Here is a 72,089-nt window from a genome sequence, read left to right on the forward strand (position 1 = left end):
CAGAAGATTGGTGCTTTACATAGCGCTTGTGGTTTGAGAACATATCAGTATTCTGCGCCATTGTGGGCAGCGATGGATGTTAACAGTCTCATGATGAGGTGGCACACAAATTCATGGGAAAGTTCATGAAGTCAAGCGTAAGATCAGGAAGAAAGGGTTTCAATCTGCGCTAGTGGCATGTCATCGCGTCTTGTTAATTTCCTCTATTAGTTTGGTGCAATCCAATGCAAAGAACAGCGATTGTTAATAATTCTTTTAAAATTAAAGAATTCAATTCATTTGGACTTTGTTCGGTTTCAATCTACTGTTGGCTTCTTCACTTGTCATGGTATTTATTTATTTATTTATTTATTTATTTATTTATTTATTTATTTATTTATTTATTTATTTATTCGTTTTTGCATACAAAATTATGAAGCTCAGTACTTTCATCACTCAATTTTAAACTGAACGTACTGTGGCTCAATCGCCATAAGGGTAGTTATATGCTGCCAGCTTTCACGAATGATTTGCATCGATTTCATTTGCCACACTTTCCGATTGTCACACTGTCATCGCCTGCCCCTGTTCCCTGTGAGTCTGCAGAAACTGCACGTTGTACTCCGAATAAATGTCGCAGAAGCCCTTCTCACTTGACGAATATACTGGTAGGAAATTATAAACCAAAGAGTACACCTACAATAACAAAAAAATAGAGGAAGCACTAGCATTCTCCCATATCTTCACCAAATTATTATGGCCCTCAAACACGCGTCATGAAATATTTTCCCTGCTTTACTTACTGCGAGTATAGGCTGCGAGAAAAGCACTCCTACAGAGATACATCGGAGCTTGCTTTGACGTCTAGTTTGTCGCTGTTTCTTGCGCAGGACAATTTCATATTTGTGTGAGAAACCTGTGCCGGCTTCCCTTACTAATTTTGCCTTGGGGAAAGCAACATGGAGTACTGTTGTTGTTCGCACTGTTGGCTTGAGAGTTTCATTGTAATGTGGTGTTGTTTTAACTGCTATATGATAATGTCGTTCAGTGTCCAATAACTGTTCTTCTGCCCTTTCTTCTGGAAAACAATGCACAAAAGTACACAAGACTATACATCTAACAGTACCAGCTGTTCAAGAGCCAAGGAGGTTCCGTAATTATGCGCCAACATCTCCTTCCATAAAATCAAAACAGCTAATACCAGAACAGCAACAAATTAAGGACTCGTCGGCCTACGTAATATTTCCGTCTGCATATATAAACAGGCTGTGAGTACAGTCTCTTCGGAGGTCAGGACAGCGCCTGACACAACGAAAGCTCAGTTTAGGCAATAGAGATCACGTGTGTTTTCAAACGTGGGCTTCAATGATGACAACGTAAAATTACTTTTTTGTCCTATTGTATATGCCTCACTGACACTCTTAAAGCCATGGCCGTCAAGGGTGCTCTTGTCACAAGAAACAAGAAAAGAAGCAATGTTACTCAAAAATATCACAAGTGCGTCCACCGGGAAAGTAAGTGTCAGTTCAAGAGCGCTAACGTGGGACACCCCAAAGCTGAAGGCGTGAAGAAAATTACAAAAGTCTATATAGGCTCTGTCATCACGCAGTTTCATAAGCGAGGCCCACGAACAGAGCGCTATAGCGAGGAACGTGTGACGCTCTCGGTGACGGACGGGGCTCCAAATAACAGGTTAGACGAAGTGGAGGCATCATCGCTTGGGAAGAGCGAGCCCATTTACGCAAAGTCGAGTGAGTTCGTACCTTCGCCTTGGATGACGCCGGCCCTGGGCTGAGCACAAGAACAATACATGCTGTCTTCTGTGCGGCATAGAGCGATTCGCTCGCAAACGGCTTTAATTAGCAGATGGCAAGCTCGGTCTCGGCTTCTCGCAGGAATTCCCGCGCTACGTGCTATAAGGAAAATGACTCTCACGTGAACAAAACACATTTCCGGTGTCAAATGCGCCGAGCTGCAAAGAGTGCGAGACATGCACGAGTTTCCGTTCTCACTAAAAATGACGCAGGTGCCGATGAAGAACAGTACCATCAACGACAGTCACAGAGTCTTCGCCAGTGTACTGACGACAGGACATAAAAGCGAGTGACGAGAATCTTTCCGTTGACTGGACACTGTTATTAAGCTCGAGAAAAGAATCATTAGGCACTGAGGCGCTGCGATCGCGGCGGACATCTTCCCGTGAGATCTCGTGCAACAGTGAAAGGCATATATGGCGGAGCGACGCCATCCCGGCCCTTTTACTGCGAAGCCTGACGGACACCACCCTCGTAGATCAGTGTTGCTTCCTTCACGGGTGTGAACAGTTCTGCCTTCGGGACACCGCGTTCAACTTCTGTGCGCGATAAACCCGAGTTAAACAGTTTACATCAGAAAAGGGAATAGTCAAACCTTTTTACCAAAAGTACGCCTGGTTTCGTCGGCTGCGTTTGGAGGTGCTCATCGCGAAGCTTCTGTTTGCTGTAGTGCTCACGCTCAACGACTCTGTTAGTGCCCACGATGGAGGGGAGCGTCGTTGCTGGTTATTCGATCACTCGGGCCAAGTTTCAACTCCTGGGTGACACAGTTGTGTGGCTAGTGTTCTCCTATTTAGCCTGGGCCCTCGTCCTTCGTCCCACAATTGCGTGGCTGCGCAAGTGGAGTGCACTGAGACCGCTGCCGGGACCGTGCGATGGGCTCCCGTTCTGGTATTCCGTTCGAACCTATTGGGAAAAGAGCCGATCGAATTCTGTCAAGGATGCAACGTATGGTAAGTGTCCGTGCTGCTCTTGTTAATGTGGGCCATCCTTGTGGGCGGCGCTGCGCATCGGGACGAACGCTGCTCGGTGGGAGAAAGTATTGACTCTCGTGAACACCTTTCGGCCCAGCTGCCCAAATTCATTACACGATCTCCTGATGGCTCACAGTGAACAGAGGTACAGCACTATTGCGCAAGAAATTTTTCGTGATCATGCCAGCATGTTTTATTGGTTTTAGGCCTGTTGCGAAATTTTTGGTTATGATGTAGCCGATGAGTCATATTGAAAAGATCCTGTCTGGTATAGCAACGTTCGAATGTCAAGCCTGCCTCCTTTTCTATGCTTTGTTTTTCCGCGGGACATTTTGTCACCACTATGGGCTTGCTAATATTAGGTTATCTTGCTAACTATTCCACACCTTTGACATTTAAGTCATTGCCAAGTGCTGACGCCTATAAACAATCGCTAAGGCGCAGGATCAACTGGGAGCGCGAGCGCTCTGAAGAGAAAGAGAGAAGGAATACAGAGGAAGGCAGGGAGGTTAACCAGACGTAGTACCGGTTGGCTACCCTGCACGGGGGGAAGGGTTAAGGGCGATAAAAAGAGAAAGAGAGTGGAAGGGGGAATAGAGAGAAAGCGAGACGAGCACTAACAAAGCGCGTACACTATAGAGCGGTAAGGGGCGGCGTTATTAAAGTCTATCGTTAAACCCCGTAGACCGCAGGAACCTTAATAACGCGAGTAAGGCCTTCGACGCGAATGTTCCTTCAGAGCACTGACCTAAAAATATCTCAATAGCAGTAAGAGTGGCCACATGCGTTGCGTGCGTATGCAGTTTGCCATGTGTCGCTAGACACTCTCCTGAAACACTGTGGTATATCGCAGGATTAGAAATCTCACTAGGTTGTTCACAGTAGTCGCGAGTATGTATAATTAAAGCAATAATTTTTGGGCGCCATTAAGCAGAAGGGAGAACATTGTGGTCTATCCCACGGTGGTAGAATAGGACCATGGTCTGTCCTGTTAATTCGTGTTTCTTATTTTAAGGATATTTACCTTCAATCAACATTCTCGAGGCAGTTAATGTGGCACTTCAAAACCATGCGTCTATCTACGCCCTAGACTAACACTTACTTTCACTGTCTTCGTCAAGCTACAGGTCATTTTTAAAATTAAATTATGGGGTTTCACGTGCCAAACCCAACATTAGATTACGAGAAACGCCGTAGCGGGCGACTCCATATTAATTTGGACCACCTGTGGTTCATTAACGTGCACCTAAATCTAAGTTCACGGGTGTTTTTCGGAAATTCGCCCCCATCGAAATGCGGCCGCCGTGGCCAGGATTTGATCCCGCGACCTCATGCCAAGCAGCACAACACCATAATACAGGTCGTTCTTGATGTGGAAAGTTAAGGCTTCCTCAAGCATAATCACTGGTAATGACTAAACTTCTCATTAGCAAACAAATCAAGCGAAGCAGCCATGAATCCAGGAAAAGCATAGGTGCAATTGAGCGTCCTTTATTAAAAATTAGAATTAATGATAGCGAAGGTCTTGACTCTGACAGCCTTCTTGCCTCAGGGCATCATGCAACTGTTTATTATCCGGTCATCTGCACCTAAAATAGCGCACTATATGCAAAGCCTGCGGTTGAAAGGTACATCCATATTGTCATCGACGGGAGTGGCACTGGCCGATACTCCTAGGGCTACGTTTAGTACATCTATACGCAAATACCCAAACAAAGGGACAGAAGGATAGCCACCGCCATAGGTGAATTGGTATATCGCAAGCGTCATGCGGAGGTTGTAGGTTCGGCTTCCACCGACGGTAACTTGTCTTCCACCTTCATTTTTTTAAAAGCGCAGCTTGTAGGCGCCCGTTCGTGCGGCGAGCCTCGGCCTCGGCGTAACCGAGCGAACGAGTACAGCGAAGGATGAAGCAGCGAACACGTAGCGCAGCGGGGGAAGAAAGACGCGAAGATTAAAGCGCAGGAGCAGGACATGGCGAGAGGGTGAAAGGAAAAGCGCAGTGCGGCGACGATGGCTACGACATGGCTGCCGGAGTAGTGCGCGTCGTCGAGGGTGTCTGTGTGCGGCAGCTGCTGTGAATCGCGCCCACCTACGCGCTGCATCTCAGGATCTCCAGATTAGCGAGGCAGTCGCGCCGCACTTCGTTCCGTTTGCAGTGGGCCGCACGAGACAGATTATCCGTTCCAGCCGATATATCGCGAAATGAAAACACGCATTGAGCTGCGCTCAAATTTCGCATTAGGGATTGTCGTGATCGTCGGTGAATTTTTTTTTCTCTTTATTAGTCGTATAATATTTATCGCAAACATAGCCTCTTTTACATAATTAGTTCTGCAACTGAAAAGACGTAACAGCAAACTTTTCATATAATTAATTCGGCTTCATTGTCTGTTGACTTCACGCTCTACTTTCTAAAAAATTGACTCCCTGGATTCACTAGACTCCATGATTCATTTCGGTAAGCCTTTTGTTGTCATCCTAGCCAAATATGATTTCCGGAAACAGAATACTCTTTCAAAGTCTTATGAAAAGCTGCATCGGTCTCCCGGTGCAAGCAATATTCTAAGCTTTCATATCTTCTTAAAAGTTATAGCAAGTGTGACAATTTCCTTGGAACATTTGTCGCGCTCCTCTTATAAGAGACTTTTTCTGACTAAGCCGCTCATTTTGCAGGATATAAAAGTGGTAACCATGCTCGGTTTTTTTGTTTTTCTTCGCCATGAGTCTAAAAATGAAATCGTTGTGTTTAGTAAAAATATTTAAACGAATGACCATCGAAATTTCGCTATAGGCACGACGACGCTGGCATTCTATTGTTTTCTTTTTTACCAATAATATGACTGTTGCGACACTCACAGTACTATCACTCGCCGCGCTCGCTTCTCTGGGCCTTGGACACCGTCCTCGGGCATTTTTTCTTGTATGTAGCATTGTTCCACCACTACATTGCTAGCGCTGCAAACAATCCAAGCGCCAGGAAACTGGCTTATGTTGACCCACATTTCGACTCGCAGATCAATGCCAGTGAGCGCATCTCTGTCCAGCGTAACAAAGCAATAGATCGCGGCATACACTCTTCAAAAAAAATTTGCACCCTTCAGGGCTTATCTTGTCACCCAACATCAATCATCTATCGTGCATGCGTTATCTTTCTGAAACGCTGCGCCCACGGTATACTTTCAAATCAAGAATGGCACGCGCGTACAAGAGCCCTGTGGCCTCTCCTATGCAGGAGTGGCCGTGGTGCCATATTGACCGTAAGACAACCGTTTCTGAGTGAGTTATAAAAATCGAGATGCGTATAGGCCACCTCGAAAGGCACGCGGAGCAGCAGTGTGTCTATAGGTCAAACAGACGCACATTCGGTTTTCAGTTCGCGTTTCACTTTGCGTCGAAAGTACATTCAGTAATCAGCAGACTCGAGCAACGTTGGCAAAGCAAGCGTAGCTAAGAGTAAAAATAAAAGAATAAGAAGATTCAATGCTGTAAAATAAAAAGTAGATTTCATTTGCTCATTGAACCATTTGGTCATGGGTAATTTGCATTTCTAATTGCGAAGCGCATCCTTGAGGCCTGGTGCCGAAAACGGGAATTAGTCAAGTAAACATAAACATGTGCAGAGTAAAGATGTACAATTCATTCTGGCAAGCTCCGTATTCGTCCGGTAAAGGTTGCAAAAGATACTGAGTATAAGACACTTATCCCTTACAGCCTCACAGCACAAGGTATCAACATAGGTTACACTGACAGCCTGCTGTATTGTAAGTTGCTACCAGGCAACTTACAGGGAAGTTGCTACCCTGGGGGGGGGGGGATCGCTTCTTCCCCGTCCACGCCACCACTCCTCACACACATTCCTAAAGCGCCGCCAAATCGATGTTGAGACTTCGCAGCTATTTGACGGTCAACATTTTGCTGGCTTTTTCACTCCCTTTGGATGGCGGCAGTTATCGGCATCTCCTGGGGTGTGAACGACTCTTTTTTCATAGATTCGGTGCCCGCGCGATTACCTCGAGATGCGTTCAGTTGTCACCACCTATTCAACGGTCACGCGCATCGCTGTTGCTTTGTTAGTTCAACCTTCTTTGTTTAGGCTGATCGATGGACCAGGAAAGGGATTCGGTTCGAGTCAGATGGCCATATGCTCGAGGAACGAGTTGCGGTAGGAGAAAACACCAGCTGCGTTTAACTTTTCCTTTTGCTTCATTATTTCCTCGAATGAAGGCTGGCCGCGACGCTGGCAGATACTCGGAACCATGTACCCGTGATATTGGTAAGATAAGGTGGAAAATAAAAGAATGCGAAACAGCGTCCATCATCAAACTCTGCAATAACACTCAAGAGGAAGCTTTAGCTCGGGCCCAACTCAGACGCGGTCTATTCAAATACATGTAAACGCAAAAACGCTTTTTTGAGATAACCCCTGGACCGATTTTAATGAAATGTGTTCCAGTTGAGAGAAAAACTTAAATTCTAGTGACTGTTGGAAGCGGAATTTTGATTTATGACCTGAATTTTGTGAAAAATATTTTCAAAAATTCGAAAGTTCGAAAAAAATAGACGCACGAAGTTTATAAATTAATAGCTTTGCATGAAAAACAGACACCGCGGTTCTGTAAACCGCATCCATTAGATTTATTTAAAGCGGGCAAATTCAATACGTCAATTTATATCTTAGGTGAATTTGTTGCGTTGTGTACAAGGCTTCAGCAAAATCTGTATTTCCATATTACTGAATTTATTTAGATTCATGTGTAACATATAGATGTTGTCCCCTTTAGATGTAACATCAGATGCAATTCACAGAATTGTGATATTATTTTTCCTTGCTGAGTTAGAGAGTTGTAAACTTGATAGATTCGTTTTCTGAAAAGTTGAGATCTTTTGGCAATTTTTAATAAAATGTTGACAATCTAAATAAGCAATTGGACACCAATAGTCACTACATTTTAAGTTTATTTTTTAAATGCAACAAACCTCGTGAAGTTTGGTGCCGGGGTTGCCGAGAAAACGAATTCTCCTTTTACATGTGTTTAGATACGAGCACCCGAGCTAAAGCTTCCTCTTAACCACATAAGCAATATGACTGTCACCCGTTACCTCGTCTGGTTTTTCCCTAATTGTACAGCACTTTTCGTGCAATATTGGCAACTGGAAACAAGAGTCTCAAGGAGTTGAGAAATTAAGCGATCTGCTAAGGGAGTGAGCCAAGGCAACAGCCAAACAGGAAGAAAAAGCGAATATTGACAAATTTAACCGTTGTTTATGAAAATCTTTATGGATCAACATCTTATTTAAAAAGGAAGTAGAGAAAACGCCGCCGGAAGTGCAGAACAATTCGATGAGTTTTGAATGACGTTTCTACAGTTATCAGTCGAGCCGCCTGACGTAGCCACTTCTCTGCTGTGCTTATGTATAGGTGTTTTTCTAACCTTCTGCGGTGGGCGCAGTACGTCTATAACCGCAGCGTCCTGCAATACACCTGCGCACTACGTGCAAGGTTTGTACCATTCCCCCTTGTCCGTGGACGTTATGTGAAAATCGCATACGGTCCTCCGGCTGCCGCGACCAAGTGCAGCGAAACTGCGGCGCATGTACAGCGTAGACAACGCCACAGAAAACGTTAAAGCAAAGTTTCTTAAAACTCGTATCTATGTACGTGTTCTTTTGCCATGTTACGGCCTGATCTGTCCCCATGACTATTTTCCATGTATTGGCTCCTAGAGCTCCGCATTCACTTTTCTAGTATGGACAGCCTACTTAGACTTTTCATGCGTCTCAAGTTTCCACGAGAATGGAGCTATATGGCCGTGTTTCTTACAGATCTTCCACTAAACATCCACCCGTAATTTAGGCCGACGTCTTCTTCACTTCACCTGTGTTACGTGCGCTCAGCAGGCACTACTTGTTGCTCTGGATATACGCTGGCAGCAACGAGGTCATAACTGAGCGAGAGGGCTGCAGATTTGGTTATGGCTGAGTGACGTATGTATCTCTCTCATAAATTCATATATCTGGCTCAGCGATGATTTTCCGAGAAAGAGAGAGAGAAAGAGCAAATGATAAAGGAAAGGTAGGGAAGTTAACCAGGACGGAGCCCGGTTGGCTACCCTACACAGGGGAAAGAGAAAAGGGGACGGAAAGATTAAAAGAAGAGAAAGTCTACTGGGTATATCGTTCGGTCACTCAGTCCGGATCACAGACGCTGACTCAATCCAGTAGCTTTCAAATATCGCAGCAGAGCTTTTGTGGCCTTTAGTAGCTGCGATATACGAGGCCATGATCCCAAGATCTTCAAGGTGAACGGTGTTCTATCTAGCTGATTGAGAGCTGTGCAGAGGTCATGTCTTTCGTTTTGAAAAGATGGGCAGTAGCACAGTAGATGTTCTATAGTTTCCTCGACACCGCAGACGTTACAGTCGGCGCTATCAGTCATTCCAATCAAAAACGTATATGCATTGGTGAATGCGACGCCCAAGCGTAAGCGGCACAGCATTGTTTCCTCATTTAGCAGAAGCCCTGGTAACATCCGCAGTTGCATAGAGGGGTCGAGGGAATGCAATCGTTCTTTGGTGAATTCAGGTGTGTGCCACTTCTCTAATGTCATGCGGTGTGCTACCTTGCTTAGGTGTAGGCCTGCGTCGGTCCGCGATAAAGGTACAGAAACAAGGGTTGCTCCTTCGTGTGCTTTCTTAGCAGCTTCGTCAGTGAGATCGTTGCCGGAGACACCGCAATGGCCAGGCAGCCACTGAAACACGACGTCGTGTCCTTTCGCTATCATACGATGGTGCATTTCTCGTATCTCCGACACTAGTTGTTCACACGACCCGCGACGAAGAGATGACAGAATACATTGTAAGGCCGCCTTTGAATCGCAGAATATTGCCCACCGATTAGCGGGTTGGTTGTTAATGTAATCAGCGGCACCTCGGAGGGCAACAAGCTCCGATCCGGTCGATGTTGTTAAGTGAGAAATCTTGTATCGGACGCTAATTGATCGTGATGGTATAACCACTACGCCGGTGGAGCTGGTCTGAGTGGAAGAGCCATCCGTATATATGTGGACTCGGTTAAAATAAAAAGTGTTCAAACAATCCAGAGCTGCTTGCTTCAGGGCCAAGGTAGGCAGGTCGGTCTTCTTTCTTATCCCTGGAACCGTAAGACGCACTTGAGGTTGTTTTAAACACCACAAAGCTGAGGTTGAACGTGTTGAGGGTGTGAAGCCCGATGGTAGACAGGCACGATGGATGCTGACCTCGTTGGAGAAGGACGCCTGTGGTCGTCGTTCTGGCAGGCAGGCAAGAGAGCTTGATTGCATGCGTGAAACATGACGAACATGGGCCCTAAGCGTGTCGGTGCTAATGTAAGTCGTGATCGGATGGTCTCGAGCCATTATAATGGTTCCTGCTGTTGAGGCGCTCCATGGAAGTCCTAGGGAAACACGTAGTGCCTGTGCTTGTACGCTCTGAAGTTCTCGAAGATTTGACTTGCATGTTTTAGCAAGTACGGGAGAACTATAACGTAGCAATCCTATAAAAAGTGCTCGATATAACTGTAGCATGGAGCCCACTGACGGTCCCCATGTTCTCCCGGCGATGAATTTGAAGACATGAACAAATGATGTAAGCTTCTTCTTCAAGTGGGCAACATGAGGGCTCCAAGAGAAGTCCCGGTCCACAATGACACCCAAAAACCGGTGATTTCTCTTGTAGGAGATAGGCTGGCCATTAATGCATACTGGATAACGAGACATTGGTTTTCGTGTAAAAGCGACTAATGCACATTCTTCTGTTGAGATGGTAAGGCCTTGTGTGTGAAGATAGTGAGATGCCTGTGTTGCTGCTTTCTGTAGCCTTGCGTGAACCTGCAGACGAGTGACCGCTGATGACCAGATGGAGATTTCGTCGGCGTAGATTGAGACACTCACTGTTTCCGGTAGGGATTCGACCAGCCCAAGAAGCGCGAGGTTGAAAAGAATAGGGCGTAGAAGACTACCTTGGGGAACTCATCGGCATATGTAATGGTCGGTAGTCGGACCATCTTCCGTACGTACGAACAAGGACCTTTGTGTCAAGTAGTTTCTGGTCCATCGATATACTCGCCCTCCTAGTTCAATTGTCAAAAGTGCGTCTAGAATGGGTTGATGGGAAACGTTGTCGTAAGCGCCTTTCACGTCCAGAAAGAGCGCTACTGATAATCGTTCCCAAGATTTTTGCTGTTCTACAGATGACACTGTCAATCGATGAGCGGCCTAGTCGAAATCCCGCCATAGAATCAGGGTAAATCTTGTGGTGTTCTAGGTAACATTCGAGACGCATGAGGATCATGTGTTCCATGAGTTTCCCGACGCAGCCGGCAAGTGCTATAGGCCGATACGATGCCGGTTCGAGCGGCGACTTTCCTGCTTTTAGTAGCGGCACCAGGCGGCTGCGTTTCCACTCCTGTGGGACGACACCATCTTGCCATGAACTATTAAAAAGGAACTATTAAAAGGTGCTTCTCGCGCCGAGGTGGCGCAAAGCAGTATATGTTATGCCATCGGGCCCTGGTGAAGACGAACACCTACAGAGCGCCATAGCAGCTTCTAACTCTTCCATAGAGAATGGAGCCTCCATACTGGTATCTTGTGGACCGGGGATGTCGCTTAAAGCCATGCCAGGGACCACGACTGTGCCGCCGGCTACTTTCGCACAAAATTCCTCTGCGACGTCTATCTCACGGCGGTTTTGATAGAGAGCAAGGGCTTTGAAAGGGTGTCATTTGCTGGGGACTTAAGCAAAGACCCCGTAGGGTACGCCACACACGGGACAATGGCTTGCGGGGGTCCAGTGAGTCTCAAAAGCATTTCCGTCTTTGATTCGCTAGCTTATCCATTCGGCGTCTTATCTTCTTTTGCATGCGCCGAGCTTCTCTGAGGTCAAGAATTGACTTTGTGCGCCTGTACCTCCTTTCAGCACGGCGACGTATTGTACGAAGCCTTTCCAATTCAATGTCATTCTCTGTACGCTTTTTCGAATGTGTGAAGCAACGTGTGCAATCTTGCATTGAGTCTGCAATTATGTCTTCTAATCTGCGTGCGATATGTTTCTTGCAGGTGTCTTCTACTCGATCTTGAAAAACTGACCAGTCGATTTGGCGAGATACATCCGGTAATGCGGCGTCTAGTCCATCGATTCTCACATAGGTCGGAATATGATCACTTCAATGGGTTTCAATATCAGTGAACCACTGCACACTCGAAGTCAGGCAACGTGACACCAAAGTCAAGTCAAGGCAGCTGCTGTACGTTGTTCCTCGCAGAAATGTCGGACTTCTGTCATTTAAAAGACACAGGTTGTGGCCTGATGCCAAGTATATTAGTGACCTGCCCCTCGAATTTATCTTGGAGCTTCCCCATATATGGTGGTGAGCGTTTAAGTCCCCTGTTATTATCCAAGGACCGGGAGTAGCAGCCATAATATCTTCTAGTCTTTTGCTGTCAAACTGACTTGTTGGGGATAGGTAGACGCCAATAATAGTAAAAGACAGTCTCTTCTTTTTCACACTAACACAGACGTACTGATTACCATCGTGTGGTGCTACGCGTTGCGAAAAATACGTTAGGTCCTTGCGAATGTAAACCAGAACCTTACTACTATGGACACACGTTGTTGGCACAAAAGGTTCGTATCCTGATAGTCTTATGGAGGCTGATAAGTTCGGTTCACAGATCACCAGTATAGGAAAGTGGTAGTCAAACACGAACTGTCGAAAATCCGAAATACGTGACCTTAGGCCTCTCGCATTCCATTGGAATATGGAGGCACTTCTGACATCATCACGGAACGATCGCTGTTGCTGTCGATAAGCCATGGTTCTGCTGTAGAAGTTTTCGAGCACTGGACTTCTGAAGGCTCGCTAGCACCGGATTGATGGCATCCAGCACTTGCAACGCACTTCGAGCTGTTGGTGTCTGTATCTTGTCCAGAAGAACATGAATAGCGCTCACCAGAGAGCTGATCATGACAACAATTTGTTGATTTTGGTCCGCCAGTTTATCAGGAACAGTCGAAGTGTCATTTGCTGTAGAAGTCTGATTTCGCTCAGTAGGAGCATGTAGCGTCGGGAGTGCAGGCCAAGCGTCAGCGGCAGGGCTGTTCGTTGCACCTTTGTGCTTTCAGGTGACTGCATTTGGCTTGGGCGGAAGAGTGGGTGGCAATGTACAGCCGCGGACAGAATATTATGGACCATGAAATCTAAGAAAAAGCTGAATATCTCCGCAACCTCACAACGCAATCTGGTATTTGCATTTTGGACCTCGACTAGAATATGCTAACAACATTGTCGTGGGCAGTTTTACTGGTTACGGCTACAGGCTGCTCGGGAATTGAACGTTTTCGGAGATCCCGTGGTCCATTTTATTCTGTCCGCGACTGTACGTGGCTGGCGCTCTGCAGAGGATCTGGAGGTTTGTGATCGACGTCGGCGACGCGATCGTCGCCGCCTAATAGATGTTGCTGCTTCTCGGTGAGACGAGTAGACTCTAACCATTTTCCTCAATATTGCCATTTCCTTGCGAATTAAAGGGCATTCCTTCGAGGATGCATCGTGAGGGCCGCTGCAGTTTGTGCACTTCAGCACACTGACCTCGCACGTGTTAGTGCTGTGTGGCCCAGTGCAGCGAGAACAGACGGTAGTGTTCTTGCGTACACTACTCACATGCCCAAACTTCATGCACTTCCAGCACTGCAGTGGTTTTGGTATGAAGGGGCGAACTGCGTGTCGGAAGTGGCCCACTTTTACATGCGATGGTAGGGATTCGCCTTTAAATATGATTGTGACACACCGTGACGTGCCGAGACGGAACGCGTTTGTGATGATGGTGTTTTCTGTAGCTGGCTTGATTAAGATCGACAGATCGGAGCCGACAATGGTCTCGTCAACATCGTAAATTACGCCACTTCTGACTTGTTTGCCCAGCGGAATATGAGGGCGAACGTTCATCCCGTCAAGTTCCGTGACATTGCGCATAGAATCCAACGCAGCCGCGTGTTCTACATCAATCGCTAGGACGTTCTTACGGGTGTTCACTCTGATGTCTTTGATTTCATTCGGAACCAGTGCCTCTAGATGTGAAGACACGGCTTGCCTGTTGAGGCGTCTCAGGTTGTCAGTAGCGAGAACAGGCGCGAACAGGATGGTGAGCTTCTCGGTATTCCACGAAGATCTCACGGTGGACTCACTCGAATTCGAGGATGCGCTGAGAAACCTTCATTTTGCTTTACCACTCCGCACCAGCTCGAAGGTGTCGTCACAGGAATCCTCACTGCTGACATAATACTGCATGGTGTCGTCACTGTCAGTGTCGCTTTCGGTGCCGTTACGCTTCCTGGAGGCAGCCGCCGCGGGCACTGCCGAGTCCGGCGGACGCGCGTGAGACTCCATCTCCATCGCAGTTAAGGAGGAAACAGCAGTTCACTGGCAAAGTCTAAGAAATTCACAAAATAAGTAGAGCTGGAAGACTCGGCGTTCTGCCTGAAAGGCACTTCGTCTTCTTCCCTCCAAGAAAGAGACTATACAAACTGGTGTAGCATGCAAAGTAATACAGCACATTAAACTTCCTCTATTCATTTTATGTCTTGGAAGTCGCTGGAGTTACCTTTTTTATTTGTATTTTTTACGGCACTGGAATGGCTGGAATTTTTTTCAGCTTTTCTACGGCAATTTAATGTCAAACAAGGGGGAAGGAATGACGTAAAAGGAAGCGAACAAAAGCAATGGGCAGCATTTCAAAGCAATGGTAAACTCATATGACGAAATCTAAACGCCTTTCATTCATGAAAAAGAAATCACCGTAAAGTGGTTTTCTCCATGACCGTTGTCTACGCTAAGTACTAAGTTCCGATATGTAGACACTCCCGACGTATCGTCGTGACGTCAGTGCGATGTATGAATGATTTCCCAATGAGGTTCATTTCTTTCGCGGCGGAACAACGAAGGGGTGATTCCCGCTCTTTAAGGCCGGTGCCCCAAGCGACAGAGAAGAACAGTCCCTTATCATTCGCTTTTTCTTGTTGTTATGGCCACCGCGAACGTTTTGTCTCACGTTGAGACAAAAGACTCATTATACGCGACATGTACCTCACTCGTTTTTTAGCCCACAACTAGAGACGCCAGCCAACGGTTTCTCCGAGTAACGTGAAAGACGTTCGAGTCAGACATGAGTCGCCACCATGCCAGAAAAAAAGAAAAAGTCACAACATGAAAAGAACAATTTATCCTTGCCTGAACAAGGAGACTAACGGTGAACTATACACCGCTGAGGAGGCAAGGTTCGAGAAGCGAGAGAGGTAAGATAAGGCGCGTTCGCGTGTCAGGCAGCAAGAAGCGCGTGGACGAGACGGAGGGGCGCTAACTCCCATAACCATGCCTCAAACGCTCCAGCACGTGCCGGAACAAAAGAAATGTCTGGGAACCAGCTCCCGGCAACAGAGCCCCGACAGCGTGCGCTCCGGCACACGCAACCGCATTTTGTAAGATAAGCGTTTGCTTTACGCCCTCTGTCACCGTCTCATATGAGCAGGTTGGAGCGAAGGCAGCTGGGCGAATTAATATGTTCATGAACCGGGAAAGACACCCCTCGCAAGTAATTATGGCCGTCTTTTCGCTATTTTGGATACAATCAAACGGCAACTGGGGAAAACGGAAGCTGGGGGCGAACAGAAAAAAAAGAAGGATAAAGTGAGAAAGGACATCGGGCGTTTTGAGATGAAGGAGCTGGCATTCCGCGACGGTTGCAACGTGCTAGCAACGCGTTCTCGAGAAAACGTGCTGACTTAGCGGCGCCACGAGCACCTCTTCTTTCCCGTTGCCTCACGTCTACCCTCAGTGACCCGGCTTGCGGTAAGACGTGAGCTGGGTGCCCTAACGAGGGTGCATTTTAATTGCGCTTAGCAAACATTCGCCCTCTCCTATTGCATCCCTTTCACCTTCCTCCACCCCCCCCCCCCCCACAATATGGCCAAATTAAATCCGCGTAAAACCTTTAAAAACCCTGCATAAGACAAATGCTAAAGCCATCGTGTAGCATCCACTCCGAGACCCGTACAGCCGCCAGCGCCGTCGTCCCCTTGTGCGCTGACGTGAAGTCTGTAGACGTGCGGCTCACAGGACTACAGAAAATGATCTGAACCAGCGTTGTCCTTGGGAAAGTGCGACTATGCTGTTCACTTGATCTGCTCTCTATCTGACCGACGGTGACAACCGATCCACGTTTACAGCGCGCTCTCCGCGTGAAATACCCACAAAGCGTACACGCATCGAATCGCATCATGATCGGCAGCGCACTGATCTTGGGTCGCTCTCCGACGCACACCCGCTTCCAAGTACTGTGCGCCCGAGTGATCCTGGTGCTCGCAGCATACCTCGTCTGGAAGCACGTCGTGCGGCCCTGCATCGCTTGGTCTAGCCAGTGGAAAGCACTTAGACCCATGCCCGGGCCCAGTGATCTAATACCTTTCTGGCATACGGTGTCCGTGTATTGGAGATGGGCGGGCAGAGTTCAGTACAAGGACGCGTCTGCGGGTAAGTATTTCGTTGGGAACGCCACCGGCTGTTGGGCCTGTTGCATTTGTTTTATTCTTGTCTGTTTTTCTCTTGCTTTATTTTTTAAATCTGAAAACTGGTCGGGGTCAGATGCTCACACGTGAGGAGTTCTTGAGAGGCGGCAGATTTGTGGAATGGAATAGGAAGATGGACACGACTGCAGTGCCCCGCCTGCAAATATGCGTTAAAAAAGGCCATGTGGCTCTTACCCGTGATTTCAAGAGCATGATACACATGGACTAGACGAGAAGATGGACGTAACAAAATAATCCTTATAATTCAGCGCTTGTCCCATCCTATCGTTTCCTATCTGTGTTGCGCGCTGTTTTAGGCACACCAGTGAACTGTTCCAGCGTACAATGACGTAAATTGACGCGGTAGTTCAAGACAGGGAGGGTCTAGCCGTTTCTGAATGAAATAGCACGATGTCGGGGGCAAGAGTTGAATTCGCATCATCCAGTCGAACGGGAATAGGTCGTTGTTCCCGTGGCTGACCTCACGAGAAGGATGACCTGTTTGCCGTAGTGTTCGCGAACTGGGCTCATAGCTGCGTTATTCAGCGGCTTTTCAATTTCCTGAAGGAACTATCGCGGAGATTGGGGGCAAATATGGAAGCTCAACAACGGATTATGATCACTGATCAAGAAATGTTACTACATGCATTGGAAGTCATAAACAGTATCTGGTGAGTTAAGAACCGTTTTATTAATGCAAGCCCAGCAACCGACGCAATGCGGTTCACATTTTCTGCATTATGTTTAGCAGTTTTTGTTTTTTCTTAATGTGTCAAGTATTTTTACAGGCCCCTTGCGAAATGTGGTGCTTGAGAAAACATTCTGTGTTGGGGATGGTGGTGCAGCAGGCGGGGTTAGCTTGGCGTGTTTCGCCGGCAAGTGTTCCACCTCGGCATATCTTACGATATTAGTGTGGGGGTTTCACGAAACGTTCGCCAATTCAATGACTCGGAGGAAGGAAATCAATAGGCGTAGAACTGTTTTCCTGATCACTCGGAATCTTGTAAGATCGTGTGTTGAAGTCCCCTGTTCTGTATAAGCGGCCAAGTAGCGCTCTTCGTTTCTCGTCTAACTACGGGCGCAACCAGACCGAGTGTTCCACATCACCGTCCCTACCACATAATACACGAAGCGGGAAGATGGATCGTGTATTCTTACATAACTATGACTGTACGTAGACGGAGCAACTTCTAATGCGATAATAGAAGGTACATTCGAAATGCCGAAATTTCCTGCATTATTTCTGGTACTATGTGTTCTCACATGTCTAGCAAACATGCTTTGTGTGGCCGCATATTTGCTAGCCGTTAGATGCATGGAAAGACCAGGAAGCTCCCATTAATTATGGCAGGCAGGATATTTTGTAATGCAGAATGGTCTTCGTATAGGTGCTTATAAATTGAGCACTGCTCGAATTGCGCCTCTCCGTGCTAGATGTTAGAAGTGGTCACTCGTTGTTTCTTTCTCTACAAATGAAAAAATTGAGCCATATTTAGCATTTACCTTCAATGTTTTGCTTGACGAAAGGAAGAGGCGTGAAGGTGACAACGTTTTATTGCAGGGTATGTGGTTATTGGATATTTTTGCTCGGGATGCCTCTGTCCATGTACCGTGCCAAACTACTGTTCTCATGTCATTTAAAAAAAGCTCGTCCTGTCAATAAGAAAACAGGAGAAACATAACGAGGGACGAAAAAATGACACCGCGTAAGTTCGTTGTAATCCCTAGCTGAGGTCGTACTTCAAGAGCACGAAAATCTGCTGGGTGCAAAGCTCAACTTTTCCGGACTGTTGTCTTTCCCCGATTCGCCCTTTTGTTGCACCTCGTTTTTCTATTTCTAGCTTGTTCTGCAGTATAAATACTGTGGCGTGTAACATTTACCTTCAGCAGCCAGTGATCTGAAAGACAATTTTTGATTGGGTAAAGGCCAGCTTCTATTTTAACTTGTTTCGCCTTATCAAGTGCGCCCCTCCGCCTTTGCTGCTGAGACACAGAGTGTCATACCGACCAAACATGAAAGTCGGAAGGCTCCTGTAGGCGTCCGTGGTCACCCTCTGCCTAATCGGGCCGTTAAAGCATTCATTCAGGGCAAGACGGCGTTCCACAGCATGCCAAGATCAATGACTGTTTCCTTCCAGTGGAGAGCTTGGCACCAGAACACTGCAAGCCACCCTGAGCATTACGAAGTTTCAATGCACTTCCTGAACCCCTTCCCTCATCGGGTTCTTCACACAATGTGGCTTTTTATTTTTTCAGTGATTCCCGCAAATCTTTCGTTTCCCTGCCGTTTGTACATCGAACTTTACCATACTGTAACTGGTAGTATAACTGAGAAAATTACAGCTTGTTAACGAAGAAAGCCAATCCACCGTTTCTTAGATTAGCGAAAAGACTTCCGATCGTGAACAAAGTGTTTAAATTTCATCTTACGTAATCTGTGTGATCTTACGTTTACTGCAGATGGAAACAAGCTGCCCCCCATGCTATCAAATAGCTTTCTAACTTAATATTAACGTTTAAGAATGAAAATATACTACGCAATTCCGGCATCTGTAGATTACATATCAAACCGATGCTTTTATTTTTTCTTTCACAAACACTGGGGTTGCATCTATCGCTATATGTTCTCAAAAAAAAAAGAACGAAAGAAAACTCAACAATGCAGCAACATACTTCTTTCTTAAAATTTTTCTCCAATCTAACATCATCTAATCTATTCGAGTTAGTCAAGAAGCAAATAAAACATGTTTATTTAAACGTTTTCAACTTGACGTCATATCTTAAATGTATTTAGATATACATTATACTTCTCCGTGCATGCACTTACCGTTCACATTCTTCCCTCGGCGAGCATCATATATATATATATATACATCCCCTTCGGCTTCCTGCACGGACAGCTAAAAGCTACAGGCGACGATGTCATGCGCGTGTCATCAGCTACCTCGCGAACTAGAACAAGCTTTTCGTCATTTAGATTCCAACATTGCGTTGGATGTGCAAGTGTGTCTGTGTGTTTTTTTCCGCACGGTATTCTTTGGTGCAGAGAGCAAGTGGGGCAACTATACCTCCTCTCGCACCACAGTCAAAACTGAAGTGAAGTGGCCCGTCAGAACTTCTACAGTGGTGACTGAAGAAACAGGGACAAATCCTGATAAGAGAGCGCGGTGAATATAATTTCTTAGAAGACAGGAGGGCAGGTAATCTTTTATTCATGCTTATTTTTATAAAGGTGAGAAGGTAAAAGAAATTGTGGAGGGGCAGAAGAACACTACAACGCAGGATTGCGGGTCAATGAACAGCATTGCTTAGCTGTCACAACGCATAAAACAAGGTGATGGTGTGGTGCAACTCTGGCGCAACTGTGGTGTGGGCAGCAAGTAGGCGGTACCCAGTTAGCTGCGCCTTTCAACTTGGTATGCCGCGTGTGCCAGTCTCGTTGCACAACGACTCAGGATGTCATTCTTTATATCCCGTTATGCGCGGGTTTTGAGTCTTTGCTTCTCTCTCTCTCTTCTGTCCAGTGTTCTTTCAGATAATTTGCGACGTGTCTCAACAGTACAGGGGAACGACCTTCAAAGCCTACCTCGGGATGACACCGGTTGTGATATTGCACACTCCAGACGCAGCGCAGGTAAACGTCATGGAAAACGAATTCTTCGTCTCCTTTTCACTTAGCGCCCCCCCCCCTCCCGCTCATTAACCCTATACAATGCACGGACGGATAGAGGCGCGCGTAAGAGCGCTTAACGCAGGGCACGTTAATTAGTGCGGTCACTTTGAAGCATGAACGACAAAAGGCCTTTGTTTTCATTTATTCAAACATTACGGTGTGAACTTATATCTGGATGTAGGTTTCTTGGTTCGCAGCATACTTGGCCGCAGTTCGCTACAGTAAGCAAAAATTAAAGAATAAATCTACAGCTCAAAATGTCACATTCCTTGCTTATGCGTTTATAGGGCGCACTTGTGGCGCTTGAATGCGTCGTTGGTCACTCATTCTCAGACGACGTCAAAAGAAAGAAGAAACAGCACCTGTAGACGACGAATGTAGTTGAAGTTCCGCAGCATTTACTGTTTCAGCCGGCCTACTAGATAAGCTGCACAGTTTTAAAAGGCACAAATTTGGTCACACAGTGACTTGTAGACCCGGAGAACGTATCCGGCCAGAGCGAAGCAGACCGCATAAATTTTGTGAAGGTCTAGCCTTTTTGGTTAAAACTGAAACAACCAAACTGACAAAAAAAAATACAATCGCAGAAGAATTGTGAACTTGTTTTCCGTTAAACAGTGCAGACAACGTGATTATCGTTTGAGAGCTGTTTCCCAAGCGGAAAAATCAACCTCAGGCAAATATGCAAATTTCGTGCTTCATCGTACCGAAGCACCATAGACAGCCGTGAATCTTGCAAGCGTTAGGACTAGAGCATTGATGCAAAACACACTTGCGTCTGTTTCAGACATAAGTTGAGCTTCATAAACATGCAACATCAGGTTGAATTCCGGACTGAAGGAGTTTTTCGAGACTAATATTGTCTGAAGGTCGACAACGCTGTAGAATAGGGTTAAGCATAAGGAAGACTACCGTATATTTTTTGCGTACAGTTATTAAGCAGCAATTTTACGTTTCCGAGTCCAAGGTAGCTACCGAAGTTGTATATCATCCTAAATGTAGTCAACTCAACCATACTCACGCAAGCTTGTCGCCCACATATCTATATAAAAGAACCACATTTCGTGGTTTGTACTTAGCATGGTTTCATATGCTTGTCAAGGGCAAGGAGACAGGCATTTTTACATTCGTTATAAAAAGTTTTCTCCCCCTAATAAAATCTAACCGCCGCCGGTCAAAATGTGTTTTGTTAAGGAGTTGTTACTGAGCAAACAGCTAAATTATTGTGAAAATATTCTCGAAGACACAGCGGTACCTTTTAATGTCATAGTTGCTGGAAGACACCAGTACGCTTTCAAGTTAATGAATTAGTCACTAAAAAAAAGAAAGCCTGGAAATTTGGTCTCTGGATATATTGGAAGCAATAAAAGTGTTCCAAGTTTTTGAAAAATTAACGCTGAAAATGCTCACTTCTCGTTGTGTGGTGCAGCTCTGATCCCTGAAGTTTCACTGAAGCGCAGCCAGTTTCACAACCTGCATGACACGTGACCTTTTATGCCGAGGGTCGCGCTTTGTCGTCATGTGTGTCCTGCAGTTTCGTTGTTCTCAACTAGAAGATACTTAGTGGATAAACATGAATGAAAAATCGACAATTTCCTTGCTCGGCTAATTCAAGAATACCCAAGTGAGTGTCGTGTTTTAGTTCAACTAAATATTTCGCCCTTCACTATTATCGAACAGTACGCGAACTGTATGAGAATAGTTTACGCAGATGTAAGATAAATGTTGCAGGGACAAAAACACTGCAACTAGAGCACTCCAACATAATACTTCAATTGGTGTTTCATAATTTATATGAGTGGCCCTTTAGATTTACGCTGGTGCCATTTTCGTCCGTGTGGTTTAAACCTTCCTGTGCGTTGTGTTTATGGTTACTACTCGCACAAGTGTCTTTACTACGACAGGGAACAACTTCAAGTGCTAAGTAGTCAAATGTCAACAACGCTAAAACCCGTAATCGATAAAATCCTTGAAGGAAAACAAAATTTGAAGGATTTTTTCCAAGAATGAGTAAACGACGAAATCATAAGAAAGTAAATCGACAAGACGCTGTCGAAGACTGTAGAGCCGTGATTTACTGAACGCCTAAAGATTTTCAATAGCATTAAAACTTACATTGCAAAGTACATTTAGCGTTCTTCTTAATGCAGATTCATCGCAAAAGAACATTCGCGAATAACGGTGGGACAAAAATTAGGTCTCCGACTTAGATTCACGATGTAGTCTAACATCGACGTAGGCTATCATTAGGCTGTTCAGGCATTTCAGCAAAACTTCCTTTCTTTACCGAATAAGCTTCGTTTCAAACATATTTGGGAGAATCTTCTTTAAGTGCATCACGTGTTCTTCGTTCTTCTTCTGAGGTCTGCATTTATAGTTTGTCTTTATGTGAACTTTTTTTTTCCACATTAGACCCTTTTGACGAGCAAGACAAACCTACGTAAACCTGTGGTATACAACTTTCTTGCATCGTGGCTGGGCCATCACAATATCCTCACTGCGTAAGTATCAATAAAGAAACACAACGGGAATTTCTTTTTCGCGCTTTCTTTAGGATTCCAATCAACTATCAATGTGCCTACTTACCTCAAGAAACGTTTGTATTTGTGTTTGCACATTCGTCCTTCGTATGTACGGTGTGAAAGCACTTATAAGCGTGACGATCTTCGCTATTCAGGTAATAGTAGCCAGCCGGTGATAACAGTACTTACCACAGCAGAAGTAAGTTCCTAAAGCTAATGAGATGCCTCTCGTGATAACCAAATTCATGTCTGTAATCATCAGATTGTTGACCAGATTTGAGGGGGGAAAGATCGTGCGTTCAACGGGCCAGGTCCCTGGTGACCGGGAGACAGCAATGCGGCTACTTGCAGCAGAATAACAAATAATTAAATTGTCTGGATTTAACTACGCCCCGGAACTGCAGAAACGGTGCAGTTTCGGATGTGAGGTCATATTGGAATACTCCGGATTAATTTTAACCACTAGGGGTTCTTCAATGTGCCCCTAAAGCACGGTACGCGAGAGTTTTCTTTTTTTGTTTTCCTTTCCTTCCGCCCCCATCGTAATGCCGCCGTCGCCACCGGCAGTTCAATGCGTGATCTCGTGCTCAGCAGTGCAGCGCCACGGACATTGGCCTACCTTGGCGGCTGAGTAGTATGATGTGCGATCCCTGCTCTCTGGTATTGCCGCTTTAAACACTGTCTCGCCAAGATTCAGTGCAGCTAAGTATAACAGCACCCAGTGCCAGACGCGCCACAACGCGTGGAAATTTATTCCTCCATTTCGGCATTCATGCAATGGAGATCAGTGTAAGAAATTTGCAGTGATAAGGGAGCACCACGCACCGCGGTTGGCACGCGCCGTCGACAGCGCTTGCGATTCGTGTGCGCCGCGAGAGGAAGCTTTTCGCCCTCTCACCAAATCTGCTGGTGCGCGTGCGACCGTCATGGGACGCGAAGATTCCCACAATCTCTGCACCAAGAGATTTAATTTTTCCTCATCTTTTAATGGAAATGAACGCCACAGTTTGCCGGGAGACAGGCCGCGCATATATAGCGAAATGACGCAGCAGGGTCGAAAGTCATTCCCTCTCTTGTTTCCTTCAGCGCAACAAACCAGGGAGGAAGGTGTCCAATTCCAACTAAGCTGGCTAGGCGCAAAGTGGTGCACAGGCACAAAAAGAGAAAAGACAAGAACGAGGGGTGCTACAAATTGATTGCTAACAGGTGACCTGCCACATGTACTATCCGGAGCGCAAATCACATCATCGAGTCACTGCGGGATAGTAAATTTATCGCGGGTGGTCTCCCATTAATAAACAGGTGCTAGCAGCGCTCGTTCGTGTCTGTCTTGTGTCTGTCTGTCCGCCGCTTTGCCCTCAGTTAGCGTAGTCAGAATACAACAGCAACTATCCCTACAGTCGACCTTTCTAGAGTGGTTTCTGGCTGGCCCCCATGAGGGCCCCTTGTTTGCTGTACATGAAAGTCACTTATTCCGGAGATATAAAATGGGGGTGTAGAAAGTTATGTTCTCGAACGTTATGTTTTCCTGACGTAAACGTCTCGGATACGTGCGTCATCGCAGCGTCGGTGACAGCTGGCGGTTCAAGCGGCGCTTGATGACGCCAGCGTTCCATTTCAAAGTCCTCGATGACTACATAAGCTCCTTCAACTACAACGGTAAGCTGCTCGTGGAGCGGGTGGACAGGCTGACCGCAAAGCACCCGGGCGAGCCTATACCCGCATTCCGCCTTTCTCAGAACTGCGCCCTGGATGTCACCACAAGTGAGTGCCCTTCCCAATTTTGCTGTTCCCCAGAGCATTGCGAACTTATCACAGGTATATACCGTGTGGTGTGCTTAGGGACATGACACGCGTTCTTCCAGCACGAGAGTATACATCTCGGTATGCTTCAAAAACCATTTTTCGTGTTCTAAACTCGCTTCTTCTGGCCTCCTTGCAGAAGTCCTGATGGGAGTCGACTTGGATTCGCAATTGGAGACAACAGAACCGACATTCGCCAACCATTTTAACATGTGAGTATGCCTATAGCATTGACAGGATGGAATGTGCAGTCTCGGAACAAGCATGTCGAGACGTTTCGTCGGAGTGCGATCTAGGGAGGCCATTCACCAACAAAGGCCACCAACCCCCACCAACCATTGTCCACGAATTGTGGGCGCGTGTCAGCGCTAACCTACAGAATATAATACGATTCGGTTCAGAGTAATTGGTGTAGTAATCAAGCAGGAAATTTTGCGGAGGTATAGTGCAGAATATCCGCAGGTTGATGGTGTTTCTATAAATGAGGTAATTTAATTAGAACTCCCTCAATAACTTTCTAAACAAAGCCAAGCGAGCTGCCTGGGGAGCTGGAGCACAACGGTTTAGGGTCGAGGAAATTACACCTGGTACGTGTCTGCGCATCATTTTCGTACTCAAATTACCAATTAGGTTTTAAACAATCACCGCAACGCGTCTCCTTCCAAGAGACCGCCGAATGATCTTTATGAACTGGAAAAATGAAACATTGGCACCTGAAAGGGCCAATGTTAATCCCAAAATGTTAGCCTAGAGAAACACCAAGACAAAAAAAGAGGTAACGAAATAACAAGACACGATCGAAACGAATCCATAGATAGCGAAGGAAAAAAAAGAAAAGGGCTAGACGGTAAAACAACTCACGGCGTCAACACAAGCTTGCCCTACAACTCTCGTGGAGCGCGTTCGCCGCCACTGAAATGCCACGAAAGACCGAGCCGACGCCTCGTTATCATCTCGCGCTGTCTATTCTTGCATGTTCAGCACATGCACTATGTTGACAGACGCGTGGAAAGCCCCTGCGCCATTGCGCCTGCCGTGCGCTCTGCTTTCGTCTTGAATTGCCGCTGCAACATTTCCTGTGCCACGCTGAACGTGGCACAGGGAAACTGCGTACGGCGCGAAGTATTTCCGGATCTGGTTGGACACCGGATGCGTCAACGAGGTGTCCCAACACGGTGATCTGATGGCGCCCGAACTGACACTTCGTGGAGTTCAGCTGAAGGCCGGCTTTTCGGAAAACCGCAAGAATTGCAGCGAGTCGGGTAAGGTGGCTGCCGAACGCGGGAGAAAAAACAATAACATCGTCAAGGTAACTAAGACAGGTGGTCCATTTGTAGCCGTGCAGAAGAGAGTCCATCATACGTTCAAATGTCGCAGGAGCATTGCATAGGCCAAAGGGCATGACTTTGAACTGATATAAGCCATCCGGCGTGATGAAGGCCGTCTTCTCGCGGGCCATTTCATCAACGGAAATCTGCCAGTAGCCGGATCGAAGATCGATGGACGAGAAGTTTTTTTTTTTTCATACGCGGAAGAATGCTGAATAAACATTTTTAAAGATTTTAAAGATTTTATTTAGGTCCGTGCAAGCAGTCCAAGGCGTCATCGATGCGTGGTAGTGGGTAGACGTCTTTTCGCGTGATCTTTTTTTAAGTGGCGATAATCGACGCGAAAAGGCCAGGTACCATCTTTCTTTTTCACAAGGACGACAGGCGAAGCGCAAGGGCTGGCTGATGGTTCGATGACCCCTTTGCGGAGCATTTTGTCCACTTATGAATGGATGACTCGATGTTCAGCATGCGATACACGATAGGGACGCCGACGAATAGGATTCGTATCTCCAGCGCTTATACGGTGGTGATCAACCGATGTTTGGCCTAAAGGTCTGTCACCGAAATCGAAGATGTCACTGTACGGTTCAAGCAGGAGGCGTATGTCCGTGGCCTGTGCAGAGGTGAGGTCAGGCGCTATCACATTCGCGAAGTCATCCGTTAAGGAACCAGAGCTGTCAGCTGCAATTGGCGCTAATAAGCCACTCTCGGCATTCAGACTCGCAATGTCAAATTCGCCACACTAGAAATGCTGACCAAGAACATGCCGGCCGGAAGCACTTGAGGGCACAGGCTGAAATTCAGAAGCGGTAGAACGACGTCGTTATTAGTAACCGTGACCAACGTATGCGGAACAGCAACGTTCCGGTTAAAAAGCACGTCAATGATGGGGCGAAGCACATATTCACCGCCAGGAACCTGTGGCTGAGCGGTCAAAGTGACGTAAGTAACTGCCTCGGGTGACAGACGCACATCTTGAAGCGAGCACAAGCGCGGTGGGGCGGTACTCGGAGCGTCGGCGAGTTGAGGCAGTTCTAACTGAAGAACGCCGGTTGCGCAGTCGATGAGAGCGGAAGGAGTGGATAAAAAGTCCAATCCAAGGATAACGTCGTGAGGGCAGTTGTCTATCACAGCAAAGAGAACAGAAGTAGGGCGGCCGGTTATAATTAAACGTGCAGTACACATTCCAAGAACAGCCAGCACGCCGCCGTCGGCCACACGAAGCACTCGGGCAGCTGCTGGGGTGAGGACCTTCTTTAAACGTCTACGTAGTCTAGCACTCATCACAGATACGTCGGCTCCAGTGTCGACGAGTGTTTGGACAGGTACACTATCTATTTTTACGTCAATTAAGCATCTCCTTGTGGGCACAGACAGAGGATTTGCTGCAGTAGTCGGCAATGCAGCACCCCTTCCGAGGGCTGAATTTCCTAGTTTTCCGAAGGGGTGCGGCCAAAAGCCACAGGGGACGAAAGGCGACGTGGTTGCGGCGAACGGGAAGATGGGCGACGTGTTCGCAGTGAACGAGACTGGTGTCCGCGCGGCGATGGTGAGCGGCTGTACCACGTGTTCCGAGCAGAGTTGTCGGCGCTGTTAAACGCGATGGTAGGCGAAATATTGCGGGTATTTCCATCAAAACGGCTCAGGTTGGTCGGCGTGCGATGTGTTGAGGGCCACGAGTTGCGACAGCATCTGACGACATGACCAATGCGGCAACAGGTGAAACATATTGGCTGGTCGTCCACAGTTCTCCACTCAGTCGGGTTGCGATAACGTGGAGAGAAGCGTCGGCATGGAGCGAAAATAGAAGGGCGTTCGTTAGCCCTGGGATTGGCGACAGCACACACAGACTGTAAACCAATGTTTTCAAGTTCCTGACGAACGATGGCTTGTACCAGGGGAACTGAAAATGTGGTAGCATCACGGCTACGCGAGCAGAAAGCTGGGGCCCCATAACGTAAAACTATTCCAATATGCTTTTCTTCCAATCTCCTGACGTCAAATTTGCGTAACCGCCGACGCAAGCATCGCGCGGTCACCCGCAGGGTTGTCTCAATAGACCAATCAAACGCTCTTCTCGTTCATAGGAAGTCACTTTTGTTGGCTTGAAAAACGAATAACATTGCCTACACTGAGCGGCTTGTCTTATCTAATTGGCTCACAAGAGACGAGGAGCACACTCAAGTGGAGAGGGATTCGATAGGGCCGAGCCACTGCATTGAAAATTGATAACCGGATGAAGAGGGTGGTGCCAGCGTCTGCGATTGGTCCGCTTTCCCTTACTTAGCTTGCGGTGGCTCGTCGACAATCGCGGCGGCATGCAACGGAAGCTTAAGAATGACGCTAAAACGGATCCTCAGCAAAGAAATGTTGGCAGAACGAAGTCATAAACGTGCCGAAAGCGCTCGGAAACGTTACACGGCCACGCAAAAAGTTTTATTACACGCAAATAAGCCCATGCTCTCCGACAGGTGCGAGTAGCCAGTGCCTAAGCGATCGCCGGCAGGCATCTTTTATTCCTTTCGGAACGGGACAGCTTGCGGCTATTCCGAAGAAAATTCAGTTTTGTTCGGCATATTAATGCATCTTTATCGCGTACACGTCACTTTGACGCGGTGAGTTTTTGCGGTTTTGTGAAGTAGCGTGAGAGGCAGGTGAAGTGGGCGCAGCCCGAAAAGTTTTGACCAATAGCTGAGGGCTAATGGCGAAGAGGCGTCGAATCAGAAATAACTATTTCTCTTTTGTTCGGTCAAATCATGCATAATCCGTGTGTAAACGTTATATCAGATGGGGAGCTATCGCGGTTTTCGTGACGTCGCGTGACAGACAGGTGAAATGGGGGTGGTCCAAAAAAGTGCTTCACCAATCGCGGAGGGCTGATTGCGGAATTGGAATAGAAAAGTTTGGAATAGTTTTACGTTATAGCGCCCCTGCTGGCGCCATCGCATCCAGTTCACGTCTAACGATTCGCACCACGTCCCGTGATGGCGACGCATGGTGCTGTGCGGGTTGATCTTCACACGTCGACGTTACGGCAGTATTGAGAAGTCTGGCGAATGGTTGTAAGACGCGTCGGCTTTTGGCCTGCTCGAATTGTCGGCACTTTTTAATGATTGTGTCAACTGTAGAGCAGCTCTTGCACATGAGCAGATTAAACGCGTCATCAGCAATACCCTTAAGCACGTGCCCAACCTTCTTAGCTTCTAGCATGTCGTGATCAGCTTTACGACAATGTGCCAGCACGTCCTGGATGTACGAGACATAGGACGCCGTGGGAGATTGGGCACGGGTGGCCAGTTCGTGCTTTTGCGGCAATTTTACGGCCGGCTGGTTTGCCAAACAACTCTGTCAATTTCTGTTTGCATTTGTCCCAGTTGGTTAGCTCTTCTTCGTGGTTTTCGTACCACACCTTTGCCGTTCCTCTTAGGTAGAACAACAGGTTAGCTAGCATAAGCGTAGGGTCCCACCTGTTGATTCCACTCACGCGTTCGTACATGGCCACCCACTCTTCAACGTCGGCGCCATCTGTCCCGGAGAAAGTCCCAGGATCTTTGGGTTGCACAACGACAACCGAAGGTGACAGCGACGTAGCTGGCGACGGTGACGTTGGAGGCGACAACGACGTTGATCCCGCGTGCTCACCGTCATTCATGGTGCGGATGGTGATGCGACGTCCACGGCGGGGCTCCGTTTCCAGCCGTGGTACCCCGCACCTCCACCAATATCTTTAGGGGATGTTGCGAGTATGGGAAAACTATATTTACAAAATATATATAGGATGAGTCAGAGCAGTTAAGATGGCTGACCACCAACAACACGCAGCAGCCAGCATCTCCGATTTCCTTCTTCCTCCTTCTTCGTTCATCCTTCCGTAACAATATAAGCCACCAGGAGGCGCGTAGACCTGCAGAGATCTTCAGTTCCTCTCGACCTCCCTGCCTTTGTATGGGGTTTGTTGGAGACGTACGCCACACCATAAGTGATAGATAATTTGTGTATTGAAATGACATACATATGAATGCTACTAGCCGCGCCTCGAGCTCAAAAAAAAAGACATTTCGAGCGGACTGTAATCAAAAACACTCTTGCGATATCCATTTTTTTATATGTATAGCAGCGTTTGCTTTCAAAACGGCGGCCTATTCAAACAGCGCTCGGGCTGGCAGAGATAAGAACATACTCGCAGAAAGTCAGGTTACTACAATGGGTCATAAAGAGCGCGTAGTGGACAGTAAACATTGAATTAGCCGCATGAGTTCAGTGAAAGTCTGCAAAGAGAAGGAAATGAAGTATCGCGGCCTTAGTCTAGTTGCTGGCTATTTATTATTATCTTTTGGAATGAAAATGACTCAGTTTTTCTACCAATCTTTGAATAATGCTCATCACGTGTTCTTTTTTCTTTTACTTTTTTTTTTACTCTTGGCGACGCCTGGTCCTTTGAACACAGACGCGTCTCGCATATCTAGTTGGGTCATACATTTGAAGCATGCAAAAGAGCTGTCCTGCGCCTGTAAAATCATTCTAGGTAAAGACCAGTGCCCAGCCGTAACATAGAAGTAAACTTGCATTTTTCAACCCGGATATACTCAAATGCCCAAGCAAAAAAAGAAAACATATCTGGTCGGGTGCTTGTCTAACTGGATACACTATATGTATGTATAGATTATTTGACGGATACGTCAGCAATATTTCTTAGTAAAATTCACACTGAGAGCCAAGCTATACAAGCTTTTAATGTTTATAGGCACCTTACTAAGCACGTGTGGGTGACTGAGCGCTCTCATAACCGAAAAAATGCCTAAGAAACTGTACAATACACATGACTAGTTTCTTGTTGTTGTTCTTTATTTTTCTCTCCGCTGGTGAAACGCAGGTTGATGTTCTTGATCGGCGTGCGCATCTTTCGTCCCTGGATGTGGCCCGACGCCCTGTACGACAGGACACACGAGGGTCGACTCTACCATAAATCCATTCGGGAGATGGAAAAATACACACTAGAAGTAAGCACAATCCAGCATTAACTGCTCAGCGCACGTTAACTGGCCGTACTTAAATAGATTTTTCTCACGATACCACTGTTCTTAGGGGGCAACTGTCGTTCAACCGTGATGTAAGACGTATTACTAGCGAAGGTCATCGGTCAGTGGCAAATGCGATTTGCGAACGAGCTTGCCGACTTCGTGAATTCAGCCCCAGGTCTGTCTGGCGCCAAGCACATTGCAGAAAAACTAAAAAGTGGGCCGACGCAGCGGCGCACGGTCCGTTGCTTTTGCGGCAAGATAAGGCTGGGGGGAAATCGCGGCGCACACAACGCGTGCGCGACGCCGTGTCTTCCAGGGAAATGTGCCGCGATCGCGCCCCAGGCTGAACCGAGCACCGCGCAGTTCGCCGTGTTGGTTTGTTTGTTTTTTGACCCAGGGTGTGCTCGCGCTGATTCCTTCTCTCACAATATAAAACGTATGTGCCCTCACCAGGTGCTGGAACGGCGCAAGGGCAAGCTGCAACAGATCGCCGATGAGTTGGAAAGCGTGCCGGGTGACTATGGCGGGGAAGGAGATGACGAAGCGCAGGACTCAGTCATTGTGGACCGGTTTCTGAAGGCTCACCTGCAAGACAGTCGGTACAGCATCGACGAGGTCAAGAAGGACATCGACTCCTTGCTGTTCGCGGTGAGAGTTTCCGGATTGTTGTAAGTCTGTGATAAGTCTCTGAGAACCCAAGAGTATGCAGTGACAAACGCACCGCGGTCTGGCTCTGAGCCTGTTTGTGTAGATGCACAGGCCAACTTCACTCGCTAGTTTCCGGTACGTCGCAATGCAGGCTAAGGTTTTCCAATACCTGCGTCTCTAGAACTATCTTGCGGAGCGCGCAGGCGCATACAGCACCTGTAGTGTGGCTTTGTATGCGAGGCTTGTACTGAGTTCATAATTCATTCTGAATAGTCACCGACTAAAGCGGACTGACCAGAAGTCTTCGTTCTGCCTCCAAAACGCTAAACAATCAACGAAGTAGAAACAGCATAACAAGCCAACAAACAAAGACGCCAAGGACAACATAGGGGAAATTACTTGTACTTACTCATTGAATTAAAGAAATAATAAATTAATGGCAATGAAACTCTATGAAAAAACAACTTGCCACAGGTGGTGAACGATCCCACGTCTTCGCATTACGCGTGTGATGCTCTAACCAATTGCGCTACCGCGGCGCCCGTTCCCCTCCACTTTCTTGGGTATTTATGCTTTTACTTCCAGAACTAACCTTGGGGGTGTTAGCCAGTGCCACCACTCACAAACCTTGGCGCCGGATGTGGAACATGCTTTCTGACGCGGGCGTCATGTGTACGTGATCTTTTTGGGTGAAGGCAACTGGTCCATAAACCAACACAAGCTACCTGAAGTCATCAATGTTGCCGGATTCGGGACCCTCGTTATGTAATGAACGAGAAGAAAGGGAGTTAACCTAGGGGTCCGATTTTTATTAATCATATCATAAGAAGCCAACACACAAAGCTTCGTATGATATGATTAATAAAAATCGGGCCCCTCGGTTAACCCCATTTCTTCTCGTTCATAACGACGTAGAAAGTATTTCAAAGGGCTAAACTTATTCTGACCGTGTGACTCAGTTCGCTGTGGTGGCGAAAATCAACATACTAAAATTTCTCAGGGAAATTGGAAGGCTTCAGTGTATAGGACATGGCGATCGTCGTGCTACCGGTGATTACAGCAATAATAGTTTAATCAGCGTAATTATTCGAGATAAATTGGCCAGCCAAGTAACGTGTCGAAAAGTTAGTGTTCCGGAGGGACAGCGGATATTGCGCCAAGAAGTGTCAGGCATTATTCTCGCATTTCTGCGAGAGGCAGGACTGATGTACGCATGGTGACATATTTGGCGCAGAAAGGAACGCTCAGGCGGACGAATTGCCGGCCAGTTCCGCCAGGCTAACCCCACCTGTAGCAACATAATCACCACCACCACCAAAGTACCGACAATGTTTGTTTTGTTTTTTTCTTATCGTAGGAGTGGATACGTTTCGCACTTCAAGAGACGTGTCGAGGAATTTCTGTGATCGTCGCTTTATTTCATACTGCTGACAACGTCATTAAATCACGGCAGTTTACATGAATTAGGAGCCTTTTCGGATACTGTTATGAGCAAATAATTCGTTTGTGTTGCTTCAGTACCGACCAGTTGTGCAATAAGAGGCATTCTTATCCAATGTTAAGTTTTCTGAGAAGCGTTCGGTGCAGAGGGGAAAGAATTGGCAGGGTCTATTTACCTCCTTTTCCGTCATTTTTCTGTGCACATGCGTACAACTTGATTCCTTGTGCCCGATCTCTTCTTGCCACTGCAGTTTAACTAAGTTGCTTTTAAAAGGATGTGCAGCGGTCACGATCGAGCTTGTTTTTATGCAGGGCACCGATACTACTACATCGGCAGTTGGATGGGCTTTCTACATGTTAGGGTTGCACCCTAAGGTGTTGGCAAAGGTCCATCAGGAGCTTGATGATATATTTGGCAGCGACACCGAGAGAGACATCACAGGGGAGGACCTCAAGAGGATGAAATACCTGGACATCTGCTTCAAGGTTACTACCATCATATCATTGTTTCATAGCTTGAATATAGGCCTCCAGTGGCGCATTTATTCGTAGCGAATTCCTTTGGCATATAGATACAGGGTGACTTTACACTCCTATATACTCCCACAGGGACTAAAATAATGTGTATCTTTGTTGTTTTCGTGCAACATGCTACGTGAAATTAGAACAGCGTATAATGTTTAAAGGGAGTCAACTACCAAAATATCAGATCTTGCATCTGACTGACCAAACGAGCAAGCCTTCTAAACAGCGGAGAAACGAACAATTGTTCCTGATAGACCTGTGGACTTCACCCTAAATACAGCATGGCAAGTTAGATATTCCGCAGCGTCACTCTACCATGACGCCGCGCAATATTTTACTGCACAGATGGGTGAAGGGATCAAAGATCACTCTTGCGTTACCTTTTGCATCCTGTCCATGGCGTCTCATTACAATAATGCCCGTATTACCTCTATGTCACAGATATATTTTGGAAGCGCCTCTAACTATGAACACCTCAGTCAAGGTCCATCCAAATAAGTCGCGAAGCATCGGGCGAAAAGTGATTCAGGACAAATTGTCGCTGACATCACCAAGGCTGGTTAAGGGAGCAGTGATTTCAGCGCGACCATGTGAGAAGGGAACAAACAATGGGGAAAAAGAAAAAAGCGTTTTTTTTTTCATTAAAACACGACACAGTTTGATTCAATCAACGAAAATAAAATTCCTAATCAATTTTGTGTGCCCGCTGCGAGGAAAGAAAATATAACTTTGCCATTATCAATAAATGCCCTTTTTTTCAGTGTCGACTGTAACAGGTAAAACTCTTGCTTGGGCTAGTTAGTTCATGCTTGAATTAGTAAAGGCCAGGCGCAGAAGACCAGGAATCGAGAAGAAGAACACAAACGACAGGACCGGCACCTGTCCTGTCGTTTGTGTTCTTCTTGAATCATGGTCTTCTGCGCCTGGCCTTTACTAATTCGACTGCAACAGTTGATGCCGCTATCACTTGCAGTGCAATGCAGCTCTTGAAGTGTGCAGAAAGGCACGCTCGTAAAGTTCGCCTGTTACAATACGCCGCCCTCACTCGTTGAGCTGTTTTGCTTGTCGACGTTTGTCTGAATTTGGTGGCATGGGTAGTGTCATTGTTTCTTAACATGTGCAGTCAAATGTAGTGAGTTGCGACCGGCAGATAATTATTTACTTTAGATGTTTTCGTGTGGCTGCGATTGCCGACGGGCTTGGCGTCGGACGATGGGACCAGTACTCTACAGTCAAAGCTTTCGTCGGCCTCCAAAGGAAGTATGTTCTGTGCAGGGGTGCTATTTCGACACCCGTGCGGCTGGCCTTCAGCTGCATCGCTTTTGGCGCTGAAAGCTGGAAACGCCCCTCAAGTCGAATGTCGGGGCAATCGATATTACAGCTCTAATGGTAGACTTCCAAAACAAACTTCGCGCCATTGAGAACAAAATGACGTCCCTTCTGTTTTTAATTGATATGGCGTCACATTACACTCTAAAGAAAGTTTACACCCTTTGGGGTGTATATTTGCCACACAACGATAATTGTCATCTGCCTTGCTTGCGTTTCCTTTCTTGAAAACGCCGCGCCCGCTACTTTCCTGTCGGCAATGCTATCTCATGCTGATAACGCGCATGCCGTTCGTTACTCGGAAATACTGGGCTCGCAGCGTTAAGGAAAGGGAATGCGGACAAGACCGATGACGTTTATTGTTCTGTGGCAAGATACGACCCAAAGGGTGTAAACTTTTTTAAAAGTGTATTTCTTCTTCCGCCGGAAGTGTTCCCTAGTCATACAGATGGCGCTGAGCCCCATGAACCGCCGATGAACAGCCATGTTTTGAACGTATGGGCCTCTATGGAAGCTTCGCTACCAGGTATATTTATCTTCCCTCAGTGGCCGAAGAAACGTGAAGAGTGCGGAAAACAATACAGAAAGGAGAAAAGACTTTGGGCGTTCGTTTTATTGCGTACATGGGACGACACGCATACCGCACGCAAGATTAGTTTTAGTTCAACCGATTACGTCTTCCAATCACTAGCAAGCTAACACCCGACGACGTGCATCAGGATATCTTGCCTAAACTCTAACCTCTCAACAGAAATTTCGGACGCGCACTCACGAGCTGCTATTCAAGCATTAGACCAGTGACCCTTGACAATTTTTTTTTTATTTTTCAAATACTGCCGGCTGCCCATTAGCGGCCAAGGCAGGAGTGGGTACAAGTGGAAAGTAAAGCGAAAGTAAACATACACTACTGGAGATAGCATAAAGTTATAAAAATGAATACCGTCCATGACACAGAGCAAACAACGTTGACAGAAGTTAAGCAACACTTGGGGATTCACTAATGAGGACAGCAGATAGAATTTATAAAAAGTAAGCAAAAGCACTCATGTACCAACACACATCAAAAAAGGTAAAAAAAAGTACTCACAGTTACTGAGAACTACTGCGAAGAGATTTTGAACAAGAGCTCAATGATTTATTCTACAGGTCGCGAAAATTAAGGCAATGTTAACATACGCTATGTCACATAACCTTTCAAAACAGTAAGGAAGGAATCGATTGGTGGCACATTCACAATCTGGTGGCAGCGCGTTCCACCCTGCTATGGATCGGGGAAAGAATGAAAAGCGATGTGCATAAGTTCTTGTCTGGGGCATTACAATTGTTTTATCATGTTTCCATCTCATTGGTCTGGCTCTGTTAAACCGCATGTAAGTGTCGAAGTCTAATTTAGTCTTACTGTTGATTATATTGAAGAGCATTTGTTGCCGATGAATTTTTCGTCGCGTTTCGAGTCTTGGAATGCCGTTTCTGTTCATGAGATTGCTAACCGATATGTGCCCGCCGTACGCGTTGAAGATGAATCGTATCGCTCTTCCCTGAACACTTTCGAGCACGATTTGGTATGCGGGTCCGAAACGACGTTAGTATATATCAGTAAAGGTCTTATTAGTGGTGTATAAGCGACCAACTTGGTTTCAGATGTGCAGTGTTGAGGCGATGTTTCAGGAGCCAGAGTTTTCTTGAAGCCACTGAGACAATGTGTTTAATGTGACTACTCCAATTTAAACGAGAAGAAAGGGGGTTAACCGAGTGGCCCGATTTTTATTAGTCATATCATAAGAAGCCAACAAACTCTGACACCAAGGACAACATAGGGGAAATTACTTGTGCTTAATAAATGAAATAAATAAACGATAAATTAATGGAAATTAAAGTGGATGAAAAAACAACTTGCCGCAGGTTGGAACCGAACCCACAACCTTCACATTTCGCGAAGGTTGTGGGTTCAGTTCCCATATATAATAAAAAAAATACTTCGCGCACTACTCCGCTCATCTGTAAAGGACCATATTGAGTATACTATCTGGAGCGGTAGAATTTTTCGTGTTTAGGTTCAACAGGGCCGAAAATACACCTTCAGAAACGTCGGATACAAGAACTCCTTCACATGCAGAAACGTTTTGACAGTTACCTGTCCTCTACGCCATCACTACACCGCGTGAAAATTCTTATATGCCCCAACCTCCCTTTCTCCTCCGCCCACGCCATTCCAATAAGCGTTATTCATTTACGTTTTTAGCGCTGCACTGTTTAGAGCAAATCAGTTCTGCGGAAGCCCGCAAGGCGGCTGCAGTTTCATGAGAGGGAGAAATTGTCATCCATCTGAGAGTAGCCCTAAACTACAAAGGCAACCCATACAACAGGTATGGAACTTCACTTTGGTGTTGCGGTGCTTCACTGCACCCAGTCATCACTTCCTTTCTATTTTCTTCTTTCTATTCCCCCTTTCCCTCACCCCCAGTGTCGGGTAGCAAACCGGACGCTCGTCTGGTTGCCCTCCTTGCCTTTCCTCTCTTTGCTCTCGCTCTCTCTCTTGCGGGTTTCTCAAAAATAAACCTTCGATGTTGAAGAAACATTTGTCCTGCTCCGAGGGTCTAAGCCGGCACCAACGCCTTTCCGGGGCGGTTCCCTTTACAGCTTCGTGCTACAGTCCAGATAGATGCAATTTTTTTCTGGTTTACTGCACTGTTTAGAATAATTAAATAAAATCACTTTTTGAAATATTCAGAAACGAAAAGTAGCCAACTGTAGGTCCTTTTTATTTTTTACCAGGGCTGCTCTTTTTTGGGGGGGGTTCTTCAATTAAGAAATTTAGAAACATGAAGTTGGAAGCCTATTTCTAATGGGCTTAATGAACGTCTTTCTCCTTTTTTTTCAGGAATCACTGCGGCTGTTTCCGGCTGCTCCACTCATCGGAAGAGTCTTGGACGAAGACTTAGTAGTAGGTGAGTAGGGAAGGCTGCACTAGCGAATTTAAATTTTTTCTCCCACAGAAACACACCAACTTGTAATCTAAAACAATAAAGCCACCACTTTGGCTGGTAAATACACGACCATATTTATGTACAACAAAACTTCATTTCAGCAAAAGCATTTTTATTGCTTTGTGACCCTAAATCAAATCATTCATGCAAATGCTGTAAACTGGCCTGGAATTTATCGTTGCACATTGCCTTTGTAGATCTGCCGCGATAATTGTCTGCTTTTCATAACATTCAAAAGCAAGGAGTCGGTATGAAACAGCCATGGTGAGAACTTTTATTTGCAATGAAATCTTCTCTCGCAAGACGCAGTGATGCATGTAGGCATTTTCATTTGAAGCAACCTCACCAGGGCTGTCTGCCTTTCTGTTTATCAGCCTGCATACGATTTCATCTACTTTATTGTTCATGTAGAAATGTTTTTTAGCTTTCTAACGATTGTGTCTCGTTACTGTGGCTGATAAAACGCTGCCTGATATTTCGATCACATAGTGGGAGGTTACGCTTCATTCATTCACTAGAAACTTATATGTCATCCAACGACTATCAGCGAAATTCGGAAACCTTACCCGGCGTCTTTAAGAAAGAAACTTAGCGCGTACATTCGGTATTTCTGAAAAAGATCGGTGCGTCATAAAATGTTTTGCACGATAATAAACTCGCAAGAAGCTTTACTGACCGTGAGGCACGCTTCTCGTTTCAGACGGATACAGGATCCCTAAGGGGGTCACGTGCTTCGTCAACATATACAGTCTGCATCGCAATCCTGAGTGCTTCAAGGACCCGGACCTGTACATTCCGGAGCGTTTCCTGACGTCAGAAGTCAGAAATCGCCATCCATTCAGCTACATCCCGTTCTCTGGGGGCCCCAAAAACTGCCTAGGTAACACATCCCACGCCCTGACGTTACTACACGCTCAAATGTCATAATACTTACGAAGCGCTTCAAGGTAGCTCGCTGACTACTGAACACAAGGTCGGGTTCGATTCTGAAACCCGACGGCCACATTTTGTTGGGGTCGTGGGGCAAAAACGCTAGTACACTTAGATTAATGCACCCGTTGAAAAACACCGGGTGGTCAAAATTATTCCGAAGCTCTCCATTGTGGCATCTGTCATGGCGGCAGTGTTTTCTTTGTAACGTTAAACCCCCCTCACTCAGCCGGTCGGCAAAGAAAAATGGCATCTTTTTCCTTTATGAGATAAGCTGCCGATCAGGTTCAGCCGTAGGTTTACTGAGGTCGCGTGCACACTACTGGCCAAGGCATGGACGATTAGTAAGGGAACATGTGGACTAAAAGAAACAGTAAATGTAATGCAAGAATAGGTAACGCACACATAACTTGGTAAACAAATTAGAAAATATAACAACGCAAATGTAAACGTCATTTCGACTCACGAATGGAAAAATTATCTTCATTGTGTGTAGTGTTCGGGATAATAGAAAATGTTTTCACTATATTATGTTTCGTTTTTTTTTCTATGACAGTTACGTTGAGCCTGCGTATAGCAATGACCGAGCATGTCAGGGCAAGGCGTGGCTAAGTATTAGTTTAATTTGGTTTGTGTAGTAAATATGATTTATACTAGTATCTTAAGGCTGCGCATACATGAGTACTTAGTACTTTTTTAGTTCGTTCGACGTATGCATTAACACTTTCTTACGTGCAATCTGTAAATTGTGAAATTGACCATAAATTGAGTACATGTTCTGCGGTTGTTTCTTGCAGTGCCTAGTTTCTTGGGGCAAGCGCATAGTCAAGCTACTGCTTAGCAACTTTCTTGTGTTTGTGCTTGCATTTTTTTTTCCGTCTCTATACGATGCGACAAAATGTTGAACAAACTGAAGTGAAGAATTCTATAGCGCAAGGCATGACACACATTTGTGTCCACACGGAAGACGACTACCTACCAAGTAGGTGTAAGTGTGTTACTGTCTGTTTCTTTTGCAGGCCAACGTTTCGCGATATTGGAGGCCAAGACGCTTTTGGCGAAGGTTCTGCTCAAGTACACGCTCGAGTCCACGAGGCCCGTAAGTGAGCTGAGGATCACGTATGAAGTGATTCTCAAGGCCAGAGGAGGACTGCGCATCTGGTTCCGAAATCGGACTCACGTTGACCGCGCGGCCAAACTTGCTGGTTTCGAAGAGACAGAAACAAACTATGGATTATGAGTGGCGCTGTTACAGTGACGGTGCTCACATGTATATATTTGAAGTTTACCTGTCAATGTTGCCGGGAAATATATGTGATGTGCGTTCTATTATGTGCGACTTGTGTTTATGCGACTTGTGTTTATGCGACGTGTGTTTATGCGACGTGTGTTTATGCGACGTATGTTTTGCTAGGGCAGTGGCCTTACTTCATCCTAAAGGACTCGAGAAGAAAAGCCTTCGGGATGAAGTTCAGTGGCAAGAAGCACGTCTTAGTGCTACCTATGCCTGCGCGCCCTATATTTCAAGAATGCATGGAATGCGTTGTGCCTATTTTTATATTGCGACAAATGCGGAAAGCATTTGTAAAGTAAGCCCTGTGATAAAATAAAATGTTTCATGAGTAAAAACGTTTCACGAGTTCTATAATCATGCCGGTGTTGGCAGCGGCGGTTATTGTTCTAGACCGAGGATTAGTCGCTTTCTGTCGCACAAGAAAGTGTTGCCACGTGTTCATCAATTTAGTGCCATGCAGAGATGCGAGAAGCCGCCAGGCCTCCTTTCACACACACACACACACACACACACACACACACACACACACACACACACACACACAAACACCTGTTGTCATGCTAGCGAGACCAGTCTGCGAGAACAGGTAGCTCGTCTAAGGTCGACGGGCTACCGGACGCAGGAGTTCATCTCAATCGCAAGCAACGTGTTAAAGAAAATGTGGAACCCCGATGGCGTCCCTCCGAACGCGTCAAGGAACAAGCAGGAGCTGCTAGTAATTTCCTATCTAAGGTCTCACACGGTCTAAAAAAGGTGACCAGTCAGGTCGGTGGAAAGGTGAATGGTCGGCGCCGGAAAAGTTAAACCGTCTGTCTTGGCTAACTGACCCTGATTATAGAAAGCCAAGAGAGTGCCAAAAGAAGCCTCAGAACCCTTTCATGCTCTGCCCAGAAGGAGTGATGCGCAATGTACCACTGTCATGTGGCGGAACCTACATCAGCCAGACAGGCGGTTGTGTAAAAAATCGGTCAAGAAAGTACAAGCAAAACGTTGCACGGTACAGAAAGGGACACCTGTTCACACATTCTAATGACTGAGTGCTCAGCGCCGTTGCGACTCGGGGTTCGAAGACGTGGGATCCTCTTTCCTCGTGGAGGGGTAAGTGAACGTGAGGCGGGTCCGATGTTCAGGACGTTTGACAAACACGTATATATATATATATATATATATATATATATATATATATATATATATATATATATATATATATATATATATATATATATATATATATATATATATATATATTATATATATATATATATATATATATATATATATATATATATATATATATATATATATATATATATATGTATATATATATATACATCGGCCTCCTGACACTCTGGTGTCAGGAGGCCGATGACATCAAGTCCCACCAATCCAGAGGTAGGTTGCCCTTTTCTCTGACTCCGATCGTACTGTGACGCAGTGATGGCCGGATCATCGCACTGAGCGCGTCTCCGGCTTGGACACACCAGTTTGTGCGGCTGACAGGTGACAGCCGTATCATTGCTAATTGCTCTAACTTCTCCTGAACAAGGTATTCCCGCACTGGTCATAATTCATCTGTGTCGAGAACCATTTGGACGAGGCCGTCGCCCCGTTCCCCATAATCGTGTGAGCCGTGACCGAGGGGTGTCGCGGGTGAACGGCCGATCACAACAGCGCTGCTTTAAAGCTGCTGCATAATGACCTACTCCAAAGATAACCTTATGCCTAATAATATAGAGATGAGAGGCATAATCAGCGAAGTGACCAATTGTGTCCGTACACTATTAGTTTTGCTGTCGCAAAAATAAATTAGCTTCTTAGCTGGTCAGTAAGACAGACAGGACGCGTCACATGGCTGGACGACGATGTATGCACGAATATAAACACGAGAAGTTTCAATAAACGTTAGTTGCTAGAGGCTTTCCGTATGTTTCTCTGTGTGCCTTAGTCTGTCCTCGTCTTCAAAGCAGACCGCATCACAATATAAAACGAAAAAGTGTTGTAATATAGCTCACCGCTTAAGGATTACCTAAGACCTTAAAAGATTTTCTTTCCTGCGGTTGTGATCAATTGTGATTTCCCGTTACCTCGTTCACGGTCACAACTGGCCAGTGGTCATTTTGTTACGAACCATTCCGGCACATGAACAGCGCTGTCAATGCAAACATTGTTTTTTTTTTTTTAGTGTAGATTCCTTCTGTTCAAATATTTTACTTGAAGGATGTAACAAAGCTGATAGGACCAGCTGAAAAGTGAAATTCAGTTGTGCCTACATTTCAGGCTAACACACTTTCTCTAAGGCCCCTGCACGCAATGAAGATTGCAGCCGCTTCATTCTTCTTAAGGTTTCACGGGCGCTGTTTCTAAAACCAAAGTAATGTGCATTAAATGCGTTCGCAGAAAATAGAAGTGAGTGTTTCGGTACCTTATGTTAACAGCATTTTGAAATAATAGCCAAGTTCGTCCTTGTTCACACTTCGGTTGTTCTTAGAAAAATAATGAACGCTGGTACCGTTTCTCTAAGATGGAAAACAATGGCTTAATTGCCTGGTCAGGAGGCCCGGTCTAGCCACGCGACAAACCGGAATTAAGTGTTGCGTACATGCGTAGTTCTAACCATGGCGCAATAAAGTTTGTTTTTCCCATGCATTTACATACTCCGCCAGGCGCACATTCACTAGGATCGCGAGTTCTTTCTTGGATTGCTCATTTAATGAGAAACGGGACATGTAAAAAACATTTCTGTTCTTTTCAGAGTCATGCTGTGGCACCTAAGGGAACCGTAAATTTCAATTATGCCCTTCTATCGCGACGGTTCTCCAGTGTTTCTCTGTTTCGCCTTATGCGGCGTACTACAAAAGAATGGTAATCTTTTCACTTGTTTGTATATTTTTCTTCATTTGCAGCCCAGTTTCAGTCTATTATTCTTTCAAGATACAATCCATTAGGTGCAGAATGTATATATATGTACAAGGGTCCCAAAGCAGAAGACAGCAACGGGACCCTTAGCTATAAGTTACAAGAACAAAGCAACTACAGAAGCAGCTCACTAAAAAAAAAAAGGATCAATACATATGAACACCCGCAATGCTATGTGTGACAACGCATATAAATATTTATACAAAACAAGATACAACTGGGTGAATAATATATGATTACCAATATTGCATATATACAAGCAGTGAAACAGCGCATGTAGAGCGGGAAATCCTACATAGACAATAGAATGACCGAACTTCAAATTCACATGTAAATACCACGCCCACATTTCTCACTTTGTTTAAGCCAGTGAATCCGTTCTCTAATTAAACTAATTACATCAACTAAGTTCTTAATTGCAAGCTTTACGGCGCGTGTTTAATAGACGAGAGAGAGAGCAAATGATAAATGAAAGGTAGGGAGGTTAACCACAACTGAGCCCGGCTGGCTACCCTACACTGGGGAAAGGGAAAGGGGACGGAAAGATTAAAAGAAGAGAAAGTCCATTGGGGATATCATTCGGTCACTCAGTCCGGATCACAGACGCTGACTCAATCCGGTAGCTTTCAAATATAACAGCAGTGCTTTTGTGGCCTTTTGTAGCTGCGATATGCGAGGCCATGCTCCCAAGATCTTGTTCAAGGTGAACAACGGCTTTCTAACTGATTGAGAGATGTGCAGAGGTCATGTCTTTCATGTTCAAAAGATGGGCAGTAGCACAGTAGATGTTTTATAGTTTCCTCGACACCGCAGGCATTGCACTTGGCGCTATCAGACATTCCAATCAAAAACGTATATGTATTCGTGAATGCGACGCCCAAGCGTAAGCGGCACAGCATTGTTTCCTCATTACGCGGAAGCCCTGGTAACAGCCGCAGTTGCGTAGATGGATCGAGGGAATGCAATCGATGTTGAGTGAATTCAGGTGTGTGCCACTTCTCCGATGTCATACGGTGCGCTAGCTTGGTTAAGTGTTGGGCCGCGTCATTCCGTGATAAAGGTACAGAAACAAGGGTCGCTCCTCCGTGTGCTTTCCTAGCAGCTTCGTCAGCGAGCTCGTTGCCGGAGATACCGCAATGGCCAGGCAGCCACTGAAACACGACGTAAGTGGACGATATTCTGCGATTCGAAGGCGGCCTCACAATGTCTTCTGTCATCTCTTCCTCGCGGGTCCTGCGAACAACTCGTGTAGGAGATACGATAAATGCACCATCATATGATAGACAAGTTGAAGGGAATCGCCAGTGGTCTACTTCTGCGTTACTACATTTCAAAATGGCGCTGCAGGTAGAAATGACTGCCATCAAGTTATACTTTCAACTTTCCTCGTGGCGCATGCAGGAAGGCGAAGCGCAAATCGCAGATCGTAGTCCGACCCTCCTGCGAAGTAATAGGCTGGCGTAAAATGAAGCTGCCGTCCCGCTTCCCTCTTACCGCGAGCTGTTGCTTTGCGCAGCTCCCGATTGAACGCATGCTTAGTTCAGCAGGAAGGGTGAGGCAAACCGCTCTATAGCGGGGTATGCCATGATTATGTGAGTACTCGGCTTTTTCCGAATACTGGCGCCCTATAGCGTAAAACTATTCCAATATCTTTTTATTCCAATCACCTGACGTCAAATTTACGTAACAACCGACGCCAGCATCGGACGGTAACCCGAAGCGTTGTTTGAAAAGCCTAATATCGTTTATAGGAAATCACTTCTTTTTTTTTTCTTTTGCTTTCAAAGCCAACAGCATTGCCTAAATTGAGCAGATTTTCTTATTGGATTGGCTGACAGGAGGCGAGGAGCACGCTGAAGTTTCGATGGGGCCAAGCCGACACGGTGAAAGTAGATAACTGGATGAAGAGTGTGGTACCGGCGTCTGCGATTGGTCCACTTTCCCTTACTTAGCTTGCGGTGGCTGGTCGAAATTCGCGGCGGCATGCAACGGAAGGTTAAAAATGCCACCATAACAGATCCTCGGTGAACAAAGAGTTGGCAAAGGGATGTCGTATACGTGCCAAAAGGGGTCGATAACGTTATACTTCCACGCAAGAATTACTTTTATATGCAAATGACTCCATGCTCCGTGGCAGCTCCGAGTAGCTAGTGCCAGAGCGATTGGTGGGCAGCCATCTTCTATTGCTTTCGGAACGGGGCAGTCTCCGGCTATTCAGAAAAATTTTCAGTTTGGTTCGTCATATTAATGCGTCCTTAACGCGTACACGCCACTTTGACGAGGTGAGTTTTCGCGATGTTGTGACATCGCGTCACAAACAGGCGAAGTGGGCGCAACTCGAAAACGTTTAATAATTAGCAAAGGGCAAATGGAGAAATAGTCGTCTAATCAGAAATAATTATATTTTTTGTCTGATCATGCATAATCAGTGTGCACACATTATATCAGATGGGGCGCTTTCGCGGTTTTCGTGACGTCGCGTAACATGCAGGCGAAAATGGGGGGGGGGGGGGGGGGGAGGGGGACTTTTTCACCGGTCATGGAGAGCTGATTGCAGAATTGGAATAGCTTTACGTTATAGTGCCTCTGCTACTGTATATGGCCGCGAACCTCCATTTATAGCGGACACGATTCTGTCTTGCCAACCTGACTCATCAGAGTACACGTTCTTGTCTCAAGCTTCCAGATACGCCGAAGAATGCCACCAAATTGTCCACTCCGTTACGACTGAATACTAGTGGCGCCAAAAATTTCGTCACCATGACGACCGGTGCAGATTTGGATGTCGCCTGGTATCCTTACACTGGCTCTCTCTAATCTCCTCGCCAAGGGCCACGGTCGCTATCGTGTTGGGCAGCAGACGTCGCCTGTGAACTAGCACATCGAGCCATTGACGTACACCGTCTGGTGGTCTGCGCAACCATGGTCGAGAAACCCCGTGCGTGGGAGAATGCCGTAGTGCAAACTAGCGCAGTAAAGAAAAATCAAAACATACTGCGACCCGTATTTGTCCTCTGCTCTTTTTGAGAGATAGAGAGAGAAGCGATTAATTGAAAAACAGTCAGGCTAACCAAGACTGAGTCCGGTTGGCTACCCTTTACTGAGGAAAATGCAAAAGAGAAGAAGAGATAAATACAAGAAGAGAAAGTCGATATTTGATTTTCCACTGGAGTCACCGACGTTATGAAACATCTTAGCGCTGTCACAGACGGTCTCCAGGATCCCCGTTGAGTCGCTAAGATGACTTCCTCTTCTCCGGGGAGCAGTTGTACTAAAAACGACTGGATTATGCGTTATACAGCTCAGCAACGCCCCACTTTAGCACAAAGTTGGCGCGCTCACAGCCTGATCATCAATCAGCAGACGGTTGAGCGCGTTGTTCGTCGCGCTCAGTAAACCATGTTAAAATATACGCAAACACATACGTATACCATATATAACAAAACAAGTATATTAAAGTAGAACTGGTGCATAGCTGGAGGGAGGGGGGGGCGTAAAACATTCTGGAATACTGAATGCTTGTCTTTGAAAACACTTTCATGAACGCGTTCTTTTCACATTTGTATTTTCACCTCAAGGGAACGTGATCTATTAAATTAAATAAAATTCTGGGGTTTTACGGGCCAAAACCACGATCTGATTATGAAGCACGCCGTAGTAAAGCATTCGGGATCATTTTGACCCCCTGGAGTTCTTCAACGTGCACGGTTCACGGGCGTTTTTGCATTTCCCCCCCTATTGAAATGTGGCCGCCGTGGCCAGGATTTCATCCCGCGACCTCGTGCTAATCACTGCAATGCCCTTGCCACTAAGCAAATACGCCGGTTCGTGATCGACTCACACTTGCAGTATGTCTGACGCGTAAGAATGCCCGAGGCACATTGAACGCGGCACACTACTAGCATTATATAAGGAGGATGCGAGAAACCTGGCATAGATGTAAGATGATAGAACCAGAGTAAAATTACTAAAACGTAAATTTCACGATCACGCTTGACAAGAACTTTTGGACTATGCGAATCTTCAATCGACCTATTTTGATTCTGTACGAGGGGTTAACTTTCCGTGTGACAAACGGGCCGATGGCCCGAGTGGCCATCGTATGAGAAACATACTTGCCCCCCTCAGTTCGTGACGAGGGAACAACCAAATTATTCACGTTGTTTCGCATGGCTGTTCTCTGCAGTGCTAGCACCGATGCGTACATTTCTGCCCTAATAAGCTCAAGCCTTCAGTTTTATTTCTCTGAAAACAACGAGAGAAAAGGGAGGAAGGCCATTGTAATTGGTAACACACATTCTCCGTGCTACTCGAGGTTCTACTCAAGTTAAAGCAAAATAATTCAGTCAGGAAGACAGAAAGTGAATTGACTGCGGGTGCATAGTTTTCGTGAACTTCATTTTAAAACAAAAATGCGAAAATTCATTTCTGCTTGTGACAATAAATCCGTATAATGTTTTCAATGAAACTGGATATCGCGGATATTGCTATTGCAGGTGTAGTCTCCAAATCCTCGTTTTCATTGTTAATATTATTTGCAGACCGAATTCGTGAGCCGATTCGTAGCGTGCGTTAAGCGAATATCGGATTCTCTGTACTTCCCTCGCGATAATTTCACTTACGTAGCCATAGCGGCAAACAAAACGAAGAAAAAAGCGATTGGTTATTGGTTTTTGACGCCATGAATTTATCTTGAGAAGGCATAAAATAGGAACCGGTGATGAAAATTAAAGAAAGCAGAAAAAAAGGCTTGCTAAGGGCCTTGAGGTTAGCATTTAATGAGACCAGTGTGTCTAATTCGTCGCGGATGGTGGAGGTGTAAACATCTTTACTTAAAATTCAAATACTGTCCCCCTGGCCTATACGTTGGTCTAGCATCTCCTACATCTGGGAATTCAGACTCGAGTCCGTGATACAAATGCGACAAATGGATTAAAATAGCGACCGTGGACCCATACTCGGTGGTCATCCGGGTCAGAAGGTGATATGAGACCTCGAGTAAGGTGCTTTATTCTCATGACTTCTGCGGCAGAGTACTTCCAAAGGAGACGTAGCGCGTCGACTGCTCCTTCTGTGCTGTTGCACTTTGAGCATGGGAGCCGTTCATCTTGTTCCACGAGTTTTGAGGACGCTACCACCAACGTTCCACGATGTCCGGTGTGAGTGGAACCCAAAGTCGAAGGCGCCGCAGACTCACTTCCTCCTTTCTCGTCAGGCGGGGTGGGATAGGAGCGGAACGAGATTAAATGAGGACACGTGCTTCTCATCGTTATCCTGCAATCCCCCAACGTACTGCCTTGTATAGCTAAAAATAAAAATTAAATTATGCGGTTTTTCCTGCCAAAACCACTTTCTGATTATGAGGCGCGCCGTAGTAGGAGACTCCGGAATAATTTCGACCCCCTGAGGTTCTTTAACGTGCATCCAAATCTAAGCACACGGGTGCTTTCGCATTTCGCCTCCATGGAATGCGGCCGCCGTGCCTGGGATTCGTTCCCGCGACCTCGTGCTCAGCAGCCCAACACCATAGCCACTAAGCAAGCACGGCGGTTTGCCTTCTGTGGGGTGTTGACACCAGGGATGTCTGTTGCGGTTCCGCAGGCCTATCCAAAAATGACACTCGTACCACTTTCCAAGAACAGACTCAGATGAGCACTCTTCAGAAGCGCAGTGGGTACATCACAAAAAAAAAGAACCAGCTTAAGGAGCGTAGTTTAAGCAAATAGGCTTAAAACTTGTTAACATAACCAAATTTGTTTGTTCTTCTGTAATCGTTTTAGAATCTGCTAGAGGAAGAGAGTTAATTGTTCGTCACCGTACCATTGTTTTGTAACTGCCTCCTTAAGTCTCTTACTCAAACTCTCTCAAGCAAAAGTCTCTCTTACGCAAAAGTCAGCCCACGTATCTTTCAAAGAACCAGCGGTTTTAGTGAGTCATACCGACGCACTAACAAGAAGTTCAAGCCTATTTTTTCTCATACTGAGAGGTTCACAGTGCAGCGTGACATCTTTCGCCAACCCATTTAGTAGGCACTCCACGTGAGGTCACATACATGGAACTGTGCCTGGTCCGGGTAGGTTTAGGTATTACACAAGTGTCGGCAATTATCCTGTGAAAAGGTTGTTTCCAAACTCCTGCGTTGTTTTTCGGCCAGTCGTGCATGAATAAGGCCTTAATTATTTCAACCTTGGTACGATGAAAGATTTAGAATATGTATGCTATAGGATCTCCGTGGCAGTATGTGAAAGCTTTTTTTTTTCGCACTTTTCCGTGCCTTTTCACATTCTGAAAAGTCACTATTTCTCACTCTGTCGGACACTAGCTTACCTCGGAACATATTGTAACATTTCGTATGAGAATATGTGAAATTTTACGTGTATATAACGCCTCTCTTTCCGAATCACTTTAAGACGGGCTATACTCGAGACCATTTTCTGAGTCAGAGACACTCGGATGGTAGCCATTCATTGCTGGCGCAAAAATCTATTCGCGCACTAGTGCATTTCTTGAAGTGCAGCGGCCTGAGTGACCGTTTACAGTTCTGTGCATCCTCCCGCGTGCTCACTCTGTTCACTCTCTCCCTCTTTTCGTCTTTCTGCGCCCCCTTTTTCTTATGCCCTGTGTAGGGTAGCAAACCGGACGCTCGTCTTGTTCACCTCGCTGTCTCATAATTTCCTATCCTTAATTTCATTATTTCGTACCAGTATATGATTTCCATGTGTTTTTATTCTTAAAATCTTCAAAGAAGGCTTTGCGCTTACCAGTACAAGATCACATCTTTTGGTCCGCGTCATTCAATACTAACACGTGTGGCACATTTCCTCGCCTGGTTCGTTCAGCAAAAAAATAAAATGGTGCCATTTTATGCGCAACTCCCCATCGGAGAAGTGGGCAGGAGCCAATACGTGGACTGGTTTTCACCGCTTATTAGCAACTAAAATTCTCACCATACAACTACTATGCCAAGCGTTTTAGTGAATGACAAGTCGCAAAAATTAGAGCAATCTTGCTGATCATTTTTAGCGGAAATAAAGGAGAGGTGATGGCGTAGTGTTGTTTTGTTAAAATAAAAATGCAGGCGACTGCATGTCACTAAATACGCAGAAAAATCAATAAGTTTTCGACAGCCTTTTAAACATCAAACAACAAACTCACCCAATTAGCTCTTCACGAATAAAACCGAAAGTTCTGGCAACATTAAAAATACGTATTCACACTTTCACGAAGACGAAAGTTGCTTCTTTGTATGGCCACTGAACAGTGGTCGGTATAGCCCAGTTCGGCATAAGCCGCGTTTGTATATGAACTAAGCAACCATGAAATGGAAGCCAACCATTACGGCGTCCGTTATATCCCACAGTGCAGGCCAGAGTCGTGAAACCTCATCAGTCAAATAAAAATTCCAAAGGGTCACCAAGACTTTGGGTGAGCCGTACATTTGAGGACTGAAAATTGGTTTGACTCCCCCCCCCCCGCATTTCGTTGACGTGCAAAGTAAATCGAGGAACCATCCTAGATCGCTGAATAGGGTCCCCATGCAGTATGAATGAAAACACACAAAATAAAACCAGATATCGATGGCACCTAATATCACGTCAACCCCTCCTCCAACCACAAAACAAACTCGCGGTCGCTTCTAGCACGTGCATTCATGTACTCCATTAGCGACACTCGGTTATACATTGTCCGCAAAAGCACATTTCAGTGATGGCAGACGCTACTGTAGCAACGTGCTATTTCACCACCTCATGTACTCTTCAGTCGCGAATTATGACGCAGTGTTCGTAATTGTGTCAAAGTGACAAAATTTTATCTCAAGATGCTAAAGAATTTATTGAAAGAAAGGTGATAGGACGACGCTTTCTGCATTTTCTACTCAGTCCTCGTAAGTAGGCTGTAAATGTATCGAGATCTACCGGCACAAAAATAATTAAATCACCACCTTTAAGGGCATACGCAATTAATTTTGGTCTATATGCATTACGATAAAGAAAAAAAACAATTCTTTTGACATTGCTGACGAAACGCAGCACGTTGAATGTACCGTCAAACGTGCAATCCCATTCAATAAAGTGGTCGTAGGTAGGGATACTCAGCACACTAAGTGAAACTACGAGAAGTGAATATGCTGGGACTACAATTCACCCTCAGTTCAGTGTCCCTGATTTTTTTTCTTGATCTGCACGAAATAAAACTTGGAAGACAAGCCACGTGCACCATAATTGAAGGGAAGTTTAGCGAAGTGCACACAGATGATCCATCCGAGTTCACCTATTCGAGCTATAGTGCTACAGCTTTATGAACACTTCTGAGCATATCGCGTATTTCAGCGAACACTTCCAAAATTTTTTAAATGTTGCCTGCGGCAGATAGCACAATTCTAGCTTATGAGCTGGCCTACACGAAGAGGCTGACATTACTTGCACCAACAATTAAAATGCATAATCGACTAATTAAGAAAAATATCACTAATTATTTTTTAATTCTTTACCTTATGGACCATATTGCAATTTACAAGTTCTAGCCGTGGAATTCAGAAGGCGGGTTCACTTGGAACGAATTCTCAGGACGACACCAGTTTCGAGATATTAATTCCCGAACTTCATGGACAAATGCATCGGCGTACCAGTTACTTTCTTAACAAAACGTCGTTTATGCATTCCAGCACAAAAGTAACTGCAACACTGGTGCGTTTCTCCGCAAACTTCAGGAATTAATATATCGAAACTGGTGTCATCCTGAGAATTTGTTCCAAGTGGATCCGCCTTGCGCACTGCACGGCTAGAATTTGTAAATTACAATATGGGCCATACGGTAGTTAGTTAAAAAGCTACTTAGTGAATCTTTGTTAGTTAATCGATTGCGCATTTCAATTTCTTGTGGAAATAGTGTCCGCCGCTTCGAGTAGACGACCTCATAACTACAATTGTGCTATCTACCACAAGCATGCTTTAAGAATTGTTGAACGTGTTCGCTGAAACACCCTGCATATGTGCCCATAAGAACAACTACATTTGTTTGTACATCACCTTTCTTTTTAATATTTACACTGCCGCGAGTAGAAACACTGTTCCACTATGCTGAAGTAACATATTTGCTTTCAAAGTTTAAGTTGTATTAAACTTAAACAATGTGATCGATTCGCCGATTCGCTATCACGGCGAAAGTGGCGCAACAAAAATACGAATACGAGACTGAGACGACAGGCGCACACAACGCTGTGGCAATGGTTGGCATTTATTTCGGAGCTTGTCGCTATTTCGCACTTCCTCCAACCTCGTTCTTGGTTGTAGACTTGCAAGCGTAATTTTCGCCCATTGTCGTCACTTGGCCAAAACAACATTTCAGTTTTGCCCTCTTGCGTCTAAGCTGCAATCTCTGCAACCTAGGCCACTCTGGGATGTATTTGTTCCCAGCTGTCACTCCCCTCGTCACTTCGCATATGCACCTTAGCGTCTTTAATTTTCTTTCTTTACACATATTAATGTTAGTCTACTCAGTCCTTCATTTTTAAATAACATTCCTAAATGATATTTCTAAATTCTATGTGTCAGCGATACATTTGTCGATGATGGCCCACTTGAAACGCACTGCAGCAATTGTGGTGAGACTGGTGGGAGAAGGAGGCGGGTACAAAACTTGCACGCAGCATTTCTTTTGCTGTTTTGGTTGATTTGTTATGGGAATTCGGGAACGCAACAACCTCTAAATAGTTGCTAGCGCAGGAGGGTGACAGAACAAAAGAACCAACAGCTGTCAACTGTACGCTGTCACTGTAACGGCAACAACCTTACGCAGTCACGCTGGCACGAGTTGATTGGTCTCCAATTATCATCGCACGAAACGCTTCATTGCGCAGCCCTCTTTCCTTGTACTCGATTTAATACAAGCGGATTTGTGTTGACTGAGCCTCTATCTGTCTTCACGCAAGAATGAAGGAATCTAAAGGCCAATGCCAAAATAGCGGGGGGTATCCCAAATTGCTTGCACGTAGAATGCAGGACCTTTCGGTCCGGCCCTAATGCAGAAAGGGCTGCAACAATATAACACAGCTCCACACCGTACGTGTCGTTTGGCCTTCGAGGAACTTGTAATGGATGTGGGGTGGCCCTTGTCGTGCGTGATTCTTCGTTCCGAACAAAAGGCCCTCGCGTCTGTCATCCCAATTTCGGCTGGCGTGGTCGACTACACGGAGGAGGTAACTGCCGGTGTGCCCTTTGTGACGGAGTGACCTGAAGGGCGAAAGTGGCGGCAAGGCCGTGCCGTGTCAACAAGTTCGCGATCTTCACCCACTTGACGCGGTCGTCAACTTCGTAAACGGCCCAGGGCCCATATAAACGCACTGCCACGCATCGTGAGCCTCGCTCTCGAACCGAACAGTCTCGAGGGGAACACCGCAGTACTCGACATTGCTGGTTTCGAGAATCGGCAAAGCATCGTCCCCTCACCAAATTGGACAGGCTATAAAGGAGCCTTTTGCAGACCCGGCAAAATTTTTCTGCATTAGTGAGAAACATTCCTCGCTGCCATGACCGACGTATATATCAGTTGGTCCCAGCGGAAAACGATTCGTTTGGAAGCATGAGCTGACTCCGCGAGTTCTACCCGGAGATATTGTTCTCTACAACAACGTGCTCCTCATACCTTTTCTGAACTAATGGCTATCCGGTGGATCTCCCACAGTCTCGTCGGAACTTGTCAGCTGCACACCTTGCTGGTTACAGTCGCGCTGTGTCTGCTCGGAGTTTTCGTGTGCTTTGTCGTTGTACCCGCCGCAGCAGAGTGGATAAAAACCTGGCTGGCTCTTAGGCCGCTGCCTGGACCCTGGGATGGCGTTCCTTTCTGGTTCTCCGCAGCCGCTTACTGGAACAAGAGCCGAGAGTACAACGCTAAGGACGCCGCTGTCGGTGAGTGTTGGGCCGCACATTAAATCCACGTTTCCGCCCGCAAGACGTTCCCTTTCTTATACCTACCTGTGTGAATCGGCAGAGCTCTGGACATTGGGTGTCACAAGATCTCAATTTCCTCTTTTCGAGCTTATATGTGCGCTTTCGCGCCACTAATTTTAGCAGTGCGGCTGAGAGCTTCCAGCAGATTTATCGCATGTCCTTCAATTTCTGCATATCACATTTCAGCGGTATTTACAATGATGCAACATTCAAATAACAATACCGTCCGGCGACGAAGCCCTATTTTAGCACTGTGGTAGTAATCTTTGGAAATTACTTGTAGAGTTTACTGATCCTACATTTTGATGCTGATTAATGTTGGCTCAGACAGGACATTCGTGACCTGAAAATGTCTAAACTCCACAGTATAGTTGCTACAGATATAAAGGGATGTGCAGCATCAAAGTGCGAGTCTGCGGAGCAACTGTTTCGAAGACTTGAAAGTAGCATACACAAAAGTAGAAAACACGCAAACGACACCCCTGGATAACACGCAGCATTGTCCATATGAAACAGAAAATTAAAAGATTATGAAAGCGGAAAGTAAGAGCGATGGAAGTTGAAGCTATAAAAATTGAGATGAAAGAAGCTCTTGTGAATCACACGCTTGCCAACTTTCTTAAGAGTTCACCGCGCTAATTCTGGCGTTACTTCAGGGAAAGAAAGGGAAAAACCTGAACAGATCGAACATGAGGGAAAAGTCCTGACACGAGTTGAAGACTTAGCTGAGACTTTCAGTCGCTTCTTTCAGTCTGTTCATACAACAGAAAAAGGTGATAAGATAGGCGAATACATCAACGGCGACATTAGGACCGCAATGGAACCAGTTATTATCAGCCGTGAAGGCGCTTTACAATTGCTGCATGAATTAGACACGAAGAAGGGAAGCGGACCGGATAGTCTATCAACTGAATTTTTTAAACGATATGCCGAATATGTTTCCTTTTACTACCCGCCATGGTTGCTCAGTGGCTATGGTGTTAGGCTGCTGAGCACGAGGTCGCGGGATCGAATCCCGGCCACGGCGGCCGCATTTCGATGGGGGCGAAAACACCCGTGTACTTAGATTTAGGTGCACGTTAAAGAACCACAGGTAGTCGAAATTTCCGGAGTCCTCCGCTACGGCGTGCCTCATAATCAGAAAGTGGTTTTACCACGTAAAACCCCATAAGTTTTTTTTCCTTTTACTTAGAGATAATATTTGCGAAGTCAATTGGAATGCATTCACTTCCACAAGACTGGCGCAATGCAATAGTAATTCCCGTTATTAAAGACGGCAACCGTACGCAAGTGAACAATTATCGACCCATATCCTTGATGTCAATTTGCTGCAAGGTCCTAGAACACGTTATTGCAAAGCATATTATTAGTTTTCTTAACACTAACGAGTTACTTTCCACAAACCAGCATGGATTTAGGAACGACCTTTCTACGGTGACACAGTTAACAGAAACACTCCATGATTTCTATTCGAACATTGATGCACACCTGCAAACACACGTAATAAGTGTTGATTTTATAAAAGCTTTCGATAATGTTTCTCACCGTAAATGGATTTTTACGCTTGATAGAATAGGAATAGGTAAATAAGTAATAAAATGGATACAGGCCTATTTATTTATGCCTCAACAGTCTTTAGGGATTGAGAATTGCACTTCAAGTCCATTGCGTGTGTATTCGGGGGTTCCCCAAGGTTCCGTTTTGGTACCAATACTGTTTTTGTTGTTTGTTAATGATATCAGTGCACTGGTTGAACCGCCTGTTAAAATGAAACTTTTTGCCGATGATTGTTTGATTTATTCCCCAATAGCTTGCGAAGGTGACCAAATTAATCTGAACAGACGCTTATAGGCATTAGCAGAGTGGTGTTTAAAATGGGACATGGAAATAAACTAAAGCAAAACAACATTTACGTATGCTAGCTCAAGTAGGAGCGAGCTTTCCTTCATGTACCACATCGTAAACAATCCTTTGAATATTTCAGCTTGTTTCAAATGCTTAGGAGTCAGTATTGTGCAACACATTGCAATGGCACTCACACATTGATAATATGTGTTCCAAGGCAAACCAAAAACTATACTTTTTAAAGAAAAAGCTGGAATGTGCTACACGGGACGGGAATTAAACAGCTTTCAAAACTTTTGTACGACCAGTTTTGGAGTACGCTTCTGTTGTATGGTCCCCTCATCAGAAAGTCCTGAAGGCAAAAATAGAAAGAATACAAAGACGGGCAGTCTGTTTCATCTGCGGTAAATGCCGACGCATGGAGTCCGTTACAGCCTTGTTAAAATCGTGTGAACTAGAGCCTTTGGAGGAACGCAGCCATAAACACAGGCTGAAGTTTCTTTTCGAAATCATGAGTGGGCGACCAAAAATAAACAAGGATTTATATATGCAACCTCCAGGAAGGAGATGTCCTCGTCTAAACAATAACAGAGCTATCCAACCTTATTTACCACGTAGTGATATTTTTCATTTCTCCTTTTTTCCTGGCACGTTTGAAGTATGGAACAGATTGCCTAGTGCAGTTGTGAGCAAAGAGGGATCTGCCGATTTGGAAATGCGTTATATACTTTCTTTTGCGACGATGTGTACTAAATTTTGCTACGAGCATTAATTTATTTGCTTACTTTTTTTGTATAACTACTCTTCTTTGCTCCTTGTTTTTTTTTTTTTAACTACCAATAGCGTCAGTGCATTTTGTTTGTTACATGGTATGAAAATTATGTATCATGTAGTCTTGACACATCACCCTCCCTGTGATGACCCCAAGAACGGAGTTGACAGTACCAAATAAATAAAATAAATAAAAATTTCCTTGGCGAATGCTTCACCAATAAAATACGCCTACGTCTTGCATCTCCCACGAAGATACCTTGCGCAGCTTGAATTTTATGCAAGAAAAAAACCCTTCCAACATACCTCTTCTTTTTTTTTTTTTAGAGCGCCCGATCTTTTTTCTTGCACTCTGTGAGAAGATAGCGCAAGACCACCAGTGCGGTTAATTTATTTTGCGATGCTGCCATTGCATTCATAAGGCCGCTAATTATTCAGTTAGTTAATGAAGCAAAGTTTAACAGACAACGTTATAATTAATTAGGGCTAATACATTGCACTGCTATTGCACAATCAGCCTTTTTTCATGAAAGTTCATGCCCACGCCATTTTGTAGAAAGCAATGTCATCTGAATTTGCCATAATGTACCACGGAATCAAAAAGCTTTATTTCGTGTTTACGGCATTCATGGTGCATTCATATATTGGCATGGAAAGTTGAAAACCCGCCGACAAAGAAGAAACAAAATATACGGGACGAAGCACGGGTTCCGTCTGTTTTGTTTCTTTACTTTTTTTTTTAATTTGCGCTGTACATATAAAATACAAGCTATAGGTAACCAACTAGCCCGTCTTTCCTCTTTGTCAAGGTGTGCAGAGATGACCGGTCATCTTTGCGACGTGACATAGTCAGGTGAACGATAATAATGGGAAAATTTGACACGATGATCCGATGACGTGTGTTTTGTTTTGCACCAGTCAAAGCAAGTGCACAACCTTTCGAAAGGTTTGTCCGCACGTGAGGCCAGCCCGCACCGTGCACAAGGGGACTGGCGCAGGTCTTGTTTGTATACAGCGCATGCTTAATGTGCATGTCCATCCACGTCCCGGTAGAGGGGACGCGTGCGCTTTGCGTCTCCCCTCTAACCAGGCCGTGGACTATCTACTATAAGTCCGTAGTCTAGCACCAGTTTCCAGGTGCCTGTTTCGCACACAGGCCACGAAATATATTGGCGTTCCACGTCGTTTTCGCCTGCACAGCGTGTGGACGGCTTTCTGGGAAAATACTGCGTAGGAAGCCAGTGCGATTCTCGCATATATTGGGAAACGCATTCCAGCTTACTATGCTCGCGGACAACTTTCTGTGGCTATGAAGGAAAAGCTACGGAGGCAAAGCGCGCACAAGTGAGAGCGCTTCCGAAAAGAGTCCCGCGTTTTCATCCACGTTAGCTTAAGCAGGGGAAGAGAAAACATACACACTCAATTAGCGGTAGTTAAATAAGGTAAAACACAGCGCTCAATGTAAAAGTTTACTTATTTTGCGGGCGTTTCCCTTCCGCATCTGGGCAAACGCAAAACCGCCGCACGCGGAAGCTGCGTCGATACAGCGTCTGTTCCGAGCAACCAAAACACACAAACGCTGGGGGACTACTTGGCACAGTATTACATGTGCAGACGCTTCGCCCCCGTAGCTTTCTCTTCATAGTCACAAAAAGTTATCCGCGAGTATAAAAAAAATTTCGATATTAGAGTGAAATAGGCCTGCCAGTAGTAAAGTCGTTACACAACCACACGCAGTGTCATGATCTTTATGATTCGAAATTCTCGTGCAGACGACCAACAGTGGAGTACGGCACCATGCGCAACTGATCGGTGCACTGTGCAAAGATATTGCGAAGAAAATGTGACGAGTGCCGGAATTGTGTCATAGAATTCCAATTTAGCTTATTACAACGCTTTGTCGCTGATCATTAGAACCGCTCAGCTGCGTTCCGTACAGACCTAAGCAAGTTTTCCGTCTCATGGGCAGCTTTACACTACAGACGGTTTCACTCGCTCGGTAACTGCAGCGAGAGTGCGCCCCCAAGAAACTTCCGGTCACGGGCCTTATCAGTCTACTGCGCCGGAACACAAAGCGCGTTTTTAAGTTGTTTTACTGGCGGAAAGTCTATTTTTAGGTTTTCAGATAAAATACATGCGCATTACGCCTCAAGATAAATACATACAAATTTTCGTGTAACTTATGGCAACATTCACTTGTAAAGTTTTTCTTATCTAAAGAGGAAAAGTGTCGAAAATCTGCGGGCATAGGGCCAAACAATGAAATCTTCCTTACCTAAATAAGGAAGCCTTCATTGCGGTGAGGCTACCTTATGTCACTCTGAAAGCTTCCTTACTGAGGGGCCCTAGGTGAAGGCTTCCTTAGTGCTTCCTCAGCATAAGGTAGCTCCAAAGCTACCTTCATGCGTCCTTACGCCGCTCCTGGCCCTGACCGAGCGCTTCACCTCACTGCTTAACCACGTGACCTATGCTTGCGCATGCGCTTTTTCGCCCACCTACGGAGAAGCACGAGCACGGTACGTCTTGCCAGGCATGTTCGTTTCAGGCACGCGTATGGGATGAAAGCGTTGCTAGGCGTTGCCAGGCGTTGCACGACGCCGGCGTGCCAGCGTTGATTGATCACATCAACTTTTGCACTGAAATGCGCTACTTTTTTTAAGTTTAGTAAACAAAACTAGAACAAAGCGTCCACGCTTCTCTATATTAGCTCTTCAATTTAAAGATTGTGCGTCGATACAACTTTTTTATTGAATAATGGTGTTCGCGTAAAGCTTTTAAAAGATCATCTCGAACCCAGGCATGCGGCAACCGCTCCTTACGTGAGGACGGGTGAAGGGAGCTTTCAGAGTACGCTTGCTTCCTCCATCGGTCCTTCGCTGTAAGGAGGCCTCACGTAAGGTTAGGAAGCGCTCGAAGGAAAGGAACGTTTCATTGTTTGGGCCTTAGATTTTAACGCACTCTTTCTAGTCAATATCGCGGCCGATGCCTTTCTTGCTCGCCAAATTTACCGGGCTACGTCAATGAGCAAAACCGGAAACCATCCAGGGCCTATGTTCATAAACAGTGATAGGGTCTATACGTACATTTCTCCGCTTGAAATTTCTTGCCGTGTTAATAAAAAAAACTTCGTTGTTTCTAAAAGCGCCATTAAAGCAATCTGAAAACTGAGTATTTCAACTAGGTAAAAAATCATCGATGATTACGATACTCCCTAATCCGAAATTTAAGCGCATCTCTATACGTGTTTTCATTTCGCTGTGTATTGACTGGCGCGGACAATCTACCTAGTGCGGCACGTTGCAAACGGAGCGAAGTGTAGCGCGACTGCCTCGCTAATCGGGAGATAGCGAGAGGCAGCGCGTGTGTGACGCTTGGGCGCGATTCACAGCAGCCGCCGCAGACAGACCTCTGCTCATGCAGGGCTTTGTCTCCATATATGGTATCAGTAGACGTCCTCGCGGCATGCCTTATCGATGGCGTCATCGGTGAACAGACGACGTGCGCTACTCTGGCGCCATCTCCCAGCAATCGTCACCGCGGAACACGTCTTGCGCGGCACTACGCGTTTCTTCACATCACCCGCCACGGTTCCCTAGTGGCTATGGTGTTGAGCTGCTAAGCACAAGGTCGCGGGATGGAATCCCGGCCATGGCGTCCACATTTCGATGGGGGCGAAACGTGAAAACAACCATGTACTTTGATTTAGGTGCACGTTAAAGAACCCCAGGTGGCCCGAATATCCGGAGTCCGCCATTACGGCGTGCCTCAAAATCAGATCGTGGTTTTGGCACGTGAAACCCGGTGACTGAATTTTCTTCTCATGGTTCAGCGGCACACTCCTCCGTCTTCCTCCTCGCGCTCTCTTCGCTATCACCCTCTTTCATCCCCCACTGCGCTCATCGTTCGCTGTGCTCGTTCGCTCGGTTACGCCTAGGGGCGCCGAGGTACGCTGACGTTCAACGCAGGAGCTGGCACCCAAGAGCTGTGCTCTAAGACATTGGAACATTCTAATTCATAGACAACTTTCTACGAATTAGTTTTTCTCTCTCTCACACTCTCTACTACGAGCTTCCCACGCAACATGAAACATGTTTTCCCATGCAAAACGCAGTACAGCTCGTGTGCGCTTGTGTGCCAAGTGTACCGAATCAACATCCTCTATACAGTTCTGGTCTATAGCCTGTTTTTCAGTCTCGAAACACAAAGCTTTTCTATAAAAGCGATTTTACTTCCAACTCACAGCCGTTGTAAGGACGCTCGCTATCAATGTGCTGAATTCCTGGCCTTGGAAGCTAGCACTCGTCTGAAGGGGCACATCCCTTCCAGCGCGTGACTTTCAATTGTGCAAATTTCAATATGTGCCCTAAAGTAAATAGTAATAAAGTTAAATAGTAACCACCTACTGTGGCAACTGAGTAGCGCAGTTTATTGTGCATGCAATGCCGGTCCCTTCAAACAACCGAGCTGCCGAAGCGGAACTGCGCTGTCCGTCATACAGGACTTCAACGACGCCCTTAACAGGTTATAACTTTAGAGCACTCCAGCCTGTACTGCTACTAAGTCCTGTAAAACAGCTGACTCAATGTTTCCGCCGATCAAAGATGCGATTGATACGAGATAAGGAAAGTGTGATTTTGCTTCTTTTCTTCTGGTACCGCTGCATTGTTTCATGGCAGCGAGCTTAGGGAGTTCTAGCTCAACGTCAGACACGTGCAGCCTAACAATTTTCACGCAGCCACACATGCCGGCAGCGGACATCACAAGTCGCTCCGCAGTCGAGAAGAGGCACCAGAACGTAGTACGCGATGGCGCCTCCACTAGGCTTCTTTGGCGTTTCGCAGCCTAGGTAACCACGCGTCGCTCGCGTTTCCGGGCCGAGCGAGTGTACTTAAATTACATGGTATTTGGAAAATGTTGGCGCCTTTAAGCGGCGCCATCTACTTCTCTTCACAGAGAACAAATGTGTACCATCAATGAAGTAACAAGCCGAGATTGAACAAAAGAAATCTAACAGGAGCGAAAAGAAAATCAGACTTACACCATGTGCCCGGAATTCATGTGTTTTTCTGTGACCTGTTTCGTGTTTTCAATATTTAGTGCATCTAAGTAAGCTGACTTTACGTTCTAGTGTGTTTAATGTTACCTTAGTTGTGAACTGTTCTGGTGTATTTATCTAAGCTGACCTTACATTCTAGTTTTTTTTTTCATATGTGAACTCTTTTGCGAGTTGCCTTTTCTGCTTTTAATCGTGATGACTTTGCGTTATAGTGCGTTTTACCTGGTGTTGATTATGAGCTGTTTTTTAGTGCACTTATGTCACCTGACTTCAAGTCTGATTTTTTTTTCGCTCCTATTAGATTACTTTTGTTCAATCTCGGCTTGTTACTTCATTGATGGTACACATTCGTTCTATGTGAAGAGAAGTAGCTGGCGCCGCTTAAAGCCGCCAACATTTTCCCAATACCATTGTAAGGGAGAAGAAGAGGAAAGGTGGGGGGAGGAGAGGAAGAAGTGAGAATATGACAAGGTAGTCATCCTTGTTTATTCTCAATTCTTCTTCCTCTCCTCCCCCCCACCTTTCCTCTTCTTCTCCCTTACACATAGTTCCAGAGGTAATGACATATTTACTGTCACCTTCCATTCCCTGTTATAAATTTCTGAAAGGGAGAAATAAGGATGAAAATTACAGTTTACAGTTTGCGACAAGAGCATCTTAAAAAAGTGCGGATTCACAATAGCTCTCTGCAGTGCTGGGGCGGCTTAAATGTCAGCGGACCAGACCGTAAGGGACACTTAGCTAAAGCTGTATTTCATTTACCTGCTTAATTTTCTCGTGATCACGATTACAGCAGAAGCAGGTAATCTAGTTAAGGAATGATTTTTATATAGTAGGCAAAATTTCATCGAGTGCAATATGGCTGTGCTGCCGGATAAGAAACCTCAATAAGGAAGTGGTGCGTACATCAAGGCATACGAGGAGACTTTAGGGGACGAAATTATTTTCTCGACTGTATTCGATAACCACTTTGAACACACTACTACACCCTCTGGGAACTCGTCACCATTACAGCTCTCTAATCTCATAAACTCCAACCAGAAGAAGATAGGCTTCTTTATTATAATTTCTAAAACAAAACTACATTCTTTATAACGCTTACAATTTTAGAAACTGGACACATGCATGAGACAACTTTCGTTGGGCTATAATCAGGCGAATCTTTATGCTTTGTGGATAGATGAAGTTATGGAATGGTGTGCAGATCATCACTCGCCATCGTCTAAATTTTCGCATGAAATCTTTCTATTTCAGGGTTTTTTAGTGTCATATGCGAACTATGTGAAACTTATAAAGGACAGACGTTCAAAGCCTACATTGGCATGCTGCCCATCGTAGTTCTTCACACTCCTGAAGCAGTCGAGGTAAGCACCACACGCAACCGTGTCATGTGCGACAAACTATACAATGTCGTTTTTGTTTTTGCTCCAAGCACTTCTTTTTTTTAAATAAAAGCCCGCAAAAGTTACTCGTATCACGTCACTACAAATTAATTATCTGCCCAAACGGACACCATTTGCAATAAATATTAATGCAATTCATTAACTTAATAAGTTTAAATCATTAAGTTTAATTATTCAACATTAATTAACGTCTTAGTTGGAAATTGAACGCAGATTTTTTTGTTTTTATTATTATTGGAAAGTTGAAGGGAACCCGCCTATCTGTCTAGTTCCGTGTTTCAACATTGAAAAAACGCCATGTAAACCGAAATTATGGGTCTCAAGTTATTCGTCCAATTTATCTGATTACGTACTCAGCAGTGTGAAGCGCGGCTCGCGATGCAACCCTCCTGTGTTGTAACAGCGTGTTGTATTAAACAGCATGTTGTATTACACGAAGTTTCACTCTACGGCACGGCTTCCGCTGCTGAGGTGGGGATGCGCACAATCGGGAGTTGCGCACAGTGACAATCGGAAAACGATCGTGGAAAAAGGCGAGTGCAATGGCTGCTTCGCTGTACCGCACGTTTTTACGTCACGCCGCGGTCGGACAGCTCGAGAGCCGCGTTTCGCGGTGCCGCGTGCGTAACCGGGCAAGTTGAATCAGTCATTTGGCACCACGCCTTTCGGTCTACATGGCCATCTTGAAATGTACAAACGCGGAACTGGATTATTTACCATAGATATGTGCTGTAAACTTGCTAATCATGAAGCTAATTAATACCATTCGTTTGATTAATGATGGACCGCACTTGATTGTTCTTGAAAATGGCATACGCCTGGGCAGCTCATTAATGTGTGGGGACAAAATTCAAGTAACTTTGCATGCTCTTTTTATTATTGTTCGAAGTAAAAAAAAACGTATATGCTGGTCCGAATTTCTTGCACAGAAACGCTACCGCTTGACGAAGAGCATCACTTCCACGATACGAAACGACGTGCGTGTATTTGTTTCAGGACGATAGCTCCTCAAAAAAAGGGCGAGTTAACATTAGTTGCACTGTTGGCATTGCCTCAGTCTAATATCTGATCTTCCAAGCTGTCGTGTGGGTTCATGACCTGTGCACATATATTTAGCAGACTGGAATTCCTGCGTCATTTTTTTGTAAAATAAGCAAAGCTACTTAAAGAGAAGCAAATACCGTTACCGTGATGCGTACGTCATCTCTATCTGTAATATTCCTCTAAAACTTGTAACTTCAAAACTTCACCAACTTATGAAGGGGATATGAATAGTAGAAAAATGTGGATGGCTGCTGAGACGCACATCTGTCAGCATTTTTTTGTGCGTCGTCTTGCCACAATGCTCCACTTTCGGTTGTTTGTAAGCTTAGTTTAGCTTTCCAAGTTTGGCTTTGCAACCGAACGCCCCGTCTTTTCTATAACAATACAAAGTAAGAGCCGAGTTCACAAACTGTTTCATTTGTAAACGGTCCTTAAATCCGCCGGCCTCTTCGCTAATATGTTCGCCATCCCAATTTTCCAGCAGCAGTTCTTCCGAATTGCTATAGGGCATAAACTTCTTTCTGAGTCCGCTCCTTGGTCCTAGATTTACTGGGTCGTTTTCAAAGCCAAGATAAATGAGTGGTACCGAAGTGAAATAAGTATCTTAATGCCACCCGATTCCCTTCAAGCGTATTGTTTAAAAAAAACTAAACCACTTGTGACTGTTCTGTCATTCATTTTATGAACGTTTCTATAAGTGAAACCACTTATTTGCCCTGTTTAGTCTACTACCTAAATCCGTAACCTTCGCTGAGTAGAAGGCACGGCAGACAGTAATATTCTGTCTCCCTCATTAACGTCGTTTGCACTAAAATAAGCGTTCGGTTTGCAGCCACTTCTCTCCAGCAAGGACAACTTGGCGAAACCGGACGTGTACAACTTTATAGCTGCCTGGCTTGGGCCAAACAATCTCCTGACAAGGTTGGCAACAGAACTGACTGCTTATCCCTCAACGCTGTGGGTTTTGTGTGAGCTGAAGATAACTATTTACACACAAGTGTTAAGTGCTGTTCAAGTTGAGCGAAAGTATATTATGTACCTGGGCGTTCAAGACCACGTGCATGCGTGAGATTCGGGAAGCAAGAGGTTAGGACCACGGAGAATTGACACTATATCGTGCAACCTATGAAGATCAGCAAAACCCGCCAAGTGCGGACAAATCAGTGGATCTCTTAGGCATGTAGAGCCCTCTGGGCTGTACTTTTTGGTGACAAGGTAGCCTAGCCGCCGGCGGGATTATCTTACTGAGCTATGTCGAATGCTCGATTGCTGTAGTCGGAAGGTCAAATCCCCACCCCCTGGTTTCTTTTTTCTTTTTTTTTTCTTTTTTAATTTGACAGTCCCCAGTGCACTACATCTGCAGGCTTGGAGTGACGCCTGACACCGGCGAAAGATGCCGAGAGCGAGTGCGGCTATACTAATCCAGGTATAACCAAATTTGGAAGGCCCACTAAGCTTGAACAAAGACACTCCTTCACCGGAACAGAAATTGGCCTCCCTGGTGCAGTATTCGGCCACAAGCTCCCTGATGATATGTACAATTAACCAATGGCCCTGAGTCCCCAGCAGCTGAGGAGCACCTGACCAAGGCGGCAGTCAGACCTGTAACGCAGCAGAGGGTGCTAAGAATATCTGGGTCCGGACAGGCCGCCAATGGAAACTGACCCTTACAACGTTTAACACCCGAACCCTATCGAGTGAGGCTAGCTTAGCAGGACTCTTTGAGGAACTATCAGACATTGTTTGGGATATTATCGGTCTTAGTGAGATTAGAAGAACTGGTGAGGCTTACACGTTGCTAAATAACGATCATGTACTCTGCTATAGAGGTCTCCCTGATAAGAAGGAATACGGGGTAGGATTCCTTATCCATAAGGAAATATCTGGCAACATTGACGAATTCTACAGCATTAACGAGAGGGTAGCAGTAGTCGTAATCAAACACAATAGGAGGTATAGATTAAAGGTAGTACAAGCCTACGCTCCAACATCCAATCACGACGATGAGGAAGTAGATCAGTTTTATGAACATGTTGAATTAGGGATGAGAAAAGTGCAAACTGGGTATGCAGTAGTAATGGGTTGCTTCAATGCAAAAGTGGGGAAAAAGCAGGCGGGTGAACAGGCAATTGGCCACTATGGCGTCGATTCTACAAACGCTAGAGGAGAGATGCTGGTAGGATTGGCAGAAAGGAATAAGCTGAGAATAATTAACACCTTTTTCAGAAAAAGTAGCAACAGAAAGTGGACCTAGAAAAGCCCTAATGGTGAAACAACAAATTAAATTGATTTCATACTTTCTGCCGATCCCAGCATAGTACAGGATGTAGAAGTGATAGGTAGGGTAAACTGCAGTGATCATAGGTTAGTGAGGGCTAGGATTCACCTCAATTTGAACAAAGAGTAAAATTGGTCAAGAAAGAACACGTCAACTCAGAGGCAGTTAGGGTAAAAGCAGACAAATTTAGGCTGGTGCTTGCAAACAAATATGCAGCCTTCACAGAGAGATCCTGATGATGACATAGAGGTAATGAATGAAACTGTAACGAGGCTGGCTTCAGAGGCAGCAATTGAAGTGGGAGGCAAGGCACCAAGGCAACCAGTAGGCAAGCTCTCCCAAGTAACAAAGAACCTAATAAAGAAACTACAAAGAATGATATTGTCCAACTCACGAGATAATATAGAATTCGCGAAACTGTCAAAACTGATAAACAAAGCGAAAATAAGTGATATTCGAAGTTATAACGTGAGAAAGGCTTAAGAAGCCGTAAAAAATGGACGCAGCCTGAAATCAGTGAGAAGGAAACTGGGCATAGAACAAACCAAGATGTATGCACTCAAAGGTAAGCAGGCTAATATCATCAGCAATCTCGAAGGTATAATAAAAGCAACGGAAGAATCCTATACTGACCTGTACAGTACCCACAGGACTCGGGAGTAGTCTATTCGAAACAATAATGAACAGTATACGGAAACTCCTCCAATAACTAGAGGTGACGTCAGAAGGGCCTTGCACGGCATGAAACGGGGAAAAGCGGCAGGCGAGGATGGCATAACAGTCGTTTTAATCAAAGATGGAGGAGACATTATGCTAGGACAACTGGCGGCTCTCTATACAAAGTATCTATCGACTGCAAGGGTCCCAGAAAACTGCAAGAATGCAAACATCCTACTAATCCAAAAAAATGAGACGTTAAAGAACTGAAAAATTATAGGTCCATTAGCTTACTCGCAGTATTATATAAAATATTTACTAATATAATATCTAATAGAATAAGGGTAACACTGGACTTTAGTCAACCAAGGGAACAGGCTGGCTTCTGGAAGTGATACTTTACAGTGGATCAGATCTGTGTCATTAATGAGGTTATCGAGAAATCCGCAGAGTACAATAAGCCTCTCTATATGGCTTTCATAGATTACGAAAAAGCATTTGATTCAGTAGAGATACCAGCAGTCATAGAGGCATTGCGTAATCAAGAAGTGCAGACCTCTTACATAAATACCCTGGAAAATATCTACAGAGATTCCACAGCCACCTTAATTCTACACAAGAAAAGTAGGAAGTTCCTATAAATAAAGGGGTCAGACAAGGAGAGACAATCTTTCCAACGCTATTTACTGCGTGCTTGGAAGTGTTCGAGCTATTAAACTGGGGAGGTTCAGGAGTAAGGATCGACGGCGAATACCTCAGCAACCTTCGGTTTGCCGATGACATTGTTTTATTGAGCAACACTGCGGACGAGTTACAACAAATGATTGAGGACCTTAACAGGTAGAGTGGGGTTGAAGATTAATATGCAGAAGACAAAGATAACGATAAATAACCGGGCAAGGGAACAAGAGTTCAAGATCGCAAGTCAGCCTCTAGAGTCTGTGAAGGAGTCCGTTTACCTAGGTCAGCTAATCACAGGGAACCCTGACCATGAGAAGGAAATTTACAGAAGAATAAAAATGGTTTGGATCGCATACTGCAGACATCGTGAACTCCTGAGTGGGAGCTTGCAGTTAACATTGAAAAGGAAAGTATACAATCAGTGCATTTTACCGGTGCTGACATATGGGGCAGAGACTTGAAGACTGACAAAGAAGCTTGAGAACAAGTTAAGGACCGCGCAAAGAGCGATGGAACGAAGATTGCTAGGCATAACTATAAGAGACAAAAAGAGAGCGGTTTGGATCAGAGAGCAAACGGGTATAGACAATAGTCTAATGGACATCAAGAGAAAAAAATGGCGCTGGGCAGGTCATGTAATGCGCAGACTAGACAACCGATGGACCATTAGGGTGACAGAATGGGTACCAAGAGAAGAGAAGCGCAGTAGGGTATGGCAGAAGACTAGGTGGTGTGACGAAATTAGGGAATTTGCGCGTGTTAGTTGGAATCGGTTGGCGAGGACAGGGATAATTGGAGATCGCAGGGCGAGGCCTTCGTCCTGCAGTGGACATATTATTGGCTACTGCTGCTGCTGCTGCTGCTGCTGCTGATGATGATGATGATGATGATGATGATTTATTAAGTATTCTGAGCAGACGCAAGTTCCGAGTTTGCGCAATGTACGGGGTTGTTGTTGTTGTTGTTGTTGTTGTTGTCCTCTCGACTCTGCTGTTAGTATCGAGCATCAAGTCAGAGACCAAGTATATCTGATAACCGCTGTCTCTTAAGAGGATTCATCTAACTGCTCAACGGCAATGGTGTAAGGCACTACAAATATTTATTTTTAAAAGCATGCCACAGATAAAGTTCCGTGGAACAAGTCATAAATTTAAGTATATATGGAAGAGGTACAGGTGGCGCTTGCTTCAGCGCCAGGCATTTACGTACTAAAACACCATTCAGAACTGATAATGTTGTGGTTCCCTTCTTAGCAAGGCTTGACACCGCGGTAATCAAATACTAGGGTTTAGAACACGACCTACAAAGCCGTGTTACACACGACATTTCTGCTTCTTTAGACGGTCACTACGAATTGTTTAAAATATGAATGTAATTGTGGTTTCCAATCCTGTGAATTTCCGAGATATTTGTTCTCGATGTTCTTGTCGATTTTAGCTAATACTGTACATCATGCATTAAGCGTTGAATTATGTGCTTGTTTCATGAAGTGGCAAATGTAGACACTTCAAATGATACTCAAAAACATCGTAGCGCTTCCGGTTTCGTTTGCTCTTTCACTGACACGTGTCTGTCGATGAGGTGTAAAAAATATAGGATGCACTCTTTCTTGTCATAAGAAATCATATTTGGGTGTACTTGAATGTGACGCGAAATACATTTCGTGAAAAGGGAGAGAAAAAAGAAGACATGGAAGCGCCAATTTTTTTCTGGCCCTCTTCACGAAGTTTGTTTCGCGCTACATTCAAGTACACGTATATGAAATCTGAGCACCAACTTGCCCAAGAAAAAGTCCTTTTGAAATCACATCTGTTCCTTCACCATTATATTCAAGAGGCTCAAGACATTTAGTCCTTCAGTAAGGAGCTTTAAAAAGATATGTGCTATTCGAATACAATGGTACACTGTTCTTAAAAAATTTAAATGCACTGGCGTACGATATGTGTTCGTGCGTGGAGATGCCGCTTCTGCGGTAGGGCGTGCACACATTCCAGCTGCAGAACTTACGCAGCTGCACGGCATTACCGCGTTATGATTAGCTTCGATTCCTCTTTAGCACTTGTGTTGTCAGATTTTTACTGAAGCCAGGGCTATCCGGCACTGTGCGTTTCTTTTCTCCTCTGAACTTCCGCGGAAGAAATTCGAGCCTAACCTTTCTCTGTTTGTCTTTTCCATTTCAGCCGAGGGGAGCCGTGGAGGCAAAAGCGCAAAATATTCACGGCCGCATTCCACGCGCGCGTGCTCGACACGTACATGGACGTTTTGGACAGCAACAGTGAAGCTTTCATCCAGCAAATTGAGCGGTTCATGCAAAGCAACCCAAATGAACCTTTCTGCTGTTTTAAGGGGCTTCAGAAATGCTTCGTGGACATCATGGCCCGTACGTATTTTCGTACGACAGCTTCTCCGCTAAAGTATTCTCCGACTGTGTAAGAGTTAGTCTGGTGGGGCGAAAACACAATAAAAAAAGGAAGGGTTGTAGTCGCACAACTAAGCACCAAGTGACCAGAGCGTAAATCTTGTAGGACATTTTTTTTCTCCTCAAAACAGAAAATTTTGACATGCAGAAAAAAAATCAACGCAAGCTCCAATCATACCTGCAGCCTGAGAGGATGCGTATGGCTGAGAAGAAAGTCGACATAGTATTTCATTAGGGGCAAGCGTCGTATATGTAAGAAAATACCGGCCTTGCTACAAATTTTCTTCTAATATTCGATGCAACTTCGAGTCTCTTAGTGTAGTAACTTTCTGTGCCTTAAAATATTTTCTGCTTCTTCTTTAGAACTGACCTTTAGAACATAGCCGATATTCACACACACACACAAATGCACAAGCACTCTTTATTGAATCCATGTGCAACTATATTCCGTAACTGTGAATCTTCTGATCATGTGGACACAGCCTCAGTCAGACAAACTGCTCAAGCTACAAATGTTTTTTTTGTTTTTTTTACGTACGATTGCCTCTATCATTTATCCTTTGCGTGTTTGCTATTCCACCATATCCATAAGTATAGTTCTCTAAGCTATGTTTTCGAGCATTCGTGTACTTGTCACTTAACTTGCTCTACTCGTCCCACACTTTTTTCTGCTTATTTTCTTTATAAGCAATAAATTATTTCCCTAAATATACCGAGTGTTGTGATGTTCTCTGGGAACAATTTATTTTACATGGTTCCCGCCTTTATATATTAATTGAGTGCTATATTTATACATGTAGCATTTGCTTATGCTTGCCCCACTTGCGCGCAGGTGTATGTATGGGAGTCGACCTGCATACGCAAGAAGACAAAAGAAACTTCTTCGGCAACTGCTTCAACCGGTGAGAATGTATTGTAGCGTCGCCGAAGTTATTACTGTTGTTTCTTTGTAATTTCCTTGGTTTTAGCGGCGTTATGCCCTTGGAGACGATATATTCAATACCCGAACCGTAAGCGAAAAGTAAAATTGTCGATTAAAAAGTCTTCAAAAGTTGGATTTTTCTCTGAACTTAATCACAGCGACGATATAAAATGTCGGTGCAAGTACTGGCACAATTCCCTAGCATGAACGAAAAATTGGGGTTAACAGAAAAAGAAAGCGGTTTGGGCGTATACGAATGGCGCCGTAAACGATGTCGCATTATTTTTCACTGTTGAGAGCCTATTGAAAACAGTGTACGACGCGGAAGATATTATTTTCCGGTTTTGCGATATAGTATTTCCTCTTGAACATGAATATCTGGTTTACCACTAATGCACAGATGTGTATCAAAAAGGATGATTTATGAATGAAGAGAGATTTGAGATTTGGCAGTGTGCTGTCGGTGTGGAAAGTTTACAAGGCACGGAATCTTAAAAAAACTATAGGGGTGCCTTAAGCAATTCTTAGGGTGTGTATAAGCGAGAGTATTACTTGTCGCTGAGTGTGTCGCGGAGTTATGTTGCTGAGAGTAGTGTAATGCTCTCATTAAGCAGCGGAATATTCACTGTACCTAATACGAAGCTTGGACTTCGGATTTGCTATCCTATGTAGTATAGTGCGCGTCCAACAATGTTGCACTGCATTATTGGCTGCATGCTAGAATTCAGTTGAACTGCTACCTTTTCGCGGAACGCCCGCTCCGAAAACCCACATCAACAAAAAACGTGGATATATCTTATGGGTGCGAGTCCTTCAAGTAACGGCACAGTACTTTTTCTTGTAGTAGCACGACGCATATTTTGTCACATCAGTCGCTATGGTATTTCATCTGTTGCATTCATCTGTTGCATCAGTTGCACTCAATGGCGCGTCAATGCTAACCGACCACAGAGCTACTCGAGTGAAAGCCCGCAGGCAGGTCCACTAGAGGATCTACTACGGCTTACTGGAAAACCGTCATAGCTGATGAGATATTGCAGACGTTTCTTAGAGGGCTACAGGCACATTCCTGGGTGAATAGGGGAAGAGGGCAGGCAATTTATATGAGCCATAGAGCTTACAGCCTGAACAAACACGACTGTCTCGTGTTGGTCCTTGTCTCTCGTCCTATCTGTCGTCTACTGTATACAGCGTGTGGCTAAGACAAAGAAGAGGGGCATTCAGGGAAGATGGCGGCGTGTCTACCTGTCTACACCTTCAAAAGCAAGTACAATTGA

General features: G+C 45.3%; 1 protein-coding gene and 1 long non-coding RNA gene across 4 annotated transcripts in view; both read left to right on the forward strand.

Annotated features, from left to right (window-relative positions):
• Positions 1-2,152: 2,152 nt before the first annotated feature.
• On the forward strand, positions 2,153-40,206 carry LOC126548555 (cytochrome P450 4V2-like). 3 transcript variants are annotated; one of them, XM_050196781.3, is made up of 11 exons: positions 2,153-2,746; positions 19,893-20,002; positions 22,454-22,542; positions 24,128-24,327; positions 24,506-24,578; positions 30,571-30,697; positions 31,172-31,366; positions 33,119-33,292; positions 37,542-37,608; positions 38,348-38,527; positions 39,597-40,206. In XM_050196781.3, the coding sequence occupies exons 1-11, from the start codon at positions 2,497-2,499 to the stop codon at positions 39,815-39,817; spliced, it is 1,686 nt and encodes a 561-aa protein (XP_050052738.1). In that variant the 5' UTR covers positions 2,153-2,496; the 3' UTR covers positions 39,818-40,206. The 3 variants fall into 3 exon arrangements, with proteins under 3 accessions (XP_050052738.1, XP_050052737.1, XP_054919245.1); XM_050196780.3 differs by lacking the exon at positions 2,153-2,746 and adding an exon at positions 15,830-16,333; XM_055063270.2 differs by lacking the exon at positions 2,153-2,746 and adding an exon at positions 18,022-19,568.
• A 29,894-nt stretch (positions 40,207-70,100) lies between these two features.
• LOC140215326 (uncharacterized) overlaps positions 70,101-72,089 on the forward strand; it is a 6,086-nt gene continuing 4,097 nt past the window's right edge. Inside the window, exon 1 of the long non-coding RNA XR_011892285.1 lies at positions 70,101-70,792. This is a non-coding gene — a long non-coding RNA (uncharacterized lncRNA). The remainder of the gene's footprint in view (positions 70,793-72,089) is intronic.

Source organism: Dermacentor andersoni, chromosome 1 (assembly GCF_023375885.2).
Source record: "Dermacentor andersoni chromosome 1, qqDerAnde1_hic_scaffold, whole genome shotgun sequence".
Taxonomy (NCBI): domain Eukaryota; kingdom Metazoa; phylum Arthropoda; class Arachnida; order Ixodida; family Ixodidae; genus Dermacentor; species Dermacentor andersoni.

What these genes read in the sequence shown, in the direction of transcription:
- LOC126548555 (XM_050196780.3), top strand. Translation starts at nt 16,081, where the DNA reads ATGATCGGCAGCGCACTGATCTTGGGTCGCTCTCCGACGCACACCCGC. An exon ending in ACACTCCAGACGCAGCGCAG is followed by an intron (nt 20,003 to 22,453) that starts GTAAACGTCATG and finishes TTTCCACATTAG; the next exon opens with ACCCTTTTGACGAGCAAGAC. An exon ending in TTCGCCAACCATTTTAACAT is followed by an intron (nt 24,579 to 30,570) that starts GTGAGTATGCCT and finishes GGTGAAACGCAG; the next exon opens with GTTGATGTTCTTGATCGGCG.